The 60,948-nt window shown below is 35.9% G+C and overlaps 1 protein-coding gene across 2 annotated transcripts; it reads right to left on the bottom strand.

The window, feature by feature from the left end:
* Window positions 1–4,085: 4,085 nt before the first annotated feature.
* On the bottom strand, window positions 4,086–45,879 carry LOC147396488 (cysteine synthase, chloroplastic/chromoplastic). 2 transcript variants are annotated; one of them, XM_086451070.1, is made up of 10 exons: window positions 45,602–45,879; window positions 37,061–37,170; window positions 36,920–36,977; window positions 35,456–35,719; window positions 35,185–35,322; window positions 34,180–34,231; window positions 28,549–28,628; window positions 19,338–19,397; window positions 12,513–12,593; window positions 4,086–4,348 (listed from the first exon to the last, which is right to left on the bottom strand). In XM_086451070.1, exons 1-10 carry the CDS (start codon window positions 45,812–45,814, stop codon window positions 4,256–4,258), a joined length of 1,149 nt encoding a protein of 382 aa, XP_086307196.1. In that variant the 5' UTR covers window positions 45,815–45,879; the 3' UTR covers window positions 4,086–4,255. The 2 variants fall into 2 exon arrangements, with proteins under 2 accessions (XP_086307196.1, XP_086307197.1); XM_086451071.1 differs by lacking the exons at window positions 36,920–36,977; window positions 37,061–37,170 and having other exon boundaries at window positions 45,602–45,876.
* Window positions 45,880–60,948: the final 15,069 nt, after the last annotated feature.

The following is a 60,948-nucleotide window of genomic DNA, read 5'->3' as shown; positions in this document are numbered from 1 at the left end:
TACTCATTCACACCCTTTTAAAAAAAATAATGGTGGCGACTCCAAATCACGTAAAGTTAATATTTTACATTAAGGGTATATTTGATTGCATGGAAAGTCACTTTCCATGGAATTTGAAATCCATGAAAATTTAGTTGTGGAAAATAGGTAGGGTTGGAAAATCAAATTCCATTGTTTGATTTCACTTGGATAAATTCATGGAAAAATATGAGAAAAAAGAAGAAGAGGAGGAGAAGGAAGAAGATTAGAGGAGGGGGAGAGGAAGAAGAAGATGACGAAGAAGAGGGAGGGGGGAGGATGTGGCGAAGAAGGTGGCGGCGGCAGCGGCGACGGTGGCTGCGGCGATGACGGCGACGGTGGCGACGATGACGGTGGTAAGTGAGGAAGATGGGGGGTGAACGTCGTGGTGGTGGTGGCGGAGGAGGTGAGGGATGGAGAAGAAGGAGAAGAAGAGAGAGAGAGAAGGTGGTTGGAGACGGAGCCGACGACGATGGTGACGACGGCGATGACGACGACGAGGTTAGTGTAATGGTGGTGGTGGTGGTAGTGGTGGTGTTAGGGAAGAATTGAGAATGAAAAATATGGGTGGATTTCATTTTCCCACCCATATGGGTGGGAAAGTGAAATCCATGATTTAGTGGACTTTTTGAATGGGGTGGAAAATGAATTTCCATTTCCATGTGCAATCAAACACTTGAAAAATGTCATTTTCCATGGAAATTGATTTTCCATTCTATTTTCCATGTGCAATCAAACATACCCTAAAAAATCATACAACTACATTATTATTACTATTACTACTACTACTACTACGATTGTTATTAATTATAAATATAATTATATTAATTTTCATTACTATTATTATTGCATGATGTGTTCAAAGATCATAGTATCTAAGAATCAGAGTAAACGGCCTAAGAACTATTTCTAATTTTACATGTTTTTGATTTTTGATTATGAAAAACTTAGGTTCATAAACCGAGCCAAACGATGCATTAGATTGTAGAATCTGAACCAACGCTTCAGTAAGATTTTAAGTCTTACCAAGGATCATTTTATTTCCACTTGGCAATCCAACACCACAGATTTCATGGAAAACTTATATTCAAAGAAAATTCAAGAATAAAAAAAGGTTTTTTGGGCTCCGTCCAAGGTTTTGAAAATGAATGGCTACCAAACTTCCACGAAATTATTAAATTTAAAAATAAAACTCAATAGTGAAAAACATTTTTTTGAATTTCTTTTTTAAGTTCATAGAATTTTGTCCTCTACAACCCTGAAGTATCATATCGTGTTTTTGAATGATAAAAGGTGAACCCTAGGACCCTTAATAATTGTGGAATCTTTACTAACTCAGTAAGGATGTTTTAAAATGGGTAATTTAGTGATACCCTCTGACATCAGTGATATTAGATTTATCCCCCCCCCCCCCCCCCCCCCCCACCACACACCACACACACACACACACACACACAAATATTCCATTTACCTTATCAAAAGGCAACACTGCTTTTGTTGGTGATTTAGGCATGCTAAAGTGGAGGCCCTTGATCTCTTGATCTTTATAAGAAGGATCTTATTGAGTAACCTTAGAGCATCTTTATCTCTCTTAGAGAACCATCAGTTTGTGTAGATGGTTGTTTTCTCAAAGGAAAGTAAAAGGTTCTAAGGACCAAGTTCCTTCCAAGACCAAGAGCATGCATACCCACCCACCATGGTTTAAAGATCCATTTCATTTCATAATCTTTTGTATGAAACATTTTGATTTTTTAACCTATCGAGACAAGACAATCTTGAATCCCAAATTTTTGAAATTTCAATCATTTTCTCTATGATTTTTCCTAATCCATGGATGCACACGAGATCTCCCAGGTTTGATAAAATCTCCCATGTTTTGGTAAATATTTTATAGACCCCTGTGTTTTAAAACTGATGACATGGCCCTGACCATGGTCTCTTGAGAAAGATTTTATTTTTTTAATATTATTATTAATGTTTCGAATGTTTCGGGAATGTTTGGGGTACAGTTTCGATTTTTGAAAAACATGAAACATCAGGACGAAACAAAATTTTAAACCATGCTCACAACCATTGTAGCAATTGTCACTTTTAGATCATGATATAAAATAGAGATAAACTCTATCTCTTCTAATCCAATCCTAATAGTAATCTCGATAATTAAAAAAAAAAAATTGGTTGTACTGTAGTACAAATTATTACCATGCTTTCATATTTAATACTCTTAATGAATCCAACTTCATCCAATTGATTCATGTAGTCATTGGTTTGCATCGCGTCAAAATCTAGTGTCAATATTGTTGAGAAATCATACATCAATTTGCGGAGTCTTACTCTGTGTGGGTATCACGTTGAACTACCCTCCATTTTAGCTAAACGGGAGACAATCGAACGATGATCTTTGTGGACATCTCCATTTTAGCTAAACAGGAGACAATTGAACGATGATCTGTGTGGACATCACGTTGAACTACCCTCCATCTTAGCTAAATAGAGGACAATTGAACAATTATCGGTGAAATAAACCCACGTTTGTTGAAGGTGAAGTTGGAAATAGAATAATTCCTTTTGTCGTGTATCCCCGATTGATGTGGCCCTAGATGCTTCAATTGTCGGTTCTAGTCTAGAGCAAAGGTTACACCTCTGGATTCTATATTACAAGTCAATCCTACTCTCCTAGTACCAATAGGCGGGGCAGAGGGGAAGAAGCACTACACCTAGGAATCAATAACACGAAACCCTTACTATCACTCTACAGAATTGTTCATGAGATTTTCCCCTCATATGGCTCCTCGTTCAACTCTTTCGAAGTCATTGGATCTTATCCTCATTCCAGAAGCTACTGTCTTCTTCCACTCCATCCCGAAGAGTAACTAGGACCAATTCAGTCACGTTCTCATACAAAATGTGATACAATACGATAAATTGCAATAGAAACAAAAATAGGGAACATATTACCTACTCCTAATGGTCAAAGCGAGCCATTTCATTATGAATTTTTGAATTCAAAATGATTCAAATCTCCCCAAGTAGGATTTGAACCTACGACCAATTAGTTAAACAACCGACCGCTCTACCATTGAGCTACTGAGGGACAAGACATTGTTTTAAACTATGTTTCACACTGCATTGATTTGGTGGCCATAATGTGTTTTCTCAAGATATGAGTGAAAAACATCTATGGTTATGTACACACCTCGTCTGTCCCATCTGAAACGCAGTGAAAAACGAAGTCCCCCAGCAACTCTTTGTATAATTCTCTATCTTTTAATACAATAATATTTTTACAAATATCAATTACTGTAATGACTTATTTATAAAAGCATTTATAATTTATTACATAGGTATTTAAAACAAAGATTTTTGTTTGGAAAATCACTTACTGTACAAATACCACAATATCCCCATGGTATTGCAATATAAGACAAAGTTTCAAAAGGCAGGCCCTACAGCTTTTGTTCGAAAAGCTGCTCCCAATCTTGCAGTTTTTTTATTAGGCATCTTCATGATGGAGAAACATCTAATGTGCGTCACCTCCTTAAATCAAGAGATAGGCTGCTAAGCTTTATATAAGAGATGCTCATTCACACCTCTTTTCTCCTCATGAAATAAACAGTTTTGAACCGTAACAATCAACTCCAGCATTTGAATATGAGCTATGAGCAAGCCCGTGGCAACTGAGGGTACTGGTTGGCCTTAGGTAATATTGTTTGGTTTTCCCTCAAAGCTCTATATTGTTCTTGAGATTTGAAGTTGGAAGAAAATAAAATCTTGAGATTGACATGAGAGGGGTCCTAAAATTATCCATCATTGCATTAATTGGCTGGTCCATTCTTTGAAGATTTTATTCATTTATATTTTGAATTTTCTGAAAAATTCATCAAATGTTGTTACAGTTATAATAATTAATACTTTTATGCTCTTTGGTATACCAACAGAACATACTGATCCAATTACCCAACCTATCCGAACTTTTGAAAACTTTACCTCATTTAGGTAAAAATGCATACAAAGATGGGCAGCCAGCAGCAGCAGCAGCCGGAGCCAATCAAAGCAGGAATCCCAAATGATTGACACTCCTTTTTTATTTTCTAAACAGCCACCACAATACATTATTTTTGTTGGAATCAACATACCTAAATGAGGAGAGCTGATTAAACTAAAAAACAGGAGCAAAAGAAAAATGTGGGTAATTCCAAATTACTTTGATACAGTGAATAGCTTGTACAAATGATTCTCATGGCTCAGGCTGCATTTTCTCACATTCATCCCTAATCGACTGAAAAAGAACAGAAGAAAGGTACCTTTCACCAAAACTTGGGAATACAACCTGCAAGCCACACCAAAAAAATAAAAAAGGCAAAAGGAATTAATAAAGATCCATCATCAAAGGCCGAACTCTATAGTATAGTAGAGAGCACTATAATTATAATTAGGACCGTGAGAGACCTTATTAAGTATTGCAAAAGAAGGTGAGGAGAGTAAGGAAGTCGGGGTATAGGGTTGGGTATGGGGTTCCTTTTTCAACCCCTCCCTTATGCGGTTCACAGGGTAATCAGCATTCTCCAAAGCAAGCAAGCAAGTTATTTGACATTTCCCCTTGAATAAAAACATCATGATAAATCTAACGATGTTGCATGAATCACAACATGGTGTAAGTGATAATCAGACTGTCTCAGTGATCTTCATAGTCCAATAAACAAGTTTCTTCTGATAGTCCGATTGTCGTGTGGGAGTAAATTCTCTTTCCAGTGGAGTTTGAATTAAGGGTATCCATTGGTACCCAATTACCCGATGTGCACCCAAAACAGATTAGTTTGTTTTGGGTCACCATCATGGCACCGACCATTTTAGGGTCCAGTTATGGGTCATTTAACGGATTCAATAAGAATCAGGTCTCCTTAGGGTAACTGACAAGTAGCCGACTAATAAATTTATTTATAATAACAAAATTATAATTTTGTGGTCTAATTAAATATTAATTAAGAGGTATTTTGAAGTAAATGTACAACTAAAATTAAAATATAAAGAGAATGTGGAATCTTTACTTTTTTACTTCTCTATACATAAACCTCCATTCATATTCCACAATCCTCCTCAATTTCAACTACAAACAGATACTCCATCTAAAAATATGTTGAGATTTTCTTCTCAAAAGTTGGATTTGTTTGAAGAATTCATTATTGATATTAACTCTCAATTGAGAAATTATAGATTAGATTTTTTTTCATTAAAAAATATTGTTTATTTTATAGGAGTACTCATCTTTTTTTCCCATTCAAGAAAAAAAAAAGGGTCTACCTTAGTGGATACCCGATGAGTATCAAGTATTTGTAGGGATGGTTTTGATTCCAATGGTCTCATTCTATGGTTGGTTCTGATTCCAGTGGTCTTATACTCAGAACCAGAACCAATCTTTTATTTAGGTTCTGATTATGAGTATATGTGGAACCAAACTGAAACCGACCAATAGACATTGGAATAGATTATTTTTCCTCCAAGGTTAAAGTGAAGTCTTCATCTCTTATGATCGAGTTGGAATGAACTTGCGAAGGATATTGGCAAAGTCACTTTCTTGTTCAAGTATGCTTAATGTGGCAAATGAGACTAAAGATCCAAAAAGAATAAGGAATCAAAGGTCCTTCACCTTACCACCCCATTACTCCTTAGGCATTACCTTTGTAGTATTCAGTGGAACATGTCCAACCCACATTCTCTCCATGTTTGTTGTCATGGGAGCAAAGGTTGTGATCAGTGTCTCAAAACACTGATTTATCCGCACTTTTCCTAGGCATTTATCTCGGTAACCGTTCCTATTTTGCTATATTAAGTAAATAATCATATTAAGCCTCGAATTACCACGTTGCATGTTCCAGCATGTTAAATAGGCTTTTATTTACATGAAATAATTGCATTTATTAGAAATTTGATTACGTACGTGTTCATTGTGTAGGTCAAAGATCGAATCATCGAAGAACCCAAAATCAAAAAAGCAATTTTGTATTACAACTAGGAACACCAATGGAGCAACCTAATCAAAATTCAACCCCAAAAATGCTATCATCACCGCGCGGCCGTGGAATTCAAATGGATCGCCTTAATTTTTCGGGAGTTTGGTCCACACATGCTCTTATCCTCAAATGCGATAGTGGCTCGAAATGGATCCTTCCAAAACCTTAGATTTCTAAAACTAGAGTCATTCCCCAATGAGGAAAGGGCTCCTCTTCCTTTAACCTAAAGACCTTGGCATTTTCTCTTGTAATTTTCATTTTTAGTTTAGGTCTCTTTTCTGTAAATTTGTAAGTGAGAGAGTAATTACCCTATTCAATGAAAAAGACTTGTTTTCTCTCTATTTATCTTTCCTATTCATTTGCAATGATCTTAGGCTAATCTCCCTTCATTGGAAAGTGGAGAAGCCTAAAACAAGCTTACTTTACTGTATTTAGTTTCTTTACCTCTTAATTTCTTTTAATGTTCATGAGTTCTTTTTAAGGCCTATCCACTCCTATGGATTAAGGCTAGAGATGAACTCTTAAACCTTTTATGCTTAATTTAGATGCTTCATGCTTATATTAGCTCAAGATGTAGCATGTTTAATTTAGATATTTGGTAGTAAGAGATTCACATATTAGAGAGTGAAAAAGCTCTACCTTAGAATTCTTTTGATTCAAGTTTTTCATGCTAAATCTTCCGATCTAAGGAGCTAAACCAAGCCCTTATGATTGAGTTATCAACGAGGTTAAAAACTAGGTTTTAACTATAATTTGTTATAGGTGGAACCTCTCTCTAATGATCATCTTTTGGTAACTTCAAAATACAAAAACAGTTTTAATAGTTTTGGTTTGAAGTAATTTCATGCTTTCTACCCCCTTTCCTAGTATTCAATCCTCACTTGCCTTGCAACAAGTTTGGTTATAAATTTAAATTCTTTCTATACGCATCAGGTCGCCATGACATTTTACATGAATCACGTCATGGGTTAGAACAGCTTCATGTTGTGTCCCACCCACGATAATGGTAAATTTCCTTGAATAGCCACCTTGGTACAATCAGCCGCATTGGGAAAGTTGGATCCCAAACTAGGGTCAGACCACATTGGTCCAATTCCAATTATTAAGGAATTGAAGAACGACCTAGGTCCACAAAAAATTTGGAGAATGAGAATGGGGTTCGGTTTCACCCCCAACCTCGTTCAATCCATACTTGTGCTGAACCCGCAAGATCACGCCATGAGTCAAGCCACTTAACACAAAGTGAATGACCCCAAGGGCTATAAATATCCACGGGGAAGAGGTAAAGGCAATTTTTGTTCCACCAAGAAAACTATGTAATACAAAGACCTTATCCACTATTACATTTTGGAAACTCCATTGAGGACTACACTAAATCCACTTGCTCGAACTTCCACCCAAAGCAGACTCATGAGATGAGAGCTACCAGAAGTCCAACACAGCTATCTTGTACCAAAAAACGATTAGATGATGAAGCATAGATCGTCGATACCGCTGCTGCCCCAATCGAAACAAATGCCAACACAAACTTCGAAGCAATAAGGGAGGTATTGTGGGTTTGCTCAAATTAACAAATATATTTTTGATCACTTTACAGTAGATGAGGGAGCCATCAGTGGTGACCTCAAGCCCTCCGTTGGCATGTGTTTAAAAGTTCTCCCTAAGAGTTCGACCCTAGGGGGTTCCACCCATAAGCTTCTAATCAATTAGTGAACTCCACCCGCATGGCTATCTCCTACGGAATTAATGAAGAGTACAATCTAATCCTCTAAGCTCCAACCTAATAATAAAAACTCCACCAAAAGAGGTTTATTCTAAGGGCTTTGGAGATTATATTTTCCTAGAGTAAACTTTATAAGGATTTCGAGGGGGTCTTCTTTGAAGACTTTGTAGTGCGTTGGGACAGGGTATGTTCGTTACAGCGAGACTAACTCAGTGGTCGAGCCCTGTTTGTTTTTTATTTTCCTTTGCTTTGTCGCTTTTGTCTTGTTCGTCTTCCTTGTACCTGGGTTGGTCACCTTGACCCCCTCTTTTCGTTCAATAAATTATCTTTACCGATAAAAAAAAAAAGTCATTCTATCAAGCCCACTCTGAATGGTAATTACCAAAACTAAAAGAAGTGGCCATTAATGAATATTTAACTTCTTAGCATGCATGGGTTAGTGGATGAGAAGTTACCAATGAGACCTTAGTGTTCCTAATATATAACTGCCCATTCAATCCTATAAAAAGAGACAAACCCTCCTCACAAAGGACCGACTTTTGACCTCACACTTACCTTCTCTACTTTACTTTTGCTCTGCAAATTATTTAATCCCTAACTTGTTCTTCTAAGCCTTGTAGGCTAGCACCATACTGGTGTGTCTGCAAGCTAAGCCGCCAGAGAAGATGATCAGAGAAACCACAACTCACCAAAAAAGAAACATTTATCATAGTATGAATCTCAAGATGTGAACAACTCAAAATTTTCCAGTCATGATGGCCTCATGAACAACAAAACAACATCAATGACAGTTGCATTAAAAAACCCTGATGGAAGACAACCTAAGTTTTATTAGCAAGAGTAGGGGGAAAGGTTAATTAGGTGAAAGAAGAACCTTACTTTCAAAACACAAGCTAACATTGAGGGTTTCAGGGTAGTCTCATGTGATAGTATGTGGCAAAATCGACGATTGAGTAGCAGAAGACATTTATTGACTATAATCATGGGACCTATAGGAGAATCCAATAAATAATGACAACGCCACTATGACTACGACACTAGCCACCCAACGAATGTAATTGATAGAACCTCCAGAGTTGACTTACTGTTGGAATGATGTTGTGACTATTATGAATATCTAGAACATGGCATGTGCCCTGAACATGCATGGGGGCTAAATGTAGACAATGGAGAATGGCATACTCTAGTGAAGTGAAGTGGTAATTGAGTGGTATGGCACCTCCTACTAGGATGAGGCATTCTGAAAAAGGTGTCATGCATGGCAAAGAGAAAGTTGCATGGCTTATTCAGATGAAGTTATAGTACGGATGACAAGTATTGTAGCACGAAATCCACCCATCTACAAACAGTCGACATGTAGTGGCATGTTTGTTAGGTGAAAATTGTACCACGATTGGCATACAAAGGTTGTGGCCCAATTTGTCCGCCACATACATTCAATCATGGTTTACAATTACTCAAGAAACGCCACCTGGCACATAGTGAACAACCCCAAAGGGGTGAGAGGAAAAGACATTTTTTACTTTAAGAAAACCATGTAATACAAATATCTTATCCACTGTTACAACTTAAACCAAAATAATTTTCATCTGGGTGTGGAGTGTGGAAAGGTATTCCCAAAGACCTCTCAAAATTACATGATAGAAAAAGGGTTGGGAGAGAGAAGAAGGTTCAGTTTTTGGAAGATTGTTGTTGTGGTACTTTGTCCTTCAAATTGTAACTCCCAAACTTATGCATGATTTCATCTAAGAAGAATTTGCCTATTCAAAGCTTCACATTTCCAGCCAAGGACGAATTCACTCAGGATTTCAAAATTGGAAGAAACGTCAATGATTGGGTGATTGAGCTGTTTTTCTCCTTATAAACCAAATATCTGTTTGTCCCATCGCTTCCTCAAGTGAGGATAGTTGAGCTTAGAACTAGCAATGATCCGTAATATACCCAATGTTCGAACCGGTCCGAATCGATCTGATAAGAAAAAAATGAAAATTGGATTTTTGGATTGGAATCTTGCATTCGAAACAATTTTTTATCGAATTCAGATCTACCCCAATCCACTCCGAAAAAAATCCAATCCGTACATTAATTTCATATAAATATGTATAGATAAAAAGTTTGTCTTTTTCGTTTCCCTCTATATTTGTAGTTGGAAAGTAGATTTTTTTTTAAATTCTATTTTTTTAATTTTTTTGAACATTGATCATTTGAAAATAAGGCATGTGATCGAATCCGTTTCAGATTAGAGATAAAATGAAATGGATTGGATTTGATTCACATATTCATTAATCCATTCGAATCACTTAAAAAAATTCAGATCGGTATTAGAGTGGTACTGATCAAGTATTGAACCGATCCGTTGCTAGCCCTAGTTGAGGTATTGATCAAAAGTTGAGATAAGAGTTTTTTCGGTCAAATCTTCATATTGATCCCTACTCCATCACATTCACTCAAAGCTTTGGTCCATTGTAGTCTAGGGGTTCTATGGTCCCATCCAAGTATCAATTTTCATTTGGTTAGTTGTCCTAAATAAATCTTGACTATAGATAACAACAGTGTTTTTAGAGGCGTGTGAGGCTTACGCCTCGAGGCTCACCTCAGTATGGGGCTCATTGAAAACACCCTGAGGCACAAGGTTGAAACATAAAAGCAGCTAAAGCTTGCGCCTCAAACCATGAAACACCTAAAAGGCATATGCCTCAGCGTGAAGCATACGCCTTTTAACCAATGCATAAGCCTCACATTAATTTTATTTATTTATAGATAATGCAATTCCTCCTCTATTCTTTTCATTATACCGTACTTCTTTATTTCTCTTTTTTGCTATCTAAGCAAGATTTTATTACGATCCCTACTCCATCACATTCCCTTAAAACTCCAATCCATTGCAGTCTAGGGGTTCTATGGTCTCATCCAAGTATCAGTTTTCATTTGGTTAGTGTTTTTGGAGGTGTGGATCAAAAGTTGATCCATTGTCAAATCTCTCTATAGATCCACATTCCCTCAAAGCTTCGGTCCATTGTAGTCTAGGGTCCTATGGTCCCATCCAAGTATCAGTTTCCATTTGGTTAGTTGTCCTAAAAAAATCTTGACTATAGACAACATCAGTGTTTTTAGAGCCGTGTGAGGCTTATGCCTCGAGGCATGCCTCAGTATGAGGCTCATTGAAAACATCCTGAGGCACAAGGTTGAAACATAAAAGCAACTAAGGCTTATGCTTCAAACCATGAAACACCTAAAAGGCATACACCTCAGTGTGAAGCGGACGCCTTTTGACCAAGGCATACTCTTCACATTAATTTTATTTATTTTTAAATAATGCAATTCTTCCTCTATTCCTTTCATTATACCTTACTTCCTTATTTATAGCATTCTTTTTTTTTACTTCTATTTATTACTACTAGTATGCAATATAATTAAAATCCTTAGAAATGAATTTAAATACAAAATAGGAATGTATACAAAGAAAATCTTTAAGTTGAGCTGATTTATAATAATTTTGTCATATTTGGTATTATACAAATGAAGTTATTGAAAAAGTAATCTATAGATGTATTTTTTCTATAAATATTAGTTATTTATTGTAGAGACTTTCAACCATTCAAATGCAAATTATTTCTATTTGGAAAAAATATAAAATAATAATATCTTATATTATTATTTATTGTAATGGATTAAAATTTGATTGTGTTTGTTTGACATTTAGATATACGCAATGGTTATTCTGATATTTTAGTTTTTTATTATTATTTCTTTTAAATATCATTTTATTTAATTAAAAATATCACGCATGTGAGGCTTATGCTTTACACCTTGAGGCACTAGCCAACTGAGCGTCTTGCCTCGCGCTTCAGGGTTAGAAAACGTTGGATAACATCATTATCCGAGACATCATTTCCATGGATTTATATTCTCTTTAAAAGGACTAGTGGTGAATGAATTAACTATTATCTCATCCATGGCAAATTCAGTCAGATCGTTTGGTCTCATTTCATTTCCTTACTCGAGCTCAATGGTGCTTCCTTCAATCAATTTTAGCTATCTTTCAAAGCCACCAAACCATGGCCCTAAACTCAAGAAAAGATCATTGGATGTTGAAAAATATGGAAGGCGGAAATAGTCTTATTTTTTAAGGAAGGAACACTCTTTCGAACATCATCATGCCAATTCTAGGTTTTTTATTTTATTTTTTTGTGTGCGTGTGTGGAAGAAGGGAGTCTTTTTTTTTTCTTCTTTTTGAAGACTTTGTTTAGGTGGGAGGAAGATTGTAAGAAGAGAGAGAAAGGAGTTTTTCTTTTTGGTTGTTTCTCAACTTTTTAATCTTTCCCTTGCATTTGGTAGGTCCATTCAACATTGTTTCTGTATTTATATTAATAAATTTTTGAGATCTACGGGAAAAAAATTATTTAGTCTAAAGTTGTACACAGATATACATGTAAACAAATAGAGCACCTACAGATAATCATTTCTCCACAATTTCCTTTGCTTTATAACATCCTTGGATTCATACTAACCTACGATTTTGAACTACTCCTAATTGTAGAAGAAATAACACCCAAAATATACTTTTTTTTTTCTTTTATCTATTTTTTTTCCCATCTGTTGATTACTATCTAGCCTTTGAATTCTAGAGGGGACTCCCATCTTTTGGTTGATCTATCTCTTCTATTTTCACAGAGGAACTCAGAGTTAAGGTCTCTTTCAAATACTTAATTAGTTATATGAGATAAATTTCAAGGGGAAAAAAATAATTAAAACCATACCGCAATAAGCTTTCCCGCATTCTCAGTTCTCTTTCCAACCTTGATAGCAGCAGCCGCTGCCGCACCAGAAGAAATGCCCACCTGCATAAGACCATTAGATTTTAATAAATATGGTTTAGGTTTTCTATTGTTCTTTTGTTTCTCAGGTTTGGTTTAGTTGGAGAGGGGGGAGGGGGGGAGTCAATGAGGACGAACACCACAAATTTTACATAAAAGCTAGGAGCCTTTTTCTTTTTTTCCCTTAAAAGGAACAATATTATATAACCCCAACCCCCCGCCTTCTTGTATAAATGACGAGAAAACTTTACAAAAAAAAAAAAAAAATAGAGAGAGGATACGAGGAAGGAGAACAAAACAAGTAGACAAAAAGTTTTAGGATCCGCTATACAAGAGCTCTGATAGAGATACCTTCAACAAAGTAACCCGCAGTATCATTAGCCAAATTCAGAATAAGGGAGAAGTAAACGTTTATACCCAAACCAAACTCGAGGATTTGTTTGATGATAATAACAACCTCCAACTGTAATATAATAACATTGCACCCCTACTTCCAACCACATATAGATGAATATGCTCACCAACCCATACTGCCCATTCAATGAATTATACCCTGGATTGGAGAAGCCCCAAAATAACACTGATTAGATGTCCCTAACCATTGAATTCAATTTTTCATTTCCAAACTGTGAACATTGTGTTGGCTAATAGTTCCAGATAACTAGGAATTCTACTAGGCATGTAATACAAGAGATGGAACATCAATTGAAAAGTTTAGATTGATGAGCACGTGCATCATGTGTATGGTAGGAGGGCCCATGACAGTTAGAAAAGATAGAGAGAAAAAGTATTTGATTGATTAGCCCTAATTAGGCTTTACAGGGGAATTACACTGAAAATGATTAAAAAGGACAAAAGACCAAAAAAGTATAATAAACTAGAATTATTCAAAACTCCCCCTCAAGTTGGTGCATGGATATCAACAACGCCCAACTTGGACAAGACACCTTCAAAGACGGTTTTGCTAACACCTTTAGTAAGAATATCGACGAGTTGCTAAGATGTAAGAACAAATGGAGTACAAATCTGCCCACACATAATCTTCTCTCTGATGAAATGTCGATCAACCTTGATATACTTCTTTCTATCATGCTGAACCGGATTTGCTACTATGTCAATAGCTGATTTATTATCACAATATAGTGAAAAATGAGCTATTACAGGAAGACACAAGTCAACTAGTAAGATTTTGAGCCACAACAACTCACACACTCTAAGTGTCATACCTCTGTATTCTGACTCAGCACTGGATCGAGAAACCACATCCTGCTTCTTACTACGCCAAGTTACCAAGTTTCCACCAACTTTAGTACAGTACCCAGAAGTGGATCGTCTATCAGTCACTGACCCCGCATAATCTGCATCTGTCCATGCCTCAACGCGAAGATGACCATGATTACTAAACAAAATACCTCGACCAAGACATCCCTTAAGATGTCTAAGAATACGCTAGACAGTAGTAATATGAGATGTTCGAGGCGAGTGCATAAACTGACTTACGAAACTAACAGCATAGGCAATGTCGGGACGAGTCCTAGACAAATAGATCAATTTCCCACAATATGCTAATACTGGCCAATATCCGACAAACACTCCCCCTTAGAATCAATCAACCTATGATTCTGCTCAATAGAAGTATCAACGAGACGAGAACCAAGCTGACCGGAGTCACTCAATAAATCAATGACATATTTACGCTAAGAAATAAATATACCAGAATGGGACCGCGCAACCTCAATACCTAAAAAATAATGAAGATGTCAAAGGTCTTTAATCTCAAATTGACATCCTAAGTAAGATTTGACCTCGGTAATACCAACACTATCATCTTCAGTAAGAACAATATCATCCACATAAACAATTAGAGCAACAGTTTTGCCATTGGAATGACGCAAGAAAAGAATGTGATCAGCAGAACTCTGACGGAAACCAAACTGATGTATTGCCTTAGTAAAGCGCTCAAACCATACGTAAGGAGACTACTTCAGTCCATAGAGAGAGCGACAAAGATGACAGACATGTGTAAGAGAAACAGGTGTGAGAAAATCAGGAGGTTGGACCATATAGACATCTTCCTGAAAATCACCAGTGAGAAATGCATTCTTGGCATCTAACTGAAAGATAGGCCACCCTCTGATTGCGGCAATAGAAAAGATAACGCAAATGGTGGTCATCTTGGCAAGTAGAGCAAATGTCTCATAATAATCAATCCCATAGTTCTGAGCATAACCTTTTGCCACCGGACATGCCTTATAACGAACAATAAAACCATTTGGATTATACTTAAGGGTAAAAACCCAACAACATCCCACAACCTTCCTCCCAAGCGGAAGAGGAACAAGTTCCCAAGTCTGAGTCTTTTCAAGAGCATTCAACTCATCAATCATAATTACTTGCCACTTAGGATGAGTAATAACATCTGCAACAGTATTAGGATGAGAAACAACAGAAACAAAACTAAGAAAACTCTGATAGGAAGGTAAGAACAAAATCAGATAGATAATTAGAGATGGGATAAGTACAAGTGCGCTTACCCTTGCGAATGGCAATAGGACAATCATCACAAGGGACAGTAGGAGGCGATGCTGGAGGCGAGGAAACAAGTTGGTTTGGCATAAAAGTGATGGTAGTATTGCATGGCTGCTGAGAGTAAACCTACAATGAAGGAGGTAACGAGCTGACAAGGGGTAGAAAAGGATGAATAGGCATGGGAAGAGGAAATAACAAGAGAGAGATATCATCATCAGGGGAATCTAGAGAAAACCACTTGGATTGAATGGCAACTGACCTAGTGTAGTAATGAGGTGTGCTCAAAAAAGGAAACATCCCGAGAAATTAAATGTCTTCAAGACGAAGGATTATAACAACGGTATCTTTTCTGGGTAGAGGAATAACCCAAAAAGATATATTCTACGACCTTTGGGTCAAGTTTAGTACGAGTTTGGTCAAGAATATGAACAAAACACCCAAACAAGCGTGAAGGAAGTGGAAACAAAGGACAAGCCGGATGGAATTGAGAGAAGGGCGTGGTCAACTGCAAAACTCGGGAGGGGGTCCGATTAATAATGTAAACAACAGTAAGAACTACATCAACCCAATAGGATTGTGGCACGTTCATGCCAATAGAGAGGACATGGGCTAACTCCAGAATATGGCGATTTTTCCTTTCTGCTCGGCCATTCTGCTAAGTTGTCTTAACATTGGACATTTGATGTTCAATGACAGACTCTAAATAAAGCTTCAAAACCTCATTATAGGTGTACTCAATACCATGATCAGAACAGAAAGTCTTGACGGTGCGACCAAACTAGGTATGAACCATAACAAGAAATTGTTGGAAGATCCCATATACTTCACTCTTGTGTTTCATAAGATAGACCCAAATGATGCGACTGTGGTTATCGATAAACAAAACAAAATAGTGAAAACTAAGAATGGATGTGACAGGGGAAGGACCCCACACATCAGAGTTAATTAGGTCAAACATAACAGGTGCAATAGTATTCATACTAATAGGATAATGAGAACGCATATGTTTAGCTAATTGACAAGTTTCACACGAAAAATCAAGTAAATTGTTATTATTAAATAGAATAGGGAATATGTGTTTCAAATATCCAAAGGAAATAGAGGCTAAGCGTAAGTGCCAACGCATTACAAATGCCTTATTAGACTGACTACTACTACTAAACTGAGAAACAAAATGAGTGCTAGGTGAACCAGGTACATCCAAGAGATACAAGCCATTTACTTCACATCTAGTGTCAATCGTCCCCTTCGACCCCAGATCCTAAAAGACCCAATGAGAAGGATAAAAAAAATTACACTGCAATTCAAATTTTTGGTAATGCTACTAACAGATATAAGATTAGTAGTAAGTTAAGGAACATGTAGTATATTAATTAAGGATAAAGGTGTGACAGAAAATTGACCTTGACCCACTATAGAAAATAAAGAACCATCAGCAAGGCGAACCTTGCGATGACCAGAACAAACATTATAGGTTTGGAATAGGGAAGATGTACCAGTCATATTATCTGAGGCACCAAAATCAATGATCCATGATAAGGAAATGGTGGAAACACTATATGCAGATGCAAAGATACCTGAGTGAGCGAAAGTAGAGACCGGCCAAGATGAAGTCTCCATCTGATTGAAGAATTTCCTAAACTTGTCAAGCTCAGCCTGGGATAGAGATACCATATCCAAGGAGGAGGTAGTAGTTGAAGGAGATGTTAGATCAGTAGTCGACTAAGAGACTACATAAGTTGAAGATCGATGAGACAGTTGACGTTAATGATTAACACGACCATGAAACATATAATAATGGGCCTTCATGTGACCCAACTTTCCACAATGATCACATTTATGTCGCTGACGTGTAGGCAGAGACCCACTGAGAGGCTGTGAAGAAAGTAGGCGAGTAAGCATGGAGGAGTGATTTTCTGAAGAATGAGGTAGGGCAGCTGTGCAACAACTCTCATCAACCAAGACATAAGAATACACTATCTATAGGGACGAAAACGGATCCATACCCAATAAATGAATTCTCGCATACTCAAACTCATCCCGAAGACCGGTTAGAAACTGAAAAACTTGATTCTTATCCAAAATAGAAACATATAATCCGTCATCAAAAGAGTCCTTCCACGTCTAGGACGAGGAATAAAAAGTCAACTCTTCCCATCGAGCACGTAGCTGTGATATATAGGTGGTAACTGAAGAGTCACTTTGAGAAAAGCGGGAAATCTCACACCTAAGTTGAAAATGCGGACATTATTTTGACATTGCAAGTAGATGCTCTTTGCAGAATCCCATATCTATTTTGCTGTCGTAGAGAACATAAAACCTACTGCAATATGTGGTTGCATAGATATAACTAACCAAGAACGAACCATAGAATCATTAGCAAACCAGTTGGAGTAAGTAGTGTCAATCGGTACTGGTTGTTTGTCCGCCCTTGTGAGGTAACCGATCTTTCCTTTTGCACCAATGAACATTTCAACAGATCGTGCCTAAAGAAGGTAATTGGGACCATCTAATTTCAAGATAGTAATTTGAATGCCTGGAAATTCGGTCGAATGAGAAGGAAAACCGCACGATCCATCACTATTACCAGTGATCGAGGAAAAAGACGTCTCGAAGGCCATCAAAGAGTAGATGTGCTTTGGTTTGAAGAGAGTTCAAATAAGAAATTGATTGCAACACCCTAAAGATGGCAATACACGATCGTAAGAGGCGTTGAAGGTGATCAAACACTGTTTTAGGTGATCTGAACAGCTATCAACTCAATCGTAGGGCACCAAGGAGTAGTTATACCGCTACCGTAGACCTCAACCAGGGGTCCAGTGATTGTCACGTGCCCCAGAAATTCCCAAACAACAACTTGTTGTCTCAACCCTCAAACAGTAAGTCTGCTGTGGTCGGAGCCCCCAAACAGTTACAATGTTGTGATTACAACCATCGATTTTGCCTGTCATCTACTAAATAGCAACCTGTTGTTGTCGTAGCCTACTAACAATGGCCTGACAGCCAGAAAAAAATAGCAACTATTGTTGCCGCAACCCCCTAAACAGCACACTGCTGTTATCGCAGTCCACTAAACAGCACATGTTGTTGCCACAGCCCTATAAGCAGCACACTGCAGTGATCGCAGTCCACCAAACAACACCTGATGTTACTGCAACCCAACAAACAGCCAACTGCTGTTGCTGCAGCCCTCTAGACATCCAACTGCTGTTGCTGCAACCCACTAAAAATCCAACTGATGTTGCTACAACTCTTTAAGGTGTCTACGCTGCTGCCATAAGGCTTCAAGAAATTCTCAAGGCCCCTATCACATGATGCGATTAGGGTGTGGAGCAAAACAACCCCCGTAGGGGTGATCTTGTTATTGAAGGCAAGAGGTGGTGAAGATAGGTTTAAGGAGGAAGAGGACGATGGGATTGTAACAAGGAGGAAAGGATGGGAGAGAGGGAAGAGGATGATGGAGGTAGACTTTGATACCAAGTTAGAAAAGATAAGAGAGAAAAAGTATTTGATTGATTAGCCCTAATTAGGCTGTAAAGGGGAATTACATTGGAAATGACTAAAAAGGACAAAAGACTAAAATAGAATAATAAACCAAAATTATTCAACAAGCTACAATATCCCCAAACAATCCATCAATCCTCTTTAAAAACCCGTGATGTACACAAGTGCCAATCAAGTACCAAACGAAATACTTCATTTTTTTTTTCTTTTTTTTCCTCTTTGTTTATTTAGGAACAGAACCTTTGAATGATGAAATGGAATTCACTCCCTATAATAGTGTATCCAAACATGCAACTGAGGTGAGGGGACCATAGACAGTCCACCCGTTAGAGCAACCCAATTCTTCTCCATGCACCAAGTTTCAGCCCAATTGATAACCCCCTCCACTCCCCTCCCAATGTAGGAAAATAAAGCATATTTCTCATAATTACTTATTATAATAAGAAATATTTAGGGCTGAAATCGCATGGGTTGGACGTGGACAAGGGCACTGTCCACATGACTAACCCAGATGATCATGTATAGATGGAAACTCCAAATTTTCCACGTAAGAGATCTTGGTTACAAGAAACCCCATCTTAACAGGGTATGAAGTCTAGGATGACAGCCTAGAAGACTAAATTCCCTTTTTTATTCTTTTTTATTTGTCTAACAATACTTAATATTATGAAATAAACAAGAAAAACAATAATTAGAAAAGACAAGAAAAAGAACAACATCAATTGCAGTACTAACCAACAAGCCTTCTTGGAGTGCCAATTGCTTCGCAGTCTCAACAGCTTCATCACTGGATATCTATTAAATGGAAAATGTATGAGATATAAGATTCCAATAAACAACATAACATTCTATTTTGAAGGACAAACTCAATTAACTCCAGTTCAAACACTAATTTTTTTATGTATTACATTGAAAAAATAAGAACCCATGTAAAAAATAAACTGACAAACATGTGAAAGACATTGCATTTGATAACCATTTTGTATTGGGTTCTTGGAAAGAAAAGTACTTTTCAAAAGGGGTAAGTTGACTCTTATTAGGAGCGCTCTATCTAGCATCCCTACACATTACTTATCTTTGTTCTCAATGCAAAGAAAGATTGAGTCTCAACTCGAAAAACTAGTCAAAGATTTTCTTTGGAATGACAAAGCGGGGAATCGAAAATTTCATCTTGTGAATTGGAAGTTAGTTTGTCGTCCTAGAAAAGCAGATGATCTTGGAATTAGAAGGTTTCGGGTATTAAATCAAGCTTTGTTTGGCAAGTGGTGTTGGCGGTTTGGCAATGAGAAAGAGGAGTTATGGAGGAAGAAAGTTGCAACTAAGTTTGGGAGGATCCTTTGTGGTGGGAGTGTATGCTGAGTAGATTTCCTTATGGGTGTGGAGTCTAGAGAGGTATTTCTAGTATGCATTCTTTTTTTGGGGGGGCAGACCCGCTTTGAAGTGGGAAGGGGATCGTATTGCTTTTGGGAGGATTGCTGTGAGACCCCCCTGCAAAGTTTGTTTCTTGGGTTGTACTCCTTGTTCGTGAGGAAAAGAATGTTTGTCTCTGTCTTTTGGTTCTAGATGAGAGGGGTGTATCTTGGGATCTCGGGCTCTGAAGAAGATTGAACGACTAGGAGATTGGAGAAAAAGCCAATATCATTGATTTGCTAGCTTCCACAGGTCCTTCCCTTGATAGGGCGGATTGCCGAAGTTGGAAGGGTAGACGTGACGGGATTTTCTCGGTTAAGTCTTTATATTCATTGCTAGTAGGAGATCAAGATCCTTGTTTCCCAGACTTCTTTGTTTGGTCCTCTAGTGTGCCTACCAAAATCTCTTTCATTTGGTAGGCCGCTTTGAATAAACTTCCTACAATTGATCTCCTTAGACCTAAGGGTCTTGTTGGACTTTTGTTGTTTATGCAAAGCAAGTGGGGAGCAGTGTTGTCAAATGCAATCGCACACCCCAAATTATGCTATCTGGCAATATTGGATAGTATATGCATTGTGTGCGATGGCATATTTTTCTAATTTTTTTTTTCAAAAAAAAAAAATTCTTGCAACATATGCAATGTGCGAAATTGCATATGCAACCAACATATGCGATTTAACAACATTGGTAGGGAATCTGTTGATCACATCCTTATTCATTGTGAGGTGGCTCATAGTGTTTGATCTTATTTCCTTGCTCTCTTCAAGGTTTCTTGGTGTCATCCCCACTCGGTTATATTCCTTTTGTTTAGTTGGAAGTCCAAAACCTTTTCTTGCAGGTCAAAGATTCTGTGGAATTTCTTGCCTTTTGAAATTTGTTAGGGATTGTGAAAAGAAAGGAACAGGTGCATGTTTTATGGGAATGAAAGTTCTTTGCAAGAATTAGTTTTCAATATTGTTGGTTTGTTGTTTGTTTGGTGTAAGCAGTTCAAGGTTTTAGATGGTTGTTTTTTGAAGATTTTCTTTTTAGGTGGGATAATGTTTTTAGCAAAGATTATAGTTTTGTTTCTTTGCCTTAAGCACATCTTGTCCTCTTTTTAATAAAATTTCAGTTATCAAAAAAATAAAAATTACAAGGTTCTTTTTCTACAATTGTGGCACAGAAAAAAAAAATGTTTTCTAAAGCTAAATTGTATTAAGAAAAGGAGAAAAATAAGAGAACTAGCGAAGAAAGATCTCATGAGCAGCCATTCACAAGCTCCTTGCCGAAATACAAAATCTTAATTATCCTTCCCTTAAACTCAATGAAAATCAAAGGTCAACAGAAGACTAGTTCATTAATCTTTAAACCATAGACACAAGATTTTCTTCCTTCCTTACACAACCTTTTAACACGTTTTAGATAAACCAACAAATAATGAACAGGAAAAGCTTCTAGTGAATACGATCACCAAAACTGAAGGCCACCCAACGAATAGATCCTTCACATTCAAATGAACTATCTAGTGAATATTGAATAATTGAAAGGCCTAGTGTAATGGTTTAATAAGCGACCAACCGATTCCAAAACTTTTTTTTTTCTTTTTGAAAGGTAATATGGGGGTTAGGCAGAACCCAAACAGCTATACTAAAAAGGCCAAAAGCAGTAACAATCTTACATAAGTGTTACCAGCCGCATCCTCAATAATACAAACAAGCTCTCTAGGGAAGGAATAAGGCCAGATCACAATCTCCCACATGGAGCTAACAAAGGAGGCTTAAAACACGGCAGCTCTATTGGTCTCATGGTAAACAAACACAAAAGACAGATTATCCAAAGACGAGATCATAGAGCTAATGTCTAACAATTCTCTTCAGTCCTCACATACCAAGAAACTGAAGCTTACCCAACTAGACACTTGATAACGAATTTAGAGTCCGAAGCAACTCTAATGTGAGAGCATCCGTATTCAATAGCAAGTTTCATGCCAATTCTGATCACATCAGCTCATGGGCTACAATGGATTCCAAACTTTCTTTGCACAAAAAGCACATACTTGATCTGGGGACATAAAAATACCATTCAATCATGTCTATGACATAATGGGGCTATCAGAGATCATGGGCCGTTATTTAGTGGATTTTGTAGTCCATTAATGGGTTGGACAAATTTTAAGGATAGAAGAGTTTTTCGTATTTTTTTAGGTTATTTTGAGTCCTACTTGATTTAGAAGTTTAATATAAGAGTTTTTATTGAATTAGAAATTTATTATTTTGGGAATGTTTCTATTTTAGCAAAGTTATTATTTGAGATTACAATTTCAGGAAAGTTACCTTGGAATACAAGGTAGAGTCAAATTAGAAGTCCTTTAGGTTTTAACAGCTGGACTTTTCTATTTAAATGTTGTAACAGATTGTTTTAGGGAAAGTATGAATGAATAAAAAAATTGTAAATTTTTTTTTGTTTTTCTTACTTAAATGTTGGATTGTTCAACTTGGTGATGCCATGGAAATGATTGATGTCATTTCAAGGTAAATTTATCATCTTTTTCTCCTTAATCTTCTTTTTTCCTTCTTTTTTTGTCTTTTATTTTATGTTTTAAACTCATCTAGAATCCTCTATAACCATCAAGAAACCCATTCAATCCTCTCTAAATCATAAACACCCGATACCATTAATCATATCTCCAAATCTAACCTTATTTTGTACCCCTAAACCTAATTACAGCACCCTATGCAAAATTTTGCTTTACCCTTTACAGATTATCCTTTAGGATTAAATCTTTCACAGAATTATCCATTCCACCCTCCCTCCCTCCCTCCCGCCCCCCCCCCCCCTCCCAAAAAAAAAAAAAAACACTCTTCCTAAAGTAGAGCAAGCCTAGAATCGATGAAATCTAGGTTCTCCTAAATCACGTTGGATAGAAGACACTTTTCTTTTCTTTTTTTTGAAAACCCCTTTTTTTCTTATTAAAAACCCTACTATCATTATCTAAGGTTTGTCAAACCTAGACTCCCAAAGGATCAAAGGAGATACAATCATATCGTTTTGGAAAATCAAGAAGAAGAAAGGAATCAAGTTTCAAAAAGGAAGGATCAAGAATTTCATCAAAGAATTTAAGTTTCACTCCCTTTTACAATGATTGTTTGTCAATAGAATGATGTGTATGGAGCATACATCATTTACATGTTAGATATTGTTCTTATTATTTTATGAAAATGATATCTTTCGAGTTCTATCAAAAAAATATAGATGCGATAGGTTGTCCCCACCCCCTTTGGAAGTGGGACTAATCCCTGTGGATATACCCAGCCACCACAAATGGGAGTATCGGGTTAAGTCGTGGGTGGGGAGACTCAATATCATGACATTGGGGAGCACACCCAGGTCGTCGAACCACTACTCCACCACTTGGGTGGTAGTTTATCAAAAATTGCATTATTTACATGTTAGATATTGTTCTAATTGCTTTATGAAAATGATATCCTTGAGGTTTTACCCAAAAAAAAAAAAATGGAAGGAAAATTTAGGGAATGATTATAAGGGATTCGGTTAGGAATTAGAGATTGGAATGGCAGGATGGTAAGGTGGAAAGATTTAGAAGTTGTTTAGGAATATAATGATAGGTTTCTAGGACTGGTTTCAGCTAGGCGGTAAGATGGTATGAATTGGAAAAGGATTTGGTCGGTTCGGCAGGTGTAGGGACTCAAAAAGGACATTGGTTGGAACTTATTTAATGCTTAGAAACAGAAAAATTGAAAGATACCTCTACTAAGTTGAATGCCCCAACATTCAAGCAAAGAAACAGAAATTTCTATAAATTTTATTCATTCGTAGCAATGTCCTCCATAAAAACCTAAAACATTTTTTTAAAATACTAACCTAGAACAAAAAGGATTCCTAAATCATAATAACTGTGTAACAAGTTACTTGTGAAGCAAGTAACTAAAACAAAAAAATTCACAAGCAACTAAAACAAAATAACTAATCTTAAAAGTTGCTCAACCAAACCTAATAAGGGCTGACTGAACTCCCTTATGGGGCCCACAAACACTGAAGTGGCTGGCCCCAGTTATAGATAAAATAAAATAATTCTTGGGCCCACAACTTATTAACTATATATATATTTAAACAGAAAACTAAATAAATCCTAAGCATTCTAACATTATGGCCATGTGTAAGCCATTCTAACTTATCCATCGAGTCTTGATCTAAACGCAGCCCGCATGCAGTCTCCAATGCGAAGTCTTCAAAAGATACTGGACATGGGATCTTCAAGTCCTCTTCATAGCTATCATTGATTTACAAGGAAACTTGTGGTCTCCTCCTATGATAAGTCTAAGGCATGATGATCTGATGTCCCCACCACAATGTTAAATGATACATGTGTGTTCTGGAACCCATCCTTTAATTTAATTTATTTTTAATTAAATTAATTCAAAGTGTTTAATTTCTAATATTTCTAGACCAATTCCAGGAAGATATTCATAGAACATTCTCCTGGAATAATTAAAATGCAAAACGATTTGGAATAGTTACCTGATTGTTAGGAGGTGTTTCACACAAAACTCAAACTAAAAATAATTTCTTTTAGAGTCTGGCTCTCCCACGGTCGTTTGTGGGAGAGAACCTGTAGACACCCCATTTTTGCACTCGCCTGATTAATCAACTCGTCAACCCGATCGCAATGATTCCCAATGATGGATGTGTATTCCATTGCTTTATTTTGTTACCAGAAATGTTTCAGAAATCCGGATGAGGTATCTCGAACTGACAAAACCTTAGAAACCACGCTACGCTATGAAAATACGATCCTAGAAACATAGAAATCATCTTTCAGACAAAAAGAAACTTTACGATAAAAATCACTAAAAATGACTAAATTACCCCTAACATCAAAACTACCCTAGAGCCTACGTTACGCTTAGGAAAACTCTCTCAAACACATAAAACAACAAATCGAAACCAAATAAATCATTTCACCAATTTTAACAGAATTCGACAAAATTACGAAAATGCCCCTCATTAAGTTCATGACCATTTCACACAAAAAATTTCATAAATGACACAAACCAACATTCACATTGAATTCCTTACGAAAAATTGATTCTAAAACATCTTAGAACATTAAAAACCGACTTAAAACGCGAAAAGTCCTCTCCAGGGGCAAAATGGTAATTTCACAATTTTCATAATTAAAAATTTCGAAATTAATAAATAAAATATTAAATAATAAAGTGAAACATTAATGAAATTAATTTAAATTTTCAATTAAAAAAATCGATCAATCGGACTTTCAAGTAAAATTGTTGAGAGTTCGTGAGATATTTCTTTAAGGACCCCTCCATTTGGGGGTCCAAAGAATTAAAGATATATATAGAGAGGGGTTCTCCAAAAATTTAAAGTCAATCAAGCAAGACTAAGGTCAAGGTATTAAAGTCAATCAAGTAAGACTAAAGTCAAAATTAAAGTCAATTAAGTAAGATTGAAGTCAAGATATTAAAAGTCAATCATTAAGACTAAAGTCAAAATATTAAAAGTCAATCAAATAAGACCAACAGTCAAAATCATAATAAAGTTCTAATTAAATAACTCTATCTAATAGAGTTCTAACTAAAAAATATTCGACCTAAAACAATTCCAATGAAAACACAATTGACTAAAACAATTCTAACTAAAAACAACTCTAACTAAAAGAACTCTAATTAAACACTAACTCTATCAAAATTAACCCCTAAAAAAAATCTATAAATAGGGGTGCTCACCCCTATTTTCGGATCAAATCATAAACCCTCGAGAAATAAATAGGTCTAGAAGCCCCCTTAGCCTCCCATAAACCCTAGTTTTGGAGTCCCAACTCCTTACCTAACATCCCTTCTTCGATTTTAGCCTAAAAAACACCTAAAAGCCTTTCAAAAACACCCCAAAATCATAACAAACTCGAAGAATTCAGATTCAAGAAAGAAAGAAAAGATACTTGCCTCGGAGATCGAAATCAAATCCGGAGACAGAACGAAGCAAGAAGTCAGTACAAGGAGCAATTTTTGTCGAATCTGAGGGAACAAAGTATTTGCTATCGGAAATGTATAACTTTTTTTTTTTATTTTTTTATTTATTTATTATTATCTAGGTTGTTAGCAATGTAATTTATTTAGGAAGTTAGTAGAGACCGGCTTTGGCCAGGCGGGGTTGGTGCCTAACACCTTCTAACCCCGTAACGTGATCCCCGGACCTTTTTTTTTCTTTCGTAGATTAGTTTGCCTTTTTTAGAGTCAGTTTGGTTCCTAGACCTTAACAACTAGGTGGCGACTCCCAAACCTCAAGGGTCAAAAGCGGATCCGCGCACCCCGCGGATCGAGGGCGCTTTCAGAACCATACGAACTAGTCCATCAACCATTGGATTTCAGAAAACACATCTTGAGATTGCTGCCAAATCACCCACTTGCCACATCAATCTCCTTCTCCCACCGTCCCACACACTCAAACAAAAAAAAAATTTTGATTTGGGTTTGAAGCTCCCAAAACCCCAACAACAATGACCCCTTTCCTCCTCCGTCAACACGTTGATCAAATTCCGACAATCGGAAAGCTAAGCTTTACGTGAAAAGCAAAACTCAAGGCCTCTCTCTCTCCCTCTCTCTCTCTCTCTCTCTCTCTCTCTCTCTCTCTCTCTCTCTCTCTCTCTCATCTAATTTGGATGCACAGTTTGGAATGAAATACAAAATTCAGGAACTCTACCTCCCCCTCTCTATACTTGCATGTTGCAGAGAGCTTGTAGCTCTGTTAATTGCTTCTGCTAAAGTTCAAAACTTCATCTAGAGATGAACTGGGCGCTGTAATCCAATAAGATTATGCAGCAAATATTTTCTTACTCAGATAGTTTTAAATAAGGGATTTTCATGTCTAGTTTTTTTTTTTTTTGGTCATATCTAATTTTCAGTTCGATCGTGAAGGATAAAATAATCCAATTAGAATTGATTTTTAGACTACTGGTTCTCATTCTTAGATAATGTGGATGATAAGAATCTCTATGTCCCTCCTGATTTTTCTAGTAATAATTCATTAATTAGTTTCATTAGATGCCAAAAAGGGGGGCTTTTGTTTGAGTTTCAGAGAGAGAGAGGGGGGGGGGAGATTTATGGTAAAGAGAGAATTTTCCATAACTTGCTGGTTGTCAAAGTTTGGTCATCATCAAACCTGATGTTCCAATCGTAGGATCTTGATCAACTTGCTCGGAGAAGAGCTGCTACTACAGTTTGGGAGAGACAAACCCTAACCTTTGGGGTTTTTTGTTTTTTTATTAGTACGAGGAAATTGACGTGGCAAATAAGTGACGTGGAAAGAATCTGTAGATGTGTATTTATGTAATCCAACAGCTAATAAAGTCGTTCGCACGGTTCTCTCCCACAAACGAGCATGGGAGAGCCGGACTTTTTCTTTTACTGTTTTTCACATTCTAATTGTTGGGCAAATATTCCACAGTTTACTGGTTCTGCAACAGGAAAATTGGTTTTGGGATTTAAGTTCCATGAGAAAATGAAAGCATTATAATATGTTTCATAAATTTTCTTATTTAAGTTTTTAAATTAATTTCCAGTAAAGTTGGTCTCATCCTAAAATTCATTAAAATCAATTTAATATGGGTTTATGAGAAAAGGTGTAGAATTGGCCCTCAGTTTTCCACCAATGATAGTTTGGTTCTACCTGCCATGTAGGAGCAAAAGGCATTTTCTGCGTAGTTTCCAAGAAGGTAGAGTATGTTAATTTTCGTAAGAAAATGAATTGACTAGAAATCAGGATTGCTGACTGGTCAGATCTGTGCTCTGTTTTCCAGAAGCGAAGTGCTGGAAGCACAATAATTTAAGCTCAAAATTCAGTTTCAGTCAAAATAGTATTTTTCTTACATAATTACTTTGAGCCTACTTTCCAGAAATGTAAGATGCATCGAAAGTGATGCTGATTTTTGAGATGCACTCTAAGCACAGCTTGAACGATCTGCCAGGATTGAACTTGCCTAGAGATTTAATTCAATAAATAGGATTTATTTATTAAAAGATTTCATATATTTAAATAAATGAAATAAATTATTTTATCACATATTATCTCACCCTCGGGTTCTGGATCAGGGGTTGAGTAATGGATCATGGCTCGAGTTTTGGATTTCATAACTTGGGGAGTGACATTAGTGGCCAAAGATATAGAATTAGTACCAAATTGCAAATATTTAAGATCCCGATCAAGTTGAAACAATTAAAGAGCCATAATGGGTTGAAAATGAATGAATCTGATAACTATAATGACTCATAAATTCACTGGATCAAGCAGAATAATGTTTGTGGCTGAGTCAAGCTTTGTACTGCTCAAGTCCAAAAATTCTTCTGTCATGATGAAATGGAAGAGTTGGCCTACAATACTAAATTCTACCTCTTAATGAGAACAGACTAATTAACAATACTGGTGTATGGCATTGACCCTTGGCAGTTATAGTGCAGCAGAAAATGAAAGAGATATAGTTAAAGCAGGAAGAATAATTAATATGGAAAAGAAAGATTTGTACCTCCAAGACCTCATCAAGTATGTCAAGATCTAAATTCCGAGGTACAAAACCTGCTCCAATCCCTTGAATCTTATGAGGACCTGCATGTTCAAAATGTCAACAAGCAGAACAAATTTCCATCAACCCAAACTTAAGCATTGTTTTTGTTAAATAAGTCTGTGATTAAGGCTATGTCCTTTTTAGTCTTTTCCCTTACTTATATTATGTAATCATTATATAGCCAATTAGGGCTAATTAATAAAACTTAATCTTCTTCTCTCTAACTTTGAACTTGGTATCAGAGCAAGGCTCTCTCGATCTCCATCATCTCTCTTCTTCGTTTGCTACAAACTTCAACCCCTTCCTCTTCATTAAATCACCCTCACATCTCTAGCCTTCAATACCGATCACCCCTACGGGGGTTCTTCTTGACTATATACTCTAATCGCATCATGTGATAGAGGTTTAGGACTTGTTTGAAGCCTGCGATCAGGCTGTTTTTCAACCACACAACTGTTTGGAGTTGTGGATAACAGCAAAGTGATGTTTCGAACCACCAAACAACACCTCCACAGTGCCTTACGACACAGCAACTGCTGTTGTTAAGCTGTTTTGAAGCCTACGACTACAGCAGGTTGCTGTTCTGATATCGGTGACACTCTATGATCATAGCAGAAGGCTTACAACTAAATCAGATGATTGTTCTGGTCTCTGCGACACCCACGATCACTGCAGAGGTGCAGTTCTGAAGCTTGTAACCATAGTAGAACCCTGGTTTGAGGCCCACGATCACTGCAGAGGTGCAGTCAGAGGTCTACGATCACTCTAGATCCTGTTTTGGAGGTCGCGATCACTGCAGAGGTACAGTTGAGTGGTTGTGCTCACAGAAACTCTTTGGTTTAAAGCTACGATCACCTCTTTGGTCTGTTTTGGGAGTGGCTGTGCTCATAGAAAACTCTTTGGTCTGTTTTGGGAGTGGCTGTGCTCATAGAAAACTCTTTGGTCTGTTTTGGGAGTGGCTGTGCTCACAGAAAACTGTTTTGGGAGTGGTTGTGCTCACAGAAAACTCTTTGATCTGTTTTGGGAGTGGCTGTGCTCACAGAAAACCCTTGGGTTTAAAGTTACGGTCGCCTCAGACTCTGTTTTTGGAGGTTACAACATTCGCAGAATTTTTTATTTGACCTTCCCTCAAACCAAAGTACATATTTTTTTGTTATTACCTCTGAGATGTCTTCTTCCTCGATCACCGGTGATGGTACTGGATCAGGAGGTCTTCTCTCCCATTCGATTGATTTTCCAGGCATCCAAATTACAACTGTAAAATTAGATGGTCCTAATTACCTTCTTTGGGCTCGATCAGTTGAAATGTTTATTGGTGGAAAAGGGAAGATTGGTTACTTCACAGGAGCGGAAAAACAGCCGGCACCGATGGACACTACTTATCCTCAATGGCTTGCTAATGACTTTATGGTCCGTTCTTGGCTAGTTACATCTATGCAACCACACATTGCAGCTGGTTTCATGTTCTCCAAGACCGCCAATCAGATATGGAATTCTGCAAAGTGCATTTACTCGCAACGTCAAAATAACGTTCGGATCTTTAATTTAGAACGTGAGATTTCTCGTCTTTCGCAAGGTGATTCTTCAGTTATCACCTATATATCACAGTTACGTACTCGGTGGGAGGAGTTGACCTTTTATTCGTCCTCTTTTGCTTGGAAGGACCCTCTTGATGAGACATTGTATGCGTCCATCCTGGATAAGAATCGGGTTTTTCAGTTTCTGGCTGGTCTCTGGGATGAGTTTGAGTATGCGAGAGTTCATTTATTGGGTATGGATCCTTTTCCGTCCCTACAGACTGCGTATTCCTATGTCTTGGCTGATGAGAGTCGTCGCGCCGCTGTCCTACCCCTTTCTTCGGGAGATCACTCTGCTATGCTTGCTCGCCTACCTTCTCCATAGCTCTCCAGCGAGTCTTTGCCTACCCGTCAACGACATAAGTGTGATCATTGTGGAAAGTTGGGTCATGTGAAGGCTCGCTATTATGCACTTCATGGTCGTCCTAATCAGCACCGTCCACAGTCTCAACGATCTTCAGCTCATGTAGTTTCTCAGCAGACGACTGATTTAGCACCTCCTTCAGCTACTATCTCCCCATCGGATTCGGTATCTCTATCCCAAGCCGAACTTGACAAGTTTAGAAAATTCTTCAATTAGATAGAGACTTCATCTCAGCCGATTTCTACCTTCGCTCATTCAGGTACCTTTGCATCTGCACACAGTGTTTCCACCACTTCCTCACCATGGATCATTGATTCTGGTGCCTCAGATAACTTGACCGGTACGTCCTCCCTATTTAAAACCTATAGTGTTTGCTCTGGTCATCGCAAGGTTCGCCTAATTGATGGTTCTTTGTCTTCCATAACTGGTCAAGGTTTTTTACCTGTTACATCCTCTTTATCCTTAACTCACACACTACATGTTCCTCAACTTACTACTAACCTGGTATCCGTTAGTAGTCTTACCAAAAATTTGAACTGCAGTGTAACCTTTTATTCTTCTCATTGTGTCTTTCAGGATCTGGAGTCGAAGATGACGATTGGCACTGGACGTGAAGTGAATGGATTGTATCTCCTGGATGTTCCCGGTTCCCCTAGCACCCATCCTGCTCTTCAGCTTAGTAGTATTAGTAGTCAGTCTAATAAGGCTCTTGTAATGCGTTAGCATCTACGCTTAGGCCATATTTCTTTTAGATATTTGAAACACATGTTCCCTAATTTATTTAATAATAACAATGTGCTTGATTTTTCTTGTGAAACTTGTCAATTAGCTAAATATGTGCGTTCTTCTTATCCTATTAGTATGAATCCTACTACACCTGCTATGTTTGAATTAATTCATTCTGATGTGTGGGGTCCTTCTCCCGTTATATCCACTCTTGGTTTTCGCTATTTTGTCTTGTTCATTGATGATCACAGTCGTACCACTTGGGATTATCTTATGAAACACAAGAGTGAGGTTTATGGGATCTTCAAGCAATTTCTTGTTATGGTTCAAACCCAATTTGGTCGTACCATCAAGACCTTCCGTTCTGATCATGGTACTGAGTACACCTATAGTGAGGTCTTGAAACTTTGTTTAAAGTCTGACATTGAGCATCAAATGTCCAATGTTAAGACCCTTCAGTAGAACGACCGATCTGAAAGAAAAAATCGTCATATTCTAGAGTTAGCCCGTGCCATTTCGATTGGCATGAATGTCCCCCAATCCTATTGGGCTGATGCAGTTCTTACTACTGTTTACCTTATTAATCGGACCCCCTCCAGTGTTCTTCAGTTTGTCCCACCCCTCTCTAAGCTCTCTCCAGATCGTCCCATGTTTCCACTTCCTCCACGTGTTTTTGGGTGTGTCTGTTTTGTTCAAATTTTTGACCAAACTCGTTCTAAACTTGACCCTAAGGCCGTCAAATGTATCTTTCTGGGTTATTCATCTACCCAGAAAGGATACCGTTGTTACCATCCTCCTTCTCGACGACGTTTCATTTCTTGAGATGTTTCTTTTTTTGAGCATACTCCTTACTATAATGGGTCTGTTGGCATTCAATCTGAGTGGTTTCCTCTAAATTCACCTAATGATCATTTTCCCGCTTTATTTCCCCTTCCCATGCCTGTTCCTCCCCCTCCACCCCCCATCAGTTTGTCCTCTCCTCCATTGCAGGTTTACTCTCGACGTCCACGTGATATTACCATCACTTCTATGTCCAACCAGCTCGCCTCCTCGCCTCCAGCTCCGCATCCGTCTGTTCCCTGTGATGATCGTCCTATTGCCACTCATAAGGGTATGCGCACTTTTACTTATCCCATTTCAAATTATATATCTGATTCTGTACTATCACCTTCCTATCGGAGTTTTCTTGCTTCTGTTTCCGTTGTTTCTCTTCCTACTACTGTTGCAGATACTATTACTCATCTTGAGTGGCGCGTAGCTATGATTGATGAGTTGACTGCTCTCGAAAAGACTCAAACTTGAAAAATTGTTCCTCTTCCGCCTAGAAGGAAAGTTGTGGGTTGTCGCTGGGTATTCACGCTTAAGCATAATCCGGATGGTTCCATTGCTCGTTATAAGGCCCGTCTGGTGGCCAAGGGTTATGCTCAGACTTATGGGCTTGATTATCAGGAAACTTTTGCTCCGGTTGCCAAGATGACTAACATTCGTGTTCTCCTTTCTGTTGTCGTTATTAGAGGATGGCCTCTCTTTCAATTAGATGTCAAGAATGTTTTCTCAATGATGATCTTCAGGAAGAAGTCTATATGGTCCAACCTCCTGGGTTTCTTACTTCTGCTTCTCCTGCCCATGTTTGTCGTCTTCGCCGGTCTCTTTATGGCTTGAAGCAGTCTCCTCGTGCCTGGTCTGAGCGCTTCACTAAGGCCATGCATCAGTTTGGATTTCATTAGAGTTCTACTGATCACACCTTGTTCTTGCGTCACTCCCAAGGCAAAATTGTTGCTCTGCTTGTTTATGTCGATGATATTGTCATTACTGCCGACGATGACGATGGACTTATCGCGGTCAAAACTTACTTAGGACGTCAATTTGAGATTAAGGACCTTGGACATCTTCGCTATTTTCTAGGTATTGAGGTTGCACGGTCCCAGTCCGATATATTTATTTCTCAGCATAAATATGTCCTTGATTTACTCAGTGCCTCTAGTCAGCTTGAATCTCGTCCAGCTGATACACCTCTTGAGCAGAATCACAGGTTGGCTGATTCTGAGGGGGAGTGTTTGTCAAATAGTGGTCAATATCAGCGTCTTGTGGGAAAATTGATCTACTTGTCTATGACTCGCCCTGACATTGCCTATGTTGTTAGCGTTGTCAGTCAGTTTATGCACTCGCCTCGAACATCTCATCTTACTGCTGTTTATCGTATTCTTAGATACCTTAAGGGATGTCCTGGTCGAGGTATTTTATTTAAAAATCATGGTCATCTTCGCGTTGAGGCATGAACAGATGCAGATTATGCTGATTCAGTGACTGATAGAAGGTCTACGTCTGGGTATTGTACTAAAGTTGGTGGTAACTTGGTAACTTGGCGCAGTAAGAAGCAGGATGTGGTTTCTCGGTCAAGTGCTGAGTCAGAATACAGAGCTATGGCACTTGGAGTATGTGAGCTGTTGTGGCTCAAAATCTTACTAGCTGATTTATGTCTTCCTGTGCCAGTTCCTTTCTTACTATATTGTGATAATAAATCAGCTATTAACATAGCTGCAAATCTAGTTCAGCATGACAGAACAAACATATCGAAGTTGATCGTCATTTCATTAGAGAAAAGATTGTTTCAGGACAGATTTGTACTCCCTTTGTTCCTACGTCTCAACAGCTTACTGATGTTCTTACTAAAGGTGTTAGTAAAGCCTCATTTGAAAATGTCTTGTCCAAGTTGGGCGTTGTTGATATCCACGCACCAACTTGAGGGGGAGTGTTAAATAAGTCTGTGATTAAGGCTACGTCCTTTTTAGTCTTTTCCCTTACTTATATTATGTAATCATTAAATAGCCAATTAGGGCTAATTAATAAAACTTAATCTTCTTCTCTCTAACTTTGAACTGTTTTAAAGTGAAAAACTGGCAAAATGTATATCCATTGCTTTACCAGGCTTTCCCCCTGAAAGTATGTTGCTTTCTGAAGGCTCCACACCAATAACCTGAAACATAATAATAAAGTTAATTAAATTGAACAGGAAGAATCTACAAGGACAACCCCTCTGTCAAGACATTTAGCCTGTCAGTAGGATACCCAGATGGCCACATTTGAGATGATCAAGATACCCATATATGTTTAGCAAGCCATCTTGGTACCCATAATTAGGGGTTAAATGGGTCGGGTTCAGATCGGATCTGAGTGTATCCATATGTAAATCCAATTTTTTATTCAGATCCGTTTATGAATCGAACTCAGATCCGAACCATTTTGCTTTTACTAAAGATTCGTGTTGGAGTGACCTCAAGCTGGAACCTCGTATCGCACTTCTTGACATGAAAGTGGATAGGAACCTTTTCACTCATATCTCGATGAAAAGCATCTACAGTTCCCATACACTTTCACGTCAAGAAGTGCGATATGAGGTTCTAGCCTGAGGTCACTCCGGCATTATTCTTCACTAAAATTGGATTTGGATCCGACCCGACCAAATTATTTGATTTGGGGGGTCGATAGGGTCGAATAATTTCGGTCCATTCAACTTTTTTTACTATATTTATCTTCTAATTGCTATACTACTATAATTATTTTATTTTATAAGAATTCATGTTATATTAGAGTAGTAGGAAAAAGATATTTTGAAAAACAAAAAATATAATTTTCAAAGCAATATATCATTTGGATCTAGGCGGATATAGGGATGGATCTATATCCGACTCGGATCAAGGGACATCAACCCATATTCGACCCATTTTTATTCAGATCTACTCCAAGGCTCCAGACCCACTAAATTCAGATTCAGATCACTCGGATTTTGGATAAAATCCAACCCATTTTATGCCCTACCCACAATCCTTTAAATCCCTCTTTGATACCCATGTTAACCAAACACAACACAGGTATGAGTATCCGATACATAGAAGATGTTCGGCCATGGTTCTAGAGAAAATTAGTTACCTTTATGTTAGGATTCTGCTTTTTGAGAAACCGACCAACTCCAGTAATAGTTCCACCGGTTCCAATCCCTGCAACAAATATGTCCACTTTTCCTCGCGTATCTTCCCAAATCTCTGGACCAGTTGTCTGATAGTGTATCTGCACAAAAACACATAAAGATAAATCCAAAATATGAACTCAAGAATAAATCCAATCTCAAACCTAGAGATTAAATCCTCTTCAAGATTTATTTATAACACAGACAAAGGACATATGTAGTCTGACAACATACTGTTGGATTTGCTGGATTGTCAAATTGTTGAAGCATGTACGCATTAGGTGTACCCTTCAAAATTTCTTCAGCCTTCTCAACAGCGCCCTTCATGCCCTTTGCTGAATCAGTAAGAACTAACTCTGCTCCAAATGCTTTCAAAAGGACTCGTCTTTCCATACTCATCGATGCAGGCATTGTTAAGATGAGTTTATATCCTTTTGCAGCAGCGATAAATGCAAGACCAATGCCTGTGTTTCCACTGGTCGGCTCCACCAAGATACTCTGAAAAAAATAGAGAAATGCGGCAAAAAAGTTTTCTCAGAAGGGCAAACCATGAGCACTAAACTATGAATAGGTCCTTAGTTTTAAATGTCAGACAATAGATATCACTAAGGTAACTGGCTCTTCCTCTTCTCCCTATTTCACCCAACCTACAATACCATGTATTTCCAAACCCCAAAAAACTTTAAAATTATTCTTCATAAACTTTTATCACTCCTACTGCTATATCCTTCTTCTTACCTTTCTTCTTAAATTTGTCAATAAAAAAAACAACAACTGAACTGCCATTACACATTTCCAATGAACTTTAACAGGTTAAATCAGCAAACAGATGGTACAATAAATCAATCCATAATTCAAACTACTACCGGTTTTACTGTCAACAACAAATACAGAACTTCTATGTTCAACATCAAATAACAACACTTGCAGTGCCTATTTTTTGTTCAAGAATGCAAAATTTCTGGGCTTGTGGACCACCTTGGATATGAGACATGGCCAAAGTGATATACAATTAGAAAAAATCTAACCACTTATGGCACAATCAGACGGACCCAAAAGCAAGGCTGGTGCTAAAGTTGAATGTCTAGCAATTGTGTTTCCTAATGGAACCCAACTTGCCTACGAAATCCGTGCATACCCACAAAAGGATCTCGAAATACAATTGTTGCAGTTTTTTGTATTTTGTGTGTGTGTGTGTTTTTTTTTTTTTTGGGGGGGTGTGTGTGTGGGGGGGGGGGGCCTTTATTCACCCCACCCACTACACCGACTTTCAATTTTCTGATTTGCAGTACTGAGGATCATGTGCCTATCCATCGTGACCTATTTGGTCAACAAGGAAATATGGTTTGACAGTTGGAAATTAACTTATTCATCATATGAAGAGGATCATGTGATATAAATAATTTCTGACCATGTCAATCCACGAGTTAGAATTTCAACTTAAAGGTCTGAATTAATTGAAACGGCAGGAGAAAGGGATGGCACAGGTTTCGGAATACAATTTCAGTTTGACATGTATCCCAAAAAATTCTTCAATGGACTATAGGATTCACAAATAGAGAAATAGTACAGCACGGTAATATTAGCTGAACTAGAGGCATCGAAGTAGAAGATACCTTTTGGTGTTAAAATGCAGTAGAAAATTGGACAGAGAAAAATGTAGATCCTTAAGAGCTATACAATACACCATCTAATTACCTTTCCGGGTGTTATAACTCCCCTCTGCTCTGCATCAGTTATCATACTGTACCCTATTCTGAAGACAAATATTGGAACAAAAATTCATCAGGATACAAATTATTTATGTAGCTGAGTGTTTCGTATGTGTGAATACCTCACCTATCCTTGACGCTACAACAGGGCTCCATAATCTCGAGCTTAGCAGCTATGTTTGCAACTGTTCCCTTTACAATATTATTCAGGTATACCATTGGTGTCTTACCTATAAGCTGTTACATACCAACCAAAAGCATTATGAGAGAGAGAACTGAGAGAATATTTTATGTTTCTAACTCATCATCCACAATAAAAAAATTAGAAGTCTATAAAAGTAGTCATGGCAACTCTGAATTCTAAAGGTAAACTATAAGAATTCCACCAATCTATGACCTTCATAGGATATCTACACAGTTCATAAGAAAATATTCTAAAGCATCATCCTAAATAGTTGGTGTGAGGGCAGCAAGTATTCAAGCCCCTATCCAAGTGTACACGTGTCACCAAATGGTTGAGCACTAGGTAATAGGGGCACAAATGCAGAGCCCTCTTGAATGAGGACTTGGGAAATCATCACATTCGGAGTAGACGAGACCCCTGAAACAGGTGAAAGATCCGATCAAAAAGGATCCCTGACACAACACAAGCATGCAAAAGAGGATCATGACAATTTCCAAGAATCACAATGTTTATACGAATAAGAACTTGGATTTTGACGAAATGAAGAAGGTTAAGGGCGAGGTGGATCTGATACCCCAGCTAAACTAAGAAGACGGCGTTCGTGGGTCTTTGCACAAGTCGTAGGGGGAGAAAATGAAGGTGGAGGCTGGCTTCCATGAGAGGAAGAGGTAAGAAGATGGGAGAGAGATGGGTAGAGCTCCCATGTATGGGGGAAAGAGAGATTAGGGTTATAGAAATTAGGGGTGCAACTTAATTCGGTTCAAACCGAAAACCGAACCAAACCGTAGAATTTGGATTGGTTTGGTTCGGTTTAAACGGGTGGCAGTTCGGTTTCGGGTTTATAAAATAAAGTACCGATGAATTCGGTTCGGTTCTCGGTTCAGATAATATAAAAACCCGAACCAAACCGAAATCGAATCAATATTAATATAAAATAAAATATTATATTTATATTTTAATTTTTAATTTAATTTTTTTACTTTTTTACTTTTTTACTTTTTTTACAAAATTACCCACGCTTGTCTCTCTCTCACACTCTTTCTCTGTCGTCTTTGACCTCTCGTCTCTGCGACCTGCGGCTGCCACCGGCAGCCAACGGCTCATCTCTCTCTCTCCCTCTCTCTCTCTCTCTCTCTCTCTATACGTCTGCGACGGTGCGACCAGCGGCAGCGACAACGTCTACGACGGTGCGTCTCTCTCTCTCTCTCTCTCTCTCTCTCTCTCTCTCTCTCTCTCTCTCTCTCTCTCTCTCTCTCTTTGCGTCTGCTACGGTGCGATCTGCTGCTGCATCTGCGATTGCGACGGTGCGATCTGCGTCTGCGGCTGCGACGGTGCGAACTGCTTCTGCGACTGCGACGGTGCGTCCCCCCCTCTCTCTCTCTCTCTGAGAAATGAGGGAATTTTAAGTTTTTAACTCTTCCTTGGCAACCCATGGAACCGAACCGAACCAAACTGAAATAAGGTCGATTTTGGTTCTCATATAAGGGAACCGATCTTGGTCGGTTCGGTTCTGATTTTGTTCTAAACCGAACCAACCCGAACCGAGTTGCACCCCTAATAGAAATTGATCTTCCTTTTGATTCCCTAATAACCTATTCATGGGCTAAAGGGGCATGAAATGATTGAAATTCCCTTCTCATCCAAATAACCCGAATGTAATGTATTTCTTAGATAAAAGACGTTGAATGGGCCATCATGCAGGTGGGATTGATCTCTCGACCTCAAAGTTATAGCACCCAGCACTAGTAAATGCATGGTTTGTAGTCCTCACAACAACAATTCATAGTATAGGGCCTTGTAGCATTTTCTCAACCATGTTGTGTCTAACTAGGATTACGATGGGTTGGATGGAGGTGGTTCAGCGTGTACATATAAGGTTTGGAGTTTGGTTTCACCCTAAAGAAGGCCTATAGTAATGAGTTTTATGGATCGGATCCAACATGATAATGCCCACAAAAGAAAGTAAAGTGATGGGGTTTGAGTTTGCAAGGAAAAAGGATATCTATGTAGAGATTTTTTTAATAACTTACCTGCTATTGCAATGTTGTAGAAGCGATTCAACAACATCTTGATTTAGAAAGCCATCAAGTTGCCAAAAGGACAATGATAGTGATGGGAATCATGGATTTCACTCATTTGTGATGATATACTCAATATTTTTCTCAATTTAAGAGCCATCCCTTTCATTTCATGGCGAAATCCTCAATAATCGGAAACTAAATAAATAAAATCCTAAGATGGTAAATGTTAATAAGTTTGCAAGAAGACTGATTGAGTTTGTGATGATTGGTGGTAATGCGGACGTCAATCACAATATGCAGCCACAAGGTACATATAAACCATGCATGGTTCAAAGGGCAGGGTATGTGTTTCAAAAGAGAAAAAATGTCAAGAATGATTGATGAAAAAAAGGAAAATGGATGTGTTAACCAAACATGGGTTCAAGGATGGTTGAAAATACAAAGAGGGATGAAATATGAATGGAGTCACCTATCCACCTCCCTTTCCTAATTTGGCAATGTAATCCACATTCCCAGTAGAGTCGCTATAATTTTTATGCGAATAAGGCCTTGGATGATGAAATCGAAAAGGTTAGGGGGTGAGGCAGATCAGACACCTCTCCTAAACCAAGATGACATCCATCTGAGGGTTGTTGCATGAGTAGAAGGGGGGAAGAAAATGAAGAAGAAAGAGGTCAACTTCCACGAGAGGAAGAGAAAAGAGGATGCGAGAGGGACAAAGAAATATGGGGAGAGACCCCACTGGAACGGGAAAGTGGGTGTTAGGTTTAGAAAAAGTTTTCCCACCATTATTGCCTTGACAACCAATTTATAGGCCAAAGAGACCTGAAGTGATTGAAATACATCTCATCAAACAAACCGCAATGTGATGTATTTCTTAGATAAAAGGTGTTGAATGGACGATACGACTATTGGATAATCACTTAGCCTCCAAATCTACACATAAAAAGGCCCATAATGTAATGTGTTTTTCAACCTCATTCATGAATCCATGTGACACACATGTGGACGAATTCATTTTACACCATTTACACATAAAATGGCAGCGAAGACAAACCAAGTGCAAGCTCCATTAAAAGGAGAAAAACGTTGAGTGACTTAAAAACTATCAGACAGAAAGGACTAAAAGCGAGGGGATGGGTACTGACAGCTCAACCACGATCTCAACTTGTTGTAAAAATAGGAGAAAAGAAAGCAAAGATATTTTTTTCATAGTGAATTGGTGATCCCTTGGGAAATATTTTATATAATTTCTTGGGAACATTAAAAACCTTGGTATATGCACGATCCCTCGAATTTCTTAAAAAGAAAATCTCGACCGAGCCCCCTACTCTTGGTGGTAGAGAGCTTGGCCAACCATGCCAAAACACCCACTCACCCATGGGTAGAGGGTTTGGCCAAGAATAACAAACCTCCCCCACGCCTACCCCCCCCGATGCATGGGTGGAAGGTTGAACTCAAAAGGTTGTGCCTTGTACCTATAGAAGCAAAAGACATACAGTTGGGCTCAACCCAATCCAATACATCATAAATAGGGAGCTCCACCCTGGTGACTATACTTTGTATGATTAAAAAAGTATAACGCAGAACTCTACCCTCATGGCTGCCCTTTGTGTAATCATAAATAGTAAGGGCAAGGCTCAATTCAAGCAGAAAGCTTCATCTTCGTGACTACCATCTATGTAGTCATAAAGAATAAGGCACAATTCAAGCCTCCAGACTCCAACCTAATAAAAAAGATCTCGGCATGAGGGGTTTAGAGTTTAGACCAAGAGCTTTGAAAGTGCATAACAAGCTACCAGCTTGGCAATTGACACCTATCAAGCTTACGCAACACATTTGGACCATTACTATGCCAAGCAATTACAAAAAGAACATGGAGAGCGGATACGAGCAGTTACAAAGTAATGACAATAAATTGGCAATTACATACAGCATTGGATGATAATGGGGTGAGTAGTTATAAATCAATACTTAATGGTACAAATCCATTATTGCCCACTTGGCATATAAAACAAGAGAGCCCCATACAATGATGGAAGGCTCGAAATTAGGAATCTTCTAACACTTTTTACTCTATTTTCCCTTTGCAGCTTGCCCCATATGTAATTTGATCACCAAAGCCTCTTTGGCAGCCACCACATTGGTGTCCTACCAGACTGACTGAGAAGGTGATAAGAGAAACAGCACCTTGCAAAACAAGACAATCGGAAATCGACCATCTCACCGGAGAAGAAGACATTTATTTCAATATGTATATCGAGTGAGAAAACCAGAAAATTGCCCACAATTAGGTATCATGATCTAAGTTTAGGCATTAGACCATATTAGATTTTGGTATAAATTTATTTAGTATTAAAAAAAATGTAGATTCAACAAGTAATGAGTAGAGGTCGAATCCTTACACCAAGTCAGAATACAAGTTTGAAACAGCAAGGGAAAACTTCGGAAAAATGTTTAAAAAAAAAAAAACAGAAAAATGCCAATAACGATAATTGTAAAAAATATATTAATTTTTTAAATAAAAAAGTAATGAGTAGAGGTTGAATCCTTACACCAAGTCAGCATACAGGTTTAAAACAACAAGGGAAAACTTCGAAAAAATGTAAAAAAAGGAGAAGAAACGAGAAAAGTGCGGATAATGATAACTGTAAAAAAAAATATTAATTTTTTAAATAAAAAAAAGGTAATATATAATATATTAAACATTTATTCTAAGTTGCCAATATATTTTTCAGTAGAAAAAACACCATTGAATATCTATGCATGATAAGATGTTTTCACACGTCATTATACTTGATATAAATTTATTTAGTATTAAAAAAAATGTAGATTCAACAAGTAATGAGTAGAGGTCGAATCCTTACACCAAGTCAGAATACAGGTTTGAAACAGCAGGGGAAAACTTCAGAAAAATGTTTTAAAAAAAAAAAAAACAGAAAAATGCCGATAACGATAACTGTAAAAAAATATAATAATTTTTTAAATAAAAAAGTAATGAGTAGAGGTTGAATCCTTACACCAAGTCAGCATACAGGTTTGAAACAGCAAGGGAAAACTTCGGAAAAATGTAAAAAACGGAGAAGAAACGAGAAAAGTGCGGATAATGATAACTGTAAAAAAAAATATTAATTTTTTAAATAAAAAAAAGGTAATATATAATATATTAAACATTTATTCTAAGTTGCCAATATATTTTTCAGTAGAAAAAACACCATTGAATATCTATGCATGATAAGATGTTTTCACACGTCATTATACTATTTTATGATGTTAAAAAGTTTAACCATCAATATATCTTTGGAGAAAAATAACACTATTGAAAAATCGGGAAATATTTCCTGATCTTTTTGAATTATCCTTAAAAAAAAAATCAAATTATCTCTGCCTTCAAGAATTTGGTTAATAACGTGCTAAATTGGGACTTTGGGTTCAGAAGAACTTTCAATGATTGGGAGGTGGACACACTAGGGAGATTAATTTTGATGGTGGAAAATAATTATGTGCAGAACTCTTCGGAAGATAAGAGAATGTGGGGAGGCACCCGGGATGGGAAGTTCACGGTTAGATCTCTTTATGTTGAAATTGCTCCAAGTAGTACAACGGTCTTTCCCCACTCTTTTGTCTGGGGCAGCAGAATTCCACCTAGGATATCAATTTTCCTTTGGTTGGCAACCTTAGGGAGACTAGCAACCTTGGATCAATTAATCAGAAGGGGGTTCATTTCTCCAATTCAGTGTTGTATGTGTAGATCGCAGGAGGAAACGGTGGATCATTTACTCATTTACTGCCGGGTGGCTCATCATATCTGGTCGCATTTCTTGTCTTTATTTGGGATAGTGGGATGTTTTCCTTGTTCAGTTAAGTCGGCGTTGGAATCTTGGCTAGTGTGGGGAAGTCTTTTCTTGTCTTCTAAATCGATTATGTGGTTCTTGGTTCCTTTTGCAATTTGTTGGGACATCTGGAAAGAACGTTACCACTGCATCTTCGAAGAAAAAGTGTCTACGATAGAAGAATTAGTTCTTTCTATTATGGAGTTTTTGTACTCTTGGAGCAAATTATATAAGGAATTCAAGGGGGTCTTCTCTGAAGATTTTGTTGTGCAGTGGGATAGAGTTTGTTCGTTACAGCGCGAGTAACTTGTTGTTCGCGTTTTGTTGTTTTCGTCCCTTCCTTTGTTAGGGCTTTTTTTGTTTTTTTATTGTTCTCCCTTGTTTCGGGTTGGTCATCTCAACCCCCTTTTTTTCTTCTAATAAATTATCTTTATTGATTAAAAAAAATTAAAATTAAAAAACCATGATATTCAGGCACTATCATCAAACCCCACATTAAACAATGAACCAAATCATAAACAACCGTAAGACCATAGAAGTAAGAGCTGTGTTGGTGTGACCTCAAGATTGGACCTCATATCACACATCTTCACGTGAAAGTGGATAGGAACCATAGATGCTTTTTACTCGTATCTCGAGAAAAGCATTTATGGTTCCCATGCTCTTTCATGTCAGGGTGTGCGATGTGAGGTCCAATCTTGAGGTCACTTCAGCATTATTCTAGAAGTAAACATAGGCCTACAAAAAAAATGGGTTATTATTATTATTATTATAATCCTTATTATAATTATTATTAATCATTAATATTATTATTATTATTATTATTGCAAAAAACATATTTAAAGCAAAAAAATGCATTTTTTTAACAAGTCAAGTTTTTTTTTATTGTTTTAATCGTTAGAAGTACAAAATGCATTTTAAATGAGACCTTTTCAACAAAAAAAAAAGTTCTAATGACTATGGTTACATTAAACAACATGGATCCTAGGTCGAGTTTGGAACTTAGGTTAATAATGGATTCGAGTTAGAACCAAATCGGGGAAATACACTCAAATTACGTTCGGGTCCAAATTATTACAATGCAACCCAAGTATTGATATCAATGTTAGGCAAAACAACATCAAAGGTTACAATAATGGAGATGGATCCTAGTAACACATGAAATGAGAGTAGGAGTTAGACCCACGATTCAACCAGGTTTGAACATGTATTTTCAGGTTCAAAGCCTTGTAATTGGACCAAAACTAAAATGGGACCAAATATATTTATCCAAGTATTTTTACTCAAGACAGTTCTAGAGAAGATGAATCATGGTCCAAATTTGGATAGCAAACTGTGGATTGGAGTCAAAATGGAATTAGATTTGGATTGGATTTGGGTTGGATTTGGGTTAACATGTTCAAAGTCAGATATGGATCTACCAAGATCTACTATTTCATGCCGTAGATCCCAATTGATCTCAGTATTTCCTTTCTTATGTTTTCGTTTTAGTTTTATACACATGCCATTCAAACACTAAAACCAATTCGGAATCAGAGAATTATTTTATTGGAAAGACTTTTTTTGGAAATGTTTTTCCTTCATAAAATGACTTCCAATGAACAAAATGCTCCTTAAGCTCAAATCAAATTCGTAAAATCAATCAAGAAAGGAGGAGACAATAGGAATGCAAAATAAAAATTGCAACAAAGATCGAGGTTTCCTACTTGAGTTGCATGGGTTGGTTTACTAGATGACTCTTCCACGTTGCATTTGAGGTAATAAGGTTGACCTAGTCCTAGACCAATGATATTTTTGGATGCAACTTGGATTGTCCATGGCTCTGAATTCATGCCTTAGTGATCCGATATCTCTGATTGTTGGATGATTACACTTTGTTTTAGATGCCCAAATTGTAGGGATGTGGATTTAGATGAGGCTACCTCTTTTAAAAACATATCGACATAGCTTAAAATTCACATCATTTCAAGGATCCCAATCATCTAATAAAATATTTTTGCAACATTGATTTTGCTTCCTTTCTAAGAATTGTTTGAAATGGTGAGAATTTTGGGCTGTAGTAAATCGAAAGAGCAGCTCAATCTCATCTAAGATCTGTAAGCACAAATACTGTACATATGATATCCACATGGGTACTCTTTAACCATCCAAAATGGTGAATGGTATAGCTCAGATGGTTAGAATCTTCCAACTAATATAAGTTAAGGGGTACAACGAGTTCAACTTGTGGTGTAACAATAGGATGGTTAGATTGACGACAACTTGTAATAAATCGCATTGCATCAAATCTGTAGTGGCTTTGATTTCAATACTATCAAGAAGCATGAATACAATAAATTCAGATCCAAATTTCCATAAGAATTCATTTAAAAATCCAAGCAGCACTTTTTCAACTAATCATGAAATTTTCACTAAACAAAATGAACTATACATGCATTTACACACACACAGATATACACACATATGTACAATATTTATATACTTTCAAGAAAACAGCAAGAACAGAAGAAACCCAAAAATGAGATTCGGTAAAATTCTGTTATTCATTTACGGGTAAATTTCAGCTGAAGAAACATAACCCAGATCGAAATTTCCATGAATAATTCAAGAAAAATAGTAAAATTTTGCACCTGACTAACATCTTCGGCGATGTTGAGACCTTCAATCTCTGTCTGGGGTTTCACAGAAACCGCTTTGCAGACGACAGAGAACGAAACCTTCGCTCTGATTTTAGGAGATTTAGGAGAGGTAAGAAGTCGAGATTGATTAAGAAATCGATTTTCTGGACGAAACCCTAATGTTGATCTTGGGAAAGAAATCAATGGGTTCGACAGAGAAGCCATTGTTGTCTGTTCTGCTTCTGCAAGCAAAACCTCACCCACAAGAACTTGTCATCATTTGGTTTTAAAAACAGGCATTTGAACTCGGACGACTCAAACCGTTTCATTCCAGTTAAAACTATTTATTAATAATTATATTTAGGAAAAATTACTTAATGGTACCTTGCGGAAGGTTTTCTTTCTAATTAGTCCTTGACTTTTGGGGGTTACCAGGAGCAGAACTACTCTTTCAAAGAACAGAAGCTGAAGTACTCTATGGAGGAGCTGGAAAAGTAATTCTGTGCAGAAATGGCGTTTGGCAATCAACTCTATGAAGCACTGGCAGAAGTACTTTTGTGCTGGAAGTCTGTTTGGGAACCATACTGATGTTTTGACATAATATGACATAATATTTTAAAAAAAAAATGACAGACTGTCTTTTAGGTGTCATAATATGCCTTCAAACTATATTGTTTTTTACATTTTAACTATAAATATTAATATAATATTAATATAATAAATATTATTATAATATAATATAATATTTTAAATATTAAATATTAATATAATGTGTTTAAATCCATTATACTCAAAATTTTTAAAAAAAATTGACAGACTGTCTTTTAGTGTCATAATATGCCTTCAAACTATATTATTTTTGACATTTTAACTATAAATATTAATATAATATAATATAATAAATATTAATATAATATTTTAAATATTAAATATTAATATAAGTGTTTAACTATAAATATTAATATAATATAATATAATAAATATTAATATAATATAATATATATTTTAAATATTAAATATTAATATAATGTGTTTAAATCCATTATACTCAAAATTAAAAAAAAAAAATTTAATATTAATAAATGTTTCTTTTGTTTGATTTAAGGGCAAATGAATTAGAAATATTTTCATAGAAAATTAATAAAGTTAGGGGTATTTTGGTTAAAACGAACCGTTAGATTTTGACTCCCCGCAAGAAGAGTTTTGAGAAATAAGTTTTCTTGACTTCTTCATAAAGAGTAATTTCTTACTCTTGCGCGAAGTAACTCTTCGAGGGAGTAGTTCATACAAACACATCCAAACGACTTCTAACTCCCCGCAAGAGTCAGAAGTAGCCAAGGAGTCCTATCCAAACGCCTACTAAGAGTCCGTTTCCATACACACACAAAAAGTACTTTTTGACATTTGAAAGTTAAAAAACTATAAAATCTGTTTGGATTAATTAAAAAAAAAAAAAAAAAGTAAAAACTCTTACTTTAAAATAAAAAATTAAAAAAAATTACTTTCTTCCTACTTACTTTTTTTACTTTCTATTTTCTATCTACACAGATTCTAAATGTCCATTCAGTAAATCCCTATTTTCTTAATAATCCCTCAATCTCATCTCAGATTATAATATTTTTTAAATATCGAAATTACCCTTTTTTTCATCTTCTTCATATATTAATAGTCCCTCAACCTCACCTAAGGTTCCAATCATTTTGACAATTGTTTATTGTAAATGACAATAAAAATGATATAGATCTCATTTTGAATTTTTAGATTTTTTTTTTTTTTTGATAATTTATAACAAAAAAATAAAGTTAGGATTTTTCAATTTTTTACTTCTTTTTGGATGAAAATTATTCAAGGATGATTCTTTTAGTTTGAAATCATCTGCACAAGTCATTATATCAAGTATTTGGTCAATCTTTCCATGTATTATAATTGGAAAAAATTGAAAAATGAAAATCGGTGGATTTTATCTATGTTGAGCTCACCACTTTTTTATTTTAATTTTTCAAAAAAATGATTTCTTCTTTCTTCCCAAATCCAATTTTTTGGAACAAAAATTGTGAGTTTGAATGGTTATGGTAGTTTTGACACTTCAAACATGAAAAATGTCTGGAGTGGGATTCAGTGACTGATTAAGAAAAAAATGTTTTACTAAATAGATTACAAAGAGAAGTTCTAAATGTTTAACCACTTGAAGATGGCTGACTTTTAAGGTAAATTCATCTATAAGATTTTTTCCCTTCAATTCTTAACAACAAGATATGATTCTTGGAACATGATAAATTTTTTGGTAGAATAATCAAAGGGTTTCGTAAAATGTTGATTACGAAGAAATGAAGATGATTTTGACTAGGTCTAAATATCTTTTTATTAAAGTTGACAATTTGAAGATGACAAATCTTACCAGAGAAAAATCTTGGTTTCGCTAGAAGGATGAAGAGAAGGGCATTTAAATCATTTTACATTAATCTCTCATATAAGACTTAAGTCAAGGGGCACCTCACGTGAGAGGGTATGTCCAAATCATCCAATATAACTTTATAGAAAAATATTTCTACACAAGGGAGTGTTGGAGTCTCCACTGTATCGATTCCCTAATAGCTCCATATAATTTCATCAACTCACAAGTTTCATCCCAAAATCTTTAGAGTAATATAGCAACTTTGACTAATGGTCGAGGGAGAGGATGTAAACCTAATTTTGCACGTTACAAGGGTAAATCGAATATCATCGATTTCTCAGTGAGGTACTATTAAATTACCCCATTTTTAATACATTATGGTTTGGATATATCAAGGTTAATCCAAAACCGATCTAATAACTTATTGGATCTTGATATCTGATCCAATCAAAATTACCAATATCAATATTTAAGAGATCAAATCGGTGGCACCCACTATTAAACTAATTCCATAAATAAATCGATGAAATTGGACCTAAAGAAAACAACATTCATTGATTTCTAAATCTAGACCAATGTAGGATTGGATTGCATGTGGAGCCAAATTGATCCATAAACAACATAATTACTGACTTGATAAAAAGAAACAATTTTTTTTCAAACAATTTAATTGAAGAAGTCATCTTCAACTCTTTAAAGTCTGTGGGACTGAATATTTTATACAGGGTGGCAAAACCCACAATCTTTGATTGTCTAGATTCAATGAACCTCCCCTGATTCCATTTTCTTTGTTGTCTTGTGTCAATGGGTTAGCTATCTTAGGCTGTCAATATGACAAATCAGCAGGAAAATTAATTAATAAAGACATGTGTGGATGGCATGACCAGGTCAACGCATTAATTATCTTCTTCTTTTTTATTTTTTTTTATTTTTTTTATTTTTTTATTTTTTTAAGTAATTGATTATTAATTCTATATGATCAAAAGTGATAAATAAAACTGATTATTTTTCTAAAATTGGACCAAAGAAAAACACACTCAAAATCGGAGTAGACCCTAACTCATGGGTCTCGAATCTAGCAAAAGTAGAATTCTAATTTTGTGCCATTAACATTTTAATGAACTAAATCCAAATTGAAAACCAAAAATCTAATTACAAATAAAAGATCAAATGGGTTAGATAAATCTTAATAACTAAGTCTGGCTTGGAAGGTGCCCGATTAAGTAAGTGGTGAAGTTTGTGTGACCTGCCTTCGAACTTATACCTTTCCAAGAAAAGGGGAAGAAAGAAAATCTATTTCTAATTTAGAAATGACTAGTAACATAATAAAAAAAAACGGAGATCAAATTGAGCCACAAAACTTTCCAAAATTTGAAATTATTATAGAAGAGAAGTCAAATAATATAGTCATCTTCATTCTAAAGAAATTATACATGGTATTCGCCTTAACTACAAATCAAAATTCTGGTAAAACTTACTAGTATTTTGATAATAAAAGATAAAAAGGGACAATAAGTTGTCTTGTCTTTTCTTTAACTAGTTAAGATTGCAATCGTAAAAGTGAAGCTCAAAAGGAAAAAAATGGTTGTCATATGGTGGGGTTATTTTTGTACTTTTCCTATGCAAGTAAATTTATTTTGGGTGAGATGTATTTTTGTGAATGCATAAACATGTTATTATAACAAGTATTGAGAGTTTTTCCATAATTTGAATAAGTTATTTGATGGGGGTGTTTTTGTAATTTCAATATCCAACTTAAAGTATTGGTGATGAGGGGATTTTCACAAATTTATGTGTTCGGGCCTGCTTGTTTGCTCTGCAAATAGCCACAAACGCAAATCTTGACGAGATTTTCAATTTTGTAAGTGCTTGGGTGATTAAAATTATGTGGGTCCACCCATAAAAAAAACGTGAGGTCTCACTAAAAAAAAACTCAAAATTGACGCAAAGGATTGTGGAGCAAAATCCACCACAAAACTTTGTGGAGATTATGAAATTGCCTTTTGCATCTCTCATTGTTTATAACAAGTAGTTTTGTTGTCCTCCCTCCCACCTCTCTCTCTCTCTCTCTCTCTCTCTCTCTCTATTTATCTATATTAGATTTACAGAAATGGATCTAGAGATGTTCCACTTCCTTATTTTTCTATAAATTTATGTTTTTCTCCCAAAAATTACTATCAAACATAACCATTAATGGTTGACAATGAATAATATCCCTCACAAATAGCTAAAAACCACCAAATAAAGAATCTGAAAGAAGAACGCCAAGGGTTAATTATGCAATCAACAACCAATCTCAATTAAAATCCAAAAAACACTATTAAGGGTATGTTTGATTGCATGGAAAGTGATTTTCTATGGAATTTGAAATCCATGAAAAAATAGTGGTGGAAAATAGGTAGAGTTGGAAAATCAAATTCATTGTTTGATTTTACTTGGATAAAATCATGAAAAAAATATGAGAAAAAAGAAGAAGAAAAGATGAGGAGGAAGAGGGAGAGGGGAGGATGTGGCGGCGGTGACAGCGACGGAGACGGTGGTGGTGGCGGTGGCGGCGACGACGACAGTGGTGGTGGTGGCGACGACGGTGGTGGTAGCGGCGACAACGGCGATGGTGGCGGTGGAGGTAAGTGAAGAAGAAAAAGGGAGAACGTGATGGTGATGGTGGCAGTGACAGAGGTAAGTAAGGAAGAAGATGATGAGGAAGGGGGGGGAAACGTGGTGGTGGTGGTGGCGGAGGTGAAGTATGGAGAAGAAGAGAGAGAGAGAGAGAGAAAAGGTGGCTGGAGATGGCGATGATAGAGACAGAGATGGCGACGGTGATGATGATGACGACGACGAGGTTAGTGTAATGGTGGTGGTGGTGGTGGTGGTAGGAAAGAAGAAGATATGAGTAGGGAAGAATTAGGGATGGAAAATATGGGTGGATTTAACTTTCCCACCCATATGGGTGGGAAAGTGAAATCCATGTTTTGGTGGACTTTTTGATTAGGGTGGAAAATGAATTTCCATTTCCATGTGCAATCAAACACTTGAAAAATGTCATTTTCCATGGAAATTGATTTTTCACCCTATTTTCCATGTGCAATCAAACATACCCTAAATAAAAATCGACCTTGCAAACTAGTTGACGGTCCAATGGGGGCGAGATAAAACCCAAGAAAAATCTATTATGTTGAAGGAAACTTGAAGATGTGGTGGGAAATACAAACAATGTTGAGATAATAAGGTAAAATAGGGGAAAACATATGGGCATTAACCTACAATGCCATTCTAAGCTTAAACAAAAACAAAATGTTGATGAGTATGAAATAAAACTAATTTTACTGAAGAAAATAAATTAGAAAAGAAAAGAAAAAGTCATAATTAATATAGTGAGAAGAGGCAGATATAGGTACGGGTAAGGGGAAGGAGTAAGGCTAGCATTACTAACATAGTAAGATTTTAAATCTTAGTAAGCGTCATTGAGCTCACCTTGTGGTATCAAAATACATAATCCGATGCCACAAGGATGTCGAGGACAACATTCTATGAACTTACAAAGAAAATACTTAAAAAATGTAAAATTTCACCGTTAAATTTAAAATTGAGAATTCAATAATCATCCATTTTCAAAATCTTGGATCAAGCCCAAAAAACACTTATTATTATTATTATTATTTTATAAAATTATTAGAGTTTTTCCATGTAATCTAAAAGGTTGTGTTGTTGGATTGACAATGTGATAATCTATTTGAGCACAATTACTAAGTTAATAAGGAAAGTGTCATTCAAGTGAAAATATTTGGTTTGTAACCCTTCAATTTGTTTAAAAATAATATGGAGTCAAATGTAAAATTTTTTATTTTAACTTTAAATAATATTTTGAGAAAAAAATAGGGTTTTTTCAAATAAATAGAAATTGCATTTTTTTGCATTTGTGGAATAACTAAGTAAATGAATTTTTTTTGCATTAGATAGAATCAAGCTCCCCAATCACAAAATTACATAAAATTCAGTATACGCAAAATTTCCCGTTTGCGATTGTTTGCGGTGCAAACAAACATAATTTTATTGTTGTGATAGCTACTGATGGTATTTTTGCGATTCGATTAATAAGGAAAATGCTAGACTGATTTCCTTTGACACTGTGCCAACCTAGCAGTGCATAGAGAACCATGGATTTTTTACCTTGTATCTAAAGTAAAAATATTTATGGTTTTCTACCTACTATCACATCAGCACTGTGTTGAGCATAGCTTGAAAGGAAGCCAATTTAGAATGACTCTTTTTGATAATCTTTATATGCAAACGTTGAAGTCAAATAACTTTGCAATTTTTTTTTTTTGCAATGCAAATCATGTGCAGTTGCATTTTGCAACAAAACCTCATAAAATAGATTTTAAAAAATTATTTGCATCAAAACTTCATGGGGCGGTTCAAGGGAGGTATGTAAAAACATATGTAAAAACAATGGTTTTTCAAAATATGGGTTAGAGATTTTGGATTGAGCTGATTTTTAGCGAGAATGGTCACTATGATGAGAAGATCACCCTCACAAAAAATCAGCTCAATCTGAAACTTCTAAATCCATCAAAAGTGATTTACAAATTATTGATAAAAATTGGCAAAAAATCGACGGTCCACATTCTAAATCACTTTTAATGGGGTTTGAAGTTTCAAATTGGATTGATTTTTTTTTTTTTTCGGATGATCTTTCCATCATAGAGATCATTCTCACAAAAAATAGCTCAATCCGAAACTTCCAATCCATATTTTGAAAATTTATTAATGTTACATTGTTTTTTCATATGGCCCTTGATCCTGTTATTTGAGCATCAAGACTCAAATCCAAAAACTCAAATTAGTTTTCATATCTCTTGCTTTTCTTATCTCTCTTGTTTTCCTTTTCATTTTCATTCAATTCTTGAGATATTAAATGCCCAATCGAACCAAGAGATCTTTTAGTTGAAGAGTTGTTAGTTATTAAGTGCTTAAAAGTGTGTATTTTCTCATTATTTTATAGAGTGATTAATTGTATTTTCTAACCTAAGAATTACGATTTCTTCATAAAATCATACATAATAGTTAATTCATCATAAATTACATTAAACTAACTAAATTGCAAGTATTTTCATGAATTTCGATGATTTAATTATATATTTATTTCTTATAGGTAAAATAGATGGGAATTGAAGAATCAAAGAGTGAGAAAACTACCAAAGTTAAAGTATGGTCAAAGAGAGTCGATGGTTTTGGATAGACAGAATCAAGTTTTCCTTAATTTCGAATATGTCATATCATACCGTTTTACCCATAACTTTTGACCCACTTATCAAAATAAGGCAAGGTCAAGAAAGTTAGAAAATTGATTCAAAGTGGAACAAATTCGTATTTCACGAAAACAATGCTAATTTGAATTTTGAATTGATAAAAAATATGTAACAAGTTAGAGACTCCAAATATGTTATGTTTCATCATTTTGTACATAACTTCTGACTCAATTATTAAAACGGAATAAAGTAAGTGGGATTAGAACTCTAATTGAAAAGGGAAGATAATTCTATTTCACAAAAGAGATCTAATTCAAACGAAAAAAGACAAAAACGTATTGCCAAAACAACCATAGTTTTTTCTATAAAAAGATATTAACTCTCTAAATTTTTGGGTTCTCAGTTATCTTTCTTTTCTATTTCTCTCTATCTTGTGTTCTTTATTACCCAACTTCAAACTATAAATAAAAAACATTCAACATGGCCATGGGATAAAAGTAATTGTGAGTTTCTGCAACTTTCCAAAGCTCAAGTTATAATGACGAGTAGTATTCCAACTCATTGGTTTCATAGGTCATAATCCTAGTGGTTTGGGATTAAAACAAAATATTTTTGCTGAGAACAGCCAAAATCCATGGATATTGAGTTGATTGTTTGGTTGAGTTGTCATCGTGCCCAAACTAGGTGATGTTGGCATTTCACAATGTTCTAGCTTTCACCACCCTTAGCTTAAGATCGCCATGACCAATGGATATGCCATTGGGTTCGGCTGAGGCGTCATAACTACATTTACGTCCCTTTGATTCACCCTTGGGTTCAACTGAGGTGTTGTTGGTACACACTTAGAGAACTCCAACGAAGGGCAAAAGCATCATCACTATTAGAAGTGGTTTTGGCAGCATGATTAAGGGCTATAGATTCTGATCTGAAGGGTTTTTGGCATAAACTTGCAGCAATTTCACTCATCTCTTGCCTTTGCCCATGACCAGGGGCAGATTTACAGTGGGGGCACCCCACAAGAATTTTCAAAGTCTATGGATTACTAAGCTGTTGCAACAAATTTTAGTAGCGGATTAAAAAAAATTGCCATTATTGCCCCCACAAAAAAAAAATCTCTTAGTTGTCCTCACAACTATTTTTTTCACTCTTAGTTGTTCCCACACAAAAAATTCTACTCTTGATTGCCTTCATAAGGGCAAAATCCTGGTTCCGCCCATGACATCGAAACTATATTGATGCTAAAACCTCGAAATGAAAGGAAATGGGGTTGAACCCTCAACAAAAATGTGAAATAGAACTTGCCCATTGATGATAATTGATGGATGCTAAATCATATTGGCACTGAAACTCCAAAATGAAAGAAAAAAGGATTGAACCATTGATAGAAATCTTTACTAGGCTGAAGCTTTGTTAGTGTTGAAAATCTAAGAGGAAAAGTCCAATCACCAAGTCGTGCTCAAAAGAAGGTTTACTTCAACCAAAAAATGATGGAAGTTAGTGAAGATAAGTGTTTGTGTTGGAAATCAAGCATAGAAGTTACTTTTAAAAAAAAACAAATAAAGAATTATAATCCCCGATCAAATCAAATTGCCTAAAAAACGCATAAACGTTTCATGAAGATAGTCAAAGCCTCCTACTTGTGCAAGAGAACACGACAATATTATCTTCGGGACTCAACCTAGATTGGATTCGATCCCCTTCATCTATAAGTTTGCACTACTCGGTAGGAACTTGTACTTTGCCTCTTTAGGATGTCCAAAAGAAGAATAAAGAAAAATGAAAAATTCTTCCAAATAGTATAGTGAAATTGAGAGATATAAAAAAATTGAGTCGGTTGTGAAAAATCAATGGGATTAGGAACATGATTTATGAACCAACATCAATGTCATAAACCTTGATCAATGCACCTAGATCCATTAATTTGGCTTCATGAATTTAAGTTTGCACTAGATACAATGAACTTCTTTAATTCATTTCTACACACTGTGCATCCCTTTTGGAAAGAAAATCAAAACTCAATTTAATATTAAATTTATTTATATAAATCATTAGTCAACAGTTTGGATCCTCTATTATCGATATTCTTCAACAAATAATCGACAATCATGATTAGAACAAGACTTCCTAATGTAGGACATCTACAACTCTAAGTAATTTTTTAATTCTATTAGATTTCTATTTCTAGTAGGATTTCTATTTCTACTTCTAGTATTATTTCTATTTTATAGTTATGTTAGGAGTACAATTCCTTATTAGTTTCTAATTTATTTTAAATTCGTTTTTATTATTTAGACTATAATTAAAAATGCTTAGAAGTCTCCAATTTGAGTTCTAATATGATTATAAAATTTTATTTTATGTTATAAATAGGTTAAGAATATTAATTTTTAATATTATAATAGGATTACAAGTTGTTATGATGGAGTTATCTATATAAGGAGTTTCGAATCCGAAAATTAAAAATCAATTCAATTATCTTTTCTCTTTTAATTATTTTTTTAGTTTTATGCTTATTTTTCTTTCAAGCTATTGTTTGTTTATCAATTGAATCTATTGATTAAAATTGATTTTGAGTGTTCCATTGAATACAACCTATTTAATCTATTAATTCACACTTCTGTTATGTTAAGTAGTATCAGAACTTTTGCTAGGATCTACATTCATGATTGGTGAAAGATAATTCATCACTAAAACTGAATTGGAAGCCCAATTCGAGAAGTTTGAAGAAGATGAACATCTCAGTTGTATTATCTGCAATTTATTGCTAATACAACATGTTGATTTTTCAACTTGATATAGTTTTTTTTTTAACTACATGCAAAATGCAAGGTAAATTGTGCAAATTAATTATAGATAATGGACGTTCAGAAAATATAATTTCAAGCTATATGGTCGATGCACTCAAGTTACCCACTACGCAACACCCTACACCTTATTCTATAAGTTAGGTGGATGGTGAATGCAAGAAGAATGAGACAAGACAATGTTCCCATTCTTTTGGCATTGTGTAATATAAAGATGAGGTTATATGTGACATCGTCCCAATGAGAGCATGCCACATCTTCTTGGGAAGGCCTTGGCTTCATGATAATGATGTCACTTATCGAGGTAAAGTCAACACTTATTCTTCCATGCATAATGGTGTCAAAGTGATTCTACATCCTTTTTATGAAAAACCCAAGGCTGTCGACCCAACCAAGGAGAAGAAAACATGTTTTACTTCTACCAACATCAATGAGGACTTAAAGGAAACAAGTCAAGTATTCCCAATGGTAGTGCAACCTTTCTACTCAAGTTTTTCATCAAATGCAACCCCTACTTAACGAATTCTCTTATGTTCTTCCTTCAAAAATGTCGGATTCATTATCTCCTATGAAGAATATACAATACCACACCGATTTGGTGCTCGATGCAAGCCTCCCAAATCTACCCCCGTTATATGATGAGTTTGAAAGAACATGACATATTGAATGAACAACTGAAAAATAACCTTGAAGCTTCTACTAACAAGTATAAAATCAGTGTCGCTAAAAGATTCAAGAGGTATGAAAAAAGAGACTTGGAGATGGTTTATGTTAATAAATATCATTCTCCTACTAGAATTTACAAGAAGACCAAGTTGAAAAAAATTCAACCCTTTCATATCTTAGAGAAGATAAGCAATAATGCTTATGTGATGGATTTACTAGATGATATCCTATAGTCAATTAAATTTTTCTAAACAAAGTCTGAAGAATGGATATCACTGGAAGTGAATTAGAGTGAGAGATGAATGGAAAATAAAAACAATAAAAAAACCTTCAAAAAAAAATTGAGGATGAGTTTTTTTCAAAGAAAAAGTACCTGATGTAAGACATCTACAACTCTAAGTAGTTTTCTAATTCTATTAGATTTCTATTTCTAGTAGGATTTCTATTTCATAGTTATGTTAAGAGTACAATTCCTTGTTAGTTTTTAATTTGTTTTAAATTCGTTTTTATTATTTATACTATAATTAAAAGTGCTTAGAAGTCTCTAATTTGAGTTCTAATAGAATTAGAAAGTTAGTATTATGTTATAAATATATTAGGAATATTAATTTTTAGTATTTTAGTAGGATTACAAGTTGTTATGATGAAGTTATCTATATAAGGAGCTCCAAATCTAAAAATTAAAAATCAATCAATCAATAATCAATTCAATTATCTTTTTCTTTTAATTATTTTTTTTAGTTTTATACTTATTTTTCTTTCAAGCTATTGTTTGTTTATCAATTGAATTTATTGATTCAAATTGATTTTGAGTGTTCCATTGAACACAACCTATCGAATCTATAGATTCACAAGTTTTCGCTACGTCACTTCTTTATATTAAACTTGAAGTATTCTTTCCATTACATTTCATCGTGGGAGCGTGTAATTTAAAACTCCTCTAGTTTATCATTCGATAGTCAACACAAGACATAGGCCGGCATGATGGATCATGTTCCACACCCATTGTAGTTGCAAAAAATAGCTAATCATGCTAAGGCTTTCCAACTCTTAAATTTTAGTTTGACGCCGTGAACTAGTGGACTATAGGGTGGGACACCATCTGTTATAGGTTTTGATCCGCGGCTTGGCAATGGTATTCTGATTGAAATATATTATAATCACTATTATGTTTACTTTGGTAATTTTGTGTACAATGCCATTTAATATTTGTTTACAAAAGATGAATAAAATACCTATATTCACTGGATACGGTGGTTGTTTAGTCAAATGTGAGTAATTGTATCATGAATTTTCAAAGACAATGATAATTTAGATAAAAAATAAAGAAAAATGCACCTTCTACCATATAAAGAAAAAAGGCAGAATATGATCCATTTAACATTTAAAAATAATAATAAATAAATAACTTAGCTTTTGGTTGACACCTTCGAGCAATCCTCACCTTCTATAATACACTTTATATTTTGGCGTTGTGGCCAAATTTAATCATGGAATGCTGCATTACACATGTAAAATATGACACTTGAATTGTGGCCTTCGACAATACTTTTTCATAACATTGGTTACTAAATCCTCCCGATAATGATCGAATTACCTAGGTACTTGCTCAAGTCAATAACCATCCTTTACTAGAAAAAGAGGTCAAGGACTCTTCAGTTTCAAAAGTTCTAGGAGTACTATCTATTCCAGAGGAAATAAAGTTTCTTGGAAAAATATTATATGGAATCCTAAAAGGATTCCTAGATATTCTTTCATCTATTGGTTGATCGTTCATCATAGACTTCTTATTATGGAGCATCAACAAAAGAGAGGGTTGGCTTTAACCTCCATTTATTGCCTATGTAAGAATGCTAGATAAGACAGTGACCACATTTTCACAGCTTTCCTTATAATTCTTGCCTGTGGTGCTCTGTTCTAGCCCAATTCAGTGTTGCTTGAATGGGTGTTGGTTCTTTATCATACGAGCTTCATGATATAATGGGAGTTAAACTCCCATATAAACCTATTCATAACATGCGCTCTTATATACCATCTGTGGTGAGAGAGAAATAAGAGAATATTTTAAAACTCTTCATTGTCGAAGGAAAGTATTCTCAAGAGTATCAAAGTGTTGGAAAAACTTTAATGAAAATTCTTAAATCTAACAATAACAATAAAACAAAACAAAATAAAATAAAAAACGTTAAACTCGAGGCACAAGATTGTTTTCTATAAAATGTTATTCTCTCCCAACTCAAGTAAAACAGAACAAAATAAGAGACATTAAACTCGAGGTACGAAATCGTTTTCTTTAAAATGTTATTTGCTCTCAGGTCAAGTAAAACTTTAGTTTGCAAAATGGTTTCCAGCGAGACGTTTCCAGGATACAACGAGCCCAATCTTTTCGTTGTCTTGCAAAGACAAAGAATTGACTTGATAATTCAATTGAATAAATAACAGAAAATTGAATTAGGAAGAAGAAATTTAATAATTCTATATTCTAGAGAAAGATCAGAAATTTTATTTAAATTGATCTGTGTCTACAAATCTCTATTTATAAAACTAAAGTGACTCTTCAAATAGTCATCATAATTGTTTCTCTCAACAATCATGATGGGATGGTTTGGATCTCTCTAGATATGATCTTTGGTCATAGAATGAAAATACACACCCTTATCTGGCTTTTTGAAGAGTGTTGACTCTTCATGAACCAAGAAAACACCCATTGGAGCACGATCAAATACATTTGACACACGGTCAAACCCCAATGACTAACTGTCAAGTTATTTGACCCACGGTCAAACTCTATTGACCAACGTTCCAATAGATATTTTCATGGCCAGACCCTTTTAACCAGCTTCCATGATGTTGGTTTAGCCCAACCGGTTTACTAAACAAAATCTTGCACCCACTATGATCATCTAATGGTCGAGATCAAATCTCGGTGTTTGATTTAGCAAATAGAAAATGATCTTCAACTTACAAAAAATCTAATTTAACCCAAAAACTTTTAAAATAAATGAATATATTATTTTTTATTGAATTAAATAAATATTTATTTTAGTAAAATAATAATAAATGTAAACATCCCATTTTTGTTTAGGTTAAGCTCGAGAGCACCAAAAAACCTTTCGAGAAAGGACTTGACCCAAGTGCACCACAAGATCCAAAAGCTATTTTCAGATTCTAGAATTATACCTAGTTGTACCAAACCCTTGGTCAAGCTTAATTTTAAGCCTGGTTGTACCTCAACCTTAGCCAAACACATATTTTTTCCTAGCTAAGGGTAATCCATGTTAAGGTGTATTTTTGCCTCCAAGGGTGACCCCATGGCCAGATATAATTTTTGTTTAAGCCTTGATTTACCCAAGGCCAATTCTATTACAAACTCATTTCTGCTCGAATTTGGTTAGGGATAATTACCCTTTAACCCACTCCTGAATGACTTTTCCCCTAAGAAAACCCATCTTTTACTCTTTTAACCTTATTTCAATTCTTCCATAATCCCACTACTTTGGTCTTCTTGTCATTTTTTTATTCTTCCAACCAAAACTTTTGATCAAATTAATCCCCACATGAGTGTGAGTACTATCCTAACCTCATGTTATTAGAACTAAACTAAGGGAGTTCCCCAAGTTTATCCTCAATCTTAGAAGGTTCTTAGTAATTTGACAAAGTTCCATAGTTTACTATAATTTTGCCCAACCTATAGATTTCTATAGAACTTGTGAGCAAAAACTAAATTAACCTTAGGTTGTTAGAGAGTTAGATAAGTTAGATGACCTTAATGTCCAAAATTCCAATCTATATTTACATGTTATCTAGCCTAGTTCTCTAGGATTTGACTCAAAGCTAATGACCAAGGATTCTTCTACCCTTTTCAAAGAATTCTTTAGAAACTATGGCATTTTACTATCGTATCATCTTGATCATCATTATTGGTGAGACCTATAAGTGAGTGAAAGACTATCAAATCCAAATAGAGAAGAGATAATTTAGGTTTTCTCTAGAGATTTTGTTGAAAATAGTGGAAATCTTAAGATTTAAGACAAGTTTATCCCCAAGAATCTCTAAAACCCTATAAATAGGATATCCATCTAAGATAAAAAAAGGAAAAAAAACTCAAGTAACCCAAAATTCTATCAAAGTCTCTTCTCAAAATCCTCTAGCCTACCAAAACTCTGTTCAAATCCTTTCTCAAACACCTAAGAAACTCTTAACCAAGAAAAAGAAGAAAAAAGAAGAGACCAAGGTGAGATG

The sequence above is a fragment of the Akebia trifoliata genome, chromosome 8 (genome assembly GCF_017979445.1).
Source record: "Akebia trifoliata isolate Shusen 1 chromosome 8, ASM1797944v1, whole genome shotgun sequence".
Classification (NCBI taxonomy): Eukaryota; Viridiplantae; Streptophyta; class Magnoliopsida; order Ranunculales; family Lardizabalaceae; genus Akebia; species Akebia trifoliata.
The sequence above is the reverse complement of the archived record's forward strand: the minus strand, read 5'-3'. Positions and strand labels throughout refer to the sequence as shown.

Coding starts and splice junctions, on each gene's coding strand:
- LOC147396488 (XM_086451070.1), bottom strand. CDS start 45,814: ATGGCTTCTCTGTCGAACCCATTGATTTCTTTCCCAAGATCAACATTA. Junction 12,594..19,337: donor CACTCCAAGAAGGCTTGTTG/GTTAGTACTGCA, acceptor GGTCTTATGCAG/GTGGGCATTTCTTCTGGTGC. Junction 4,349..12,512: donor ATGCGGGAAAGCTTATTGCG/GTATGGTTTTAA, acceptor TGTGGCTTGCAG/GTTGTATTCCCAAGTTTTGG.